The 54,612-nt window shown below is 36.5% G+C and overlaps 2 protein-coding genes across 2 annotated transcripts; one reads left to right on the top strand and one right to left on the bottom strand.

Annotated features, from left to right (window-relative positions):
* Positions 1-17,432: 17,432 nt before the first annotated feature.
* LOC141505586 (uncharacterized) lies at positions 17,433-30,434 on the top strand. Its single transcript, XM_074211529.1, is given in 6 exon segments — positions 17,433-17,535; positions 20,790-20,863; positions 25,339-25,465; positions 25,784-25,879; positions 27,753-28,839; positions 28,841-30,434. Coding segments are annotated over 5 exon segments (1,500 nt in total). The 5' UTR covers positions 17,433-17,535; positions 20,790-20,830; the 3' UTR covers positions 28,998-30,434.
* Positions 30,435-47,091: 16,657 nt separating this feature from the next.
* On the bottom strand, positions 47,092-48,048 carry LOC141496555 (olfactory receptor 10A5-like). The gene has a single exon (XM_074199067.1). The coding sequence runs from the start codon at positions 48,037-48,039 to the stop codon at positions 47,092-47,094; it is 948 nt and encodes a 315-aa protein (XP_074055168.1). The 5' UTR covers positions 48,040-48,048.
* Positions 48,049-54,612: the final 6,564 nt, after the last annotated feature.

The raw sequence follows: 54,612 nt of genomic DNA on the forward strand, positions 1-54,612 counted from the left end.
TCTCTCTCTCTCTCTCTCCTCTCTCTCTCTCCTCTCTCTCCTCTCCCTCTCTCCCTCCCTCCCTCCCTCCCTCTCTCTGTCTCTCTCTTTCTTCCCCCCCTTTCTCTCTACCTAGCCCTTCCTATGTGTTGTAAATATTTTTAATAATTTTTTTTTATTTCCACCCTTTCCCGAGTTTGAATAATGATTCCTCATAGGCAGAACTGAACTCAAGTAGCCAGCGACTACAAAATGGCGAGTCAGCCAGGATAAAATTCTCTGTCCAGACTCTGGAAACTGAATTGAGCTCCATAGGTGAGAAGCACACCCCTTTTTCTTTAGATCCTAGATTTTTAGAAAAGTAGGAAAATTATTGGATCTCTAGCTCTCCTTCTGTGTTTCCCTTTTTCCAGAAAATGAAAAAAGGTTGATCCCATGTGGTGTTTCACAGTACCCCTAGTGTGGGCCTGCCCTGTTGTTCAGACTGACTGGTTTAGGCAATTCTGAGGTGTGTTTGGTTTATACCCCACTGTGGAGCTAGTGTTGTTAAGGAAGGATGTTTGGTGTATGTTCATTTGATGTGTTTGCTTACATATAAATTGGAATATTAGAATATGGGGGAAACCTTGGTACCCAAAAGTCCCCCCAGCTGTGTGCTTGCTCCTTGGAAGGAATTAGATTTGACAAATGCAAAATACCTGAGCTCCTGGAAATTATCTTTGGGTGGAACTCTCTTTTTCTCTTTCTCTTTGAAATACTCTCATTCTCTGCCACCCTCACCCCCCTGGGGGGGAGGGGGGGAAGGAAAATATTCCTTTTTAGAACTTTGAAACTCAAACCTAATTCTCAGGTGGAATACATGCTTTGCTGAAGGAAAGGTAAGACCCCCCAAAAAAAGTTGTTTTAGAAAACAGGGTACCCCCATGTCTTCTTCCTGGTTTGGGGAGGAGAGGGGGGTTGGGCAACGACCATGTTTTCGATTCCAAGCCCCATTCCCTAAAGACATTAGCTGGGCTGAGAAAGCCTCACCATTGGGAAGGAGAAGGGGAAATGGGCAGATCGACTGAGAAGCTCTGTGGTCAATTAGTTAAAGAAAAAAGGGAAGACAACTTTTTCTGGGACAAAGAAATTCAAATTTCATCTTTTAATTAAACCTGTGCAAATAACTAATATTTCTGTAATACAGTAACTGGAGTTGAACTTTATAAAGTTACTTAAAAATGCATTCAATTTTAACTATTGATTGGCTATTTTAAAATTTTAATGAATATATAAGAGGTTCCTCAAGAAATTCTAACTGATTCTAAAAATTATTTTTTGACTGGTTTTAATTGGTACATTCAAAAAATAATATAAATATGTGTATGTATACTGGCCTGGAGAGGTGGGAAAAACTTTATATATTCTGAAATTTGGTGCCGGCCAGGGTATCCAACAATCTCACCTTGGTAAATTTTAAATCTTTATATAAAAGAGGTGTTTCTGTGTGTTTGTGCCTGTGTCTGTGTGTTTGTGTGTGTGTGTTTGTGTGTGTGTGTATTTCAGATCTGAAACAGTTACAGTTACCTGAGTTAAATATTACTCCTTTTAGTTTGAATTTTGAATTTAATTGCTTGAAAGGGTCTAATTTTAAGTAATTAATGAAGTTGGGATCTGAGCCTATCCCCTTATAGTATTTGAAAGTTTGTAAGTGGCAAAGTTTGAAATGATTTCATCTGTAAGCTAAGTTTTTGTCAACCTAATATTGATTGTTGGCTGTATTCAACTTGCGTTAATTGAAACTTTTAAGGTTGCAGACTTCCTGCCCTCAAGAGGCTTTGAAAAGAGGGCAGAAGGCCCTTGATAGGAAAAGGTCACCACCTTGTGTTTAAAAAAAGGAAACTATCTGACAGCCAAATGAGAGTAACTTATTCACCTAAGTTCTGTAACAAGTCTTGAGAATGTGTGTGTGTGTGTTATTAAGAAGGAAAATATAATTGGGATAAATTGTATGTCAAGGAATTTGGGAATATTGAATTATATATTTTATATATATAATATATAATAATATATATTTTACTGATTTCTTTTGGGAAAGAAATATTGTACTAAATTTTGTAATCTGATTTGATGTTAAATTGATATATATTGTCAACAATCTCCTTTTGGTAAAGGAATAAAGTTTGTAATAATCTTTGTCTTTTATCATCTATTATCACAAGTTTATAGAAGGGACTATATATGTGTGTGTGTATATATATATATATATATATATATATATATATATATTATATATATATATATATTTATCAGTCCAAAGAAATTATATTAACAGTATTTGGTTCTTTTGTGAACATGCAAGTTATTTGAATACTATAATGTTAAAGCCTGGAATTAACATGTGATTGATTTGAAGATATGGAAAGGTAAATATCACAAATTATGGCCCTCTTCTGGTATAAATCTGTGGATTCATGAATAATATAATGATGGAAATATTATTTTGTAAAATTTAATAACTTATGTTAATTGACTTGAATGCCAGGTTGTTTTAACTATTGTTTAATTGCATTAGAATCAATAACACATGTTAGAAATTTAAAGTTACCTAAGATATTCTAATGGTTTTAAAGAATTCAGAAAGTAATAATTTGTATTTTTGAAGATGACTGGTAGTTAAAAGTTTATGAATAGAAATTTCTAGCTATATATGTAAACTGGGAGTAAACTGATTATTTGCTTTGAGGGCAAAGCACCTATGTAACCTGAGGAAGATAAAATAATGATGATGATTTGAGATTACTCTGTCACAATATCTGGCCAATTGTTATGTGAGAAGTATGGAGATGATGGGCAACCTCCTAGCCAGAAGGAGATGTTTAGTTACTTTAAACATAGTTAATAACTAAATGGGTTCATTGCAAAAGGTTGATTTCATTAAAAATATGAATAAGGATTGTTGTTTTAAAAAAAAAATTCTTATTCTATTAAAGATCCAGTCCTTCCCCTGTCCTGCTACCCCTACCCAAGTAGTATTAAACTTAATTTTGCTTGGCAGGCTGTCTTTGGTTGCAAACCAGTATCTTTTGACTTTTGAAATATTTGATTTTCCTTTACTTTAATATGGCAGCTGCCAAACCTTGAGAGATTCTTATTATTACTTGTTGGCACTTGAACTGCTTTTTTGAATTCTTTCATATTTTACTTGAAAGTTCTTGATTTGGGCTATTATGTTCCTAGGAGTTTCATTTTGGTGTTTGGGAAGACAACCAGTGTATTCTTTTTCTTTTCTTTTTGTTCTCTGTTACTAAGAGTTGTATGCTGCTTTCATTTATAATTTCTTGAAATATGGTATTTTTATTATTTTGATGTTTTTATAATATGTCATTTATATTACATTATTTTATTTTTATATTTTAGAATTTTTTTGTCTCTAATCATGGTTTTCAGATAGTGTAATAATTCTTAGGTTATCTCTCCTTGTCCTGTTTTACAGATAAGTTGTGTTTGTGTGTGTGTGCGTATCTATTGTTGTATGTGAAATTTAATAAAAGGATAAACTGAGCTAATTCTCTGAGCAAGATATTTATTAATAGGATCATACAACCTGATAATAAATGTGTTAATAAAAGATGAGCCAGATGGCACTGCCTTTCATTTTTATAAGCTTAGAACAAAGAAAAGAACAAAGAAAATATTATTGGTCAGTATTACAGGGATGAAGGATCATTTTTTATTACATCAAAGAAAGTAAGCATATCCTACATGTGAGATAAGACCACCTCAATTTCTAAGGAATGCTTTTGCAAATTTTATGGGTCCCAGCTTCATCTTGAAGTTACTGATAGGGACTCAGGTATACAGATGAAATCTGGGGATTAGATAAGACCACTTCAATTGCTAAAGATGGGATAAACCTGGCTTCTCAAAGATAACACATAAACTTTGCAGGAAATACTGACATAATGTTTTATTAAAGTATTGAGACCAGAATTTTTTCTTTAACAGTGATTGTACAAGAGTTTAAGCCTTTGGTATCTGTCTTCAAGGATAAAGAAGACTGAACCTTTGTACATATGAGACAGAGAATAGATTTTTAGATTTGTCAGAATACAGAAAAAGATTACAGAATAAAATCAAATTACAGAGTAAAATCAAATATAAAATTCGAGATCAAGAATTCTTTTATGGGGCGGCTAGGTGGCGCAGTGGATAAAACATTGGCCCTGGAGTCAGGAGTACCTGGGTTCAAATCTGGTCTCAGACACTTGATAATTACCTAGCTGTGTGGCCTTGGGCAAGCCACTTAACCCCATTGCCTTGAAAAATCTAAAAAAAAAAAAAAAAAAAAGAATTCTTTCACTAATGTATATGTACATATACAGATACTAGATTTAGATTTTATATTTTCTTCAGTTTGGCCCATTCTAATTTGGGGGGCATTCAGTTCTTGGGTGAAATTTTCTTTCAAATGTTTTAGTTTTAACTTTTTTGCTATTCTTTATTTCCCAGATTCAGTTTATCTTCATTTCTCCTAGTTATTCCTGAAATCCCTGTGACTGTTGCTTTTTTTTCCCTCTGAAATTTTACCTTCACCTATAGTTAGGGCACTATTCATTCTCCTTGGGATTTACCTGGCAAGAATCTCTCAAACCAAGGTAAATTCATGTGGTGAAGTCTTTCTTGGTTTGCTCATCTCATCCTCTTCAGTATTGGGTTGAGAGGTCTGATCCTGGTCAAGCTCTACAACTGACTGACATGGGCAGCACCTGCTTTGCCCTGAGAATAGTGACCCAGACAAGATCCCTCTGTCAAGAGGCTGATGCTGTTCTGTGATGTTCTCTGCCAAGGACCTCCCTTTTGTACAGGATCTTCCCAAAGCTGATTCTCCCTAGGGTCCTGTGCTGCTGGGTTCCAGAACTATTCCTCTGCTAGGATTCAACCAAAAGATTCAGAACTTGCTTAAGCTAGATTTTGCCTGAAGTCTTTCTCCTGCATCTAGGCTTAGGCCACTAGTGTCTCACCCATAACACCCCAAGTTTACTCTCTCAGGCAAATTTAACACCCCAAGTTTACTCTCTCAGGCAAATTTACTCTCTTACTTCCATGGACTTGAAGAAAGGCAAAGGCTAGGTACTAGGCACAGTTTTGGTCAGGAGTGTAGGTAGAACTTGGGAAATCCTCATTCTGGTCTTTCTCTCTTGCTAGATCTTTTGGAAAGGTTAAGCAAAGTCTGGAGAGGGAGTGCTGGGCCCTCCTGAATCCTCCAGCAATTGTACACAATGTATGCCACTGTGCTCAGTACTTGACATATCCTGGCTTGTCTATCGCAGGACTTTTGCAGTACTCAAGGGGGTACTTTGTGGGATATTGAATTGAAGGCAGCAGGGCTTGTAAAGGTGATATTTTAAAACTTTCTTTCCAGGGAGGTATAATTCTAATATCAACTGAAGTATTTGAAGAGGATCTTGACTCCTCTGAGTTCTACTACACCAGCATCTTTCAATCAGCATCTTTTAACACCAATATTATTCTGGTATGTGGATGGGAAGGAACATTAAAATCTAAAAAAATCAGAATTATAAATACAAAATGATATCCAGAAAAATTTAATGACCAGAAAAGGAATATTGTTTCAGGAATGTAAGGAATACCAACCAACTCCCACATACCTACTCAGTTGGGCAGCTAGGTGGTAGAGCACATAGAATTCTGGATCTGGATATCTGGTATCTGGATAACTTGAGTTTGAACCTACTTCGCATCCTTGAGCTGTATGACCCAGCAAAATTAACAAAAGAACCAGTACAGAGTAGCTTTGCAGCCTGACTAGGAAATGACCAGAGCCACAGTTTATAAGGTCCTATGTGTGGAGATGCCAAAGGTAGAGGGCTCTCCTGAGAAAGTCCAAGGTTGGAAGCCTAGGACAATGAAGTTTGGGAACAAGGATGTTTTGGTTGCTTAAACATGAAGCCATTGATGATACTCCTGTGCAAAGGCATGAAGAAAAAAAATAACAGGATCAAAAAATATATGTCATTTTCATAGTCCTGTAGCAAGCTGCATGTGACTTTATTTTTTCTTATGTTTTCTTTTACAACATGGAAATAAGTCTTGTATGACAACACATGTATAATTTATATCAAATTGCTCAAATTCTCAAAGAGGGAGTAGGGGAAGAATGGAGGGAAGGAACTGAAACTCAAATTTTAAAAAATGTTTAAAACTTTTATAAAAATCTTCACTAAAAAAATTAAAATAAGATCTATACACTGCAAAAAGAAAAGAAAAATAATAGTCCAATTTTTACTACCCATACTCCTCTGCTTATTCTATTGAGATACTGGGGATTCTGAAAAGATACAGCAGTTCCCTTCATACAAGATTTCTCATGAGGGCAAAAGGCAAAATCAGGCAACTCATCCAATTATGGAATATTGTTCTCACCAGCTTTCTTGGAGGAAAAAGAATTACAGTCCAAAATATCAAGAGTTGCAAACAATTAACATAACTTTGGAGGGCTATCTCCATTACCTAGAAGGAGTCCAATATTGAGGCATGGATTGCTAAGAACATTGCTACCCTGCAGTACATGAACATGGAATTCTATAATAAACATCCTGTTCTATATGTAGAGTACTGAATTGTTGAATCAACCACTTTTTCTTTGATCTTCAGGAATGTCTCCTTGTTAGTCTATTCAATAAAGCTAAAACTAATACAGGACATTTCTTTTTTGTTTTTTGTTGTTGTTTTTATTTTTGCAAGGCAAATGGGGTTAAGTGGCTTGCCCAAGGCCACACAGCTAGGTAATTACTAAGTGTCTGGGACCCGATTTGAACCCAGGTACTCCTGACTCCAAGGCCAGTGCTTTATCCACTACGCCACCTAGCCGCCCCAATACAGGACATTTCAATCCATACTTCTGCTTACAATTTGAGATTATTTAAGTTGGTGAGATACACATATATTCTAGAATTTTCCAAATGTGGTTATGAAAATACTTTGGATTTCTGAGGTGTTACACAAATATGAGGCCCAGACACATACCTCATACAAACAAAATCCTGGATGTTCTTTGTCTTCTTTTTCCCTGCAGCTACCATGATAGCCATCCTATCAGTCACTCAAAATATCAAGACTTTTTTTTAATTTAAGGCAGTGGGGTTAAGTGACTTGCCCAAGGTCACACAGTTAGGTAATTATTAAGTGTCTGAGGTTGGATTTAAACTCAGGTCCTCCTGACTCCAGGGCTGGTGCTCTATCCACTGTACCACCTAGATGCCCCAGTCACTCAAAATAACTACCAAAATGTCATTGAACAAGATCACAGATAGGCTGTGTGAGGACTCATCTCTTCCTTAGACTTCTTTTTGAAGTTGAGGGGATGTCCATCAATTGGAGAATGGCTGAATAAATTGTATTATGTGAATGTGAATGAACACTATTCTATAAGAAATCATGAGGCTGCCAAGAATATTATAGCCAAATTCCAAAATTTCCAAGTCAAGGAGAAAATATTACAAGCAGTCAGAAAGAAACAATCCAATATTGTGAAGCTACACTCAGGATAACACAGGATTTAGTAGCATCTACATTAAGGGCTCATAGAACTTGGAATATGATATTCTGTAAGGCAAAAGAGCTTGGATTACAACTGAGAATCAACTAACCAGCAAAACTGAACACCCTCTTTCAGGGGAAAAGATATACATTCAATGAAATAAGGAACTTTCAGACTTTCCTGATGAAATGACCAGAGCTGAACAGAAAGTTTGATCTTCAAGTACAGTACTCAGGTGAAGCATAGAGAGGGTAGATGGGAAGGGCAAATCATGAGAGATTTAATGATGTTAACCTGTTTGTATTCCTGCATGGCAAGATGATACTGACAACTCGTATGAACCTTCTCATTTATTAGGACAGTTAGGATTATATATAGGCAAGGCACAGGAGGGAGTTGAATTTGAAAGTATAACAATATTAAAAGATGGAGTCAATGGGCAAGAAAGGAATGTACTGGGAAAAGGAAAAGGAAAGGTAAACTGGACTAAGATATTTCACATAAATGAAGCAAGAAAAAGCTATTGCAATGGAGTGGAAGAGGGGGAAGGTGAGGGGGAGTGAGTGAGCTTTTACTCTCATCAGAAGTTGCTCAGAAAGGAAATAACATATACACTCAACTAGGTATAGATATCTATCTTATCCAAGAGAAAAATAGTTGAGGAAAGGAGTGGTGAAAAGGGGACAAGGGGAGGAGAGGGGGGCATTTGAATGATGGAAGAGAAGGAAGATCATGGGATAGGGTAGTCAGAAGCAATACACTTTTGAAGAGAGATAGGCTGAGAGAGTCTAAAAAAATGGGAAAGGGAAGGAATAGGATGGAGGGAAATACAACTAATAATAGCAACTGTGGGGAAAAAAATATTGAATCAATTTCTCTAATGGACTTATGATAAAGAATGCTATCCATCCCAAAGACAAAATTAATGGTGTCTGAATACAAACTGAAGCACACTTTTTTTTCTTTTCTCATTTTATTTTTCTTGAGGTTTCTCTTTCGGGGGGGGGGGGGGAATTATGTTTACCTTTACAAAATAACTATTAAAGTGATACGTTTCATAGCTACATATTTTTAACCTTATCAAGTAACTTGCTTTCTCAATGAGGGAAATGGGATGGGAGGAAGGGAAATAATTTGGAATTCAAGGTTTTGGAAATAAATGTTGAAAATTACTTTTACATGTAGCTTGGGTAAAAAAAATTTAAATAAAAATAAATAATGTATAGAAAAAGAAAGGAAGGAAGAGAGAGGGAGGGAGGGAGGAAAGAAAGAAAGAAGGAAGGAAGGAAGGAAGGAAGGAAGGAAGGAAGGAAGGAAGGAAGGAAGGAAGGAAGGAAGGAAGGAAGGAAGGAAGGAAGGAAGGAAGGAAGGAAATCATGAGGGACAGGACTTCAGAAAAGCCTGGAAAGACTTACATGAACTTATAGAAATGAGTAGAACCAGAAGAATATTATATACACTAAGAATAACACTGAGTGATGATCAACTATGATGAACTTGTTCATTTCAGCAATACAATAATCAAACACAATTCTAAAAGACTTGTGATGGAAAATACAATCTATACCTAGATAAGGAACTGTGGAGTTTAAATGCAGACCAAAGCTTACTATCTCCAGTTTTTAAAAATTGTAGTATTATGTCAGTTTTTCCTCTCATTCCCCTCTTCTCTCTCCCTTCTCTTCTTCCCTTCTTCCTCTCGTTTCTCTTCCTCCCCTCTCTACCATTCTCTATAATCATCACTCATTGCTAATTCCAGCTATGATCCAAAATTCATCTCCAATAAGAGGGGTGTTTTCTTTATACTAAGTAAAAGGAAATCCATGACAGTTTGAAGCAAATTTAGATAAGAAACCATCAATGTCATTAATATCTAAAGATTTTGAGAGTTCCAAGAAAAAGCATTCAAAAGTCCCACAGTTATCTTTATCTACATCCCCATTCTCTTCTAATTCAATCATCTGCATTTTCTCTAGCACTAGCACTTAAGGGAAAAGAAAACTTATCTGATTGTAATATATTATATAGATTTATGATTTATAACAGATTTCTACTGTAACCCATCATAAGTGTCTTATATTTGAAAAGACTTTTGTAAATACCAAAGTATAATTTTACTATACTGTACTTGGTACTAAGTATAATAATATTATTGTAGTATAATAAATATAATATTGTATTATAATACACTGTATAATGATATAATAATTTATATATGTTACTAAATATCAAGTATAATATAAATATATTGTACAGTGAGTTCTGGATTACTAATGACTAACTTTGAAATGAATTTATCTAATATATTATGTTTATGAATGACAAACTATTTAAATAGCAAATGCTACCAAGTGTTAGATGTCATTAATGCAATTGATGGAATATATCATGTGAATTGGGCTAGGGAGAATTTAAATAGAATTTATATAGTGAAATGAATAAATAATGTGGACAATGTTAAGGTTGAAATTGTTACGATCATATTGTTTTTTGTTAAGACCATATTTAACTGCTTGAAGAAAAGAGACTTTTGAAGAAGTGAAGCCAGGATAACCATTATTACCATTTCTTTTCAATATTGTGCTAAAAATGCTAGCTAGTGTTTGAGGAACTCAACAATTGAAGTTTTTGGAACAAGAGTTCATTATTTGACAAAACAGTTTGGCAAAAACTAAACACAGACCAATACCGCCCATCAATACCACAATAAAAATCAAAATCAGTATGTGATTTAGATATAAAGGAATATTATAAGCAAATTAGGGAAGCATAGAAAAAATTTTACCAGTCAGATCTAAGGATAAGGGAAGAATTTATGACTAAACAAAAGCTAGAGGATCACAGAAAGTAAAATAGATAACTATGTTACATTTAATTGATTTCATTAAATTTAAAAACTATTGCACAAACAAAACCAATGCAGTCAAGTTTAGAAAGCAAACAGGAAATTGGAAAAAAAAAATTAAACCAAATTTCTCTGATAAAAGCCTCATTCCTCAATATAGGGAAATAAAGCAAATTTATAAGAATATGAGCCACACCCCAATCAACAAATGATCAAAGGATATAAACAGGCAGTTTTCAGAAAAAGAAATCAAAGCTAACCATAGTCTTATGAAAAAATGCTCTAACTCACTATTGATAAGAGAAATGCTAATTAAAACCACTCCAAGGTACCACCATATATCTATCAAATTTGATAATATGACAGAAAAGGAAAATGACAAATGTTAGAGGGGATGTGGAAAAAATGGGACACATTAATATACTGGGGTGTTTTTAGGTTTGTTTTTTTTTTTTTGCAAGGCAATGGGGTTAAGTGGCTTGCCCAAGGCCACACAGCTAGATAATTATTAAGTTTCTGAGGCCGGAACTGAACCCAGGTACTCCTGACTCCAGGGCCGGCGCTCTATACACTGTGCCACCTAGCCGCCCCACACTAATATACTGTTGGTGAAGTTGGGAACTGCAACTATTCTGGAGAATAAGTTGAGACCATGACTAAAGGACTATAAAACTTTACATACCTTTTGACTTAGCAGTATCAGTACTATGTCTGCGTCCCAAAGAGATCCAAGGAAAAGGAATTTTATATTTACAGCTATTTGTCGAATAATAATTGCCCAATCTATAAGAAAAAGTACTGATGCAGAGCTCTGAGCCAATGGCACTATATTAAAAGTTTCATGGTCCACTCTAAAGAAGTGGACCTCAGATCTTTCTTATAATCTGAGATGCCTCTGTTTCCCAAAACCCTGTTTTTATAGAATTTGATACCCAAATATGCAAAATAAACATAGTAAAATACAAAATCTTACTGGTTGTTAGACCTTGCTTTTGAGGACTAAAAATGATCTTATCAGCAAGAGGGTCATAGATTGGGCAAAACATGGGGCATCTCCACTGACTTAGTGGTCATAAGATGCTCACCTGCTCCTATTAGACAAAACAAAGTGGTCCAGAGGTCCAATAAGTTGGGGGACTTGCCAAAGAATCAAGGCTGGGTTTGGACTTAGAATTTTAGCAAAACAAAATGGAGAAGTAGACTTCATAATTAGCAAACAAGTAGTGAACATTACATTAAAGTTTCAGGTCTATGATAAGAATCTATCTCATCTAATTATCCCTATAGGATTTATGGAATATATCAAACTGATTAATACTTATTGGAGTAGAGTAGGGGTCCACAGGAATTATTTCTCACACATTTATAGCAACATATTTTGTGATAGAAAAGAATTGGAAATTAAGGGGATGATCATCAATTGGGAAATGGATGAACAAGGTGTGGTATATGATTATGAAGGAATTGTTTGTCCTTTTTTTTTCAAAGACAACCAATGACATCACAGAATGATATCTTCAGTAAAATCATGAACTGGATCTGAGAGAGGCAGGGTTGCACAAAGTCATCAGCCTCACTCTCTCTTCCAGAGTCATTGGATTCCATTGGCAAATACAAACTGAAAAGAGCAAAACCAGGAAAACATTGCACATATTAACAATAATATTTTATAATAATCAACTGTGAATGATTTAGATATTCTCAGCAATACAGTGATCCAAGACAATTCCAAAGGACTTAGGATGGAAAATGCTATCTACCTCCAGAGAAAAAACAAATGGAATCTGAATACAGATTGAAGCATACTATTTTAAACTCTATTTTTCTTGGGGTTTTTTACATAATGGCTAGTATATAAATATACTTTTCATGATTTCACATGTGTAAATCATATTTATTGCCTTTGCCTTCTCAATGGGTGGAGAGGGTGGTAGAGAATTCAAAACTCATTTTTTAAAATGAATGTTAAAATTTTTTTAAAAAGAAAAGTATCACTAGATCTACCCTGAAGAGATTATGAAAAAGGGTAAAAACATCACTTGTACAAAAATATTCATAACAGCCCTGTTTGTGGTGGCAAAGAATTGGAAATTAAGTGAATGTCCTTCAATTGAGAAATGCTTAACAAACTTGTATATGTATGTCATGGAACACTATTGTTCTATTAGAAACCAGGAGGGATGGGAATTCAGGGAAGCCTGGAAGGATTTGCATGAACTGATGCTGAGTGAGATGAGCAAAACCAGAAAAACATTGTACATACTAACATCAACATGGGGGTGATAATCAACCTTGATGGACTCACTCATCCCTTCAGTGCAACAACCAGGGACAATTTGGGGCTATTTGCAATGGAGAATACTATCTGTATGCAGAGAAAGAATTATGGACTTTGAACAAAGATCAGAGACTATTACTGTCAAATTAGTAAAAAAAAAAAAAAAGCATATTGCTATGTAATTTTACTATCTCATACTTTATTTTTCTTCCTTAAGGATATGATTTCTCTGTCATCACATTCAACTGAGATCAATGTATAACATGGAACCAATGTAAAGACTAATAGAATGTCTTCTGTGGGAGAGGGTGGGGAGAGGAAAGCAAGAATGGGGGGGAAATTTTAAAACAAAGAAAAGTATCATCATTGTGAGTAACTAATTTTGTGTAAGTGGTACTATAATATGTGTGGTGACCCCATATGCTCATGATACAAGGATCAATTATGCTGTTTCACCACACTTGTTTATCAATTCTTGGTATTTTTTGTTTGTTTTTATCCATACTTTCTTTTGTATTTTGCTGCAATTAACTTGTCTTGGATTCTTGAATGATTCCTAGATCAATAGCTAATGCAATATTGCTAACATTCACTGAAGTTTGCTCTTTGAGAGCTACTTTTGTTTATTTCTTTAGAATTATAACCATCCTTTAAAATGCCACAAAATTTAAAATTAACAGAAGTGCAATGAAAAATTTTCATATGGCAGAAAATTCTGTATTCTTGTCAGAGAATTAAATAAAGGGATATGAACTCAATACCATTTTTCTTTTGATCCAATATCAAAAGAAACACAACTTTATTGTTGCCACAAATGAGACCATAGTGTAGCAGAAGAATTTCTGGCTCAAACATTCTGCTGCTACTGAAATAAAAGAAAGACTATGATGGAAAAGAAGCCCTGGTTCAGATTTCTTGATGCCACTATGAGAAGAAGACACTGCCTCAATCATACCAATCTCATAAGCAAAGTTGGGAAACCAACCATGGTTCCTGTTCTGACCAGCTGGCAAGATTTCTTTTCCTTTCTGAAATATTTACCTTATCTTCCCCTCTTGATTTCTGTATTCTATTTTTTTCTAAGCTACTTATATTATATATATACTTATATATATAACATATATAAGGTTATTGAATTTGATGCCCTGGACACTCTGGTTTTACAGATATAGATATAGAGATAGAGATAGACATAGAGATAGAGATAGAGATAGAGATAGAGATAGAGATAGAGATATATATACATATAGATATAGATATATAGATAGATAGAGAGAGAGAGATGAGCCTATGCTCTAAGCATAATAAAAGTCTAGAGATAATTGTCTCTGAGTTGTGAAGTCAGTGATTGACTTGTATACCTAATCAATGAACCCTCACATCATTTTTTTTCTTTTTTTGGTGAGGCAATTGGGGTTTAGTGACTTGCCCAGGGTCATATAGGTAAAATATACTCAAAGTGTCTGAGGCCAGATTTGAAATCAGGTCCTCTCACCTCAAGGCTCGTGCTCTGTCCACTGAGCCAAGTTCCAAACCTCAGATGATTTTTGACACAATATCTAAATTATTGCTTGACTAAAGTAATTTTTATACCACTGAATACCTCAAAAACAGAACTAAAAAGTTAAGGAAATATTAAGGAGGTCAAAGGAAGACATTCCTTCCCTCCAAGTAATCAATTCTGTGGGAAAAATAACAGTGAAAAGTCACTCAAGTAAGGAGACAAAAGACAAAGAAGCACTGACACTATTTTGTTGTTGTTAAATCTGATTCTTTATAATACATTTTGGGGTTTTCTTGATAATATCAGATACTGGGAGTGGTTTGACATTTCTTTCTCCAGTTCATTTTACTAATGAGAAGCTGAGGCAAAAAAAAGGGTTAAGTGACCTGCTCACAATCACAAGCTAATAATATCTACGATCATATCTGACCTTAGCTCCTTCTGACTCCAGGAGCAGCACTCTCTCCATTGTACCACCTAAATGACAGTATCAGGATACTAATACTATAACCTGGGAAGTTGAAAGAAGTTGGAAAAGAGAAAGTTACAACCCCAGAGGGTTCATACAAAAATAGCCAAGTGTTTTGCCCTGTCTGGTGGTTTTATTGGTCAATATGCAGTTGATCTATCCCATGGAGTAGTCAGGAGACAGGGGGAAATGATTGAGTTAGATAAAGAGATTTTGACTAGAAGTAACTACCCTTGGGCCCAGGAAGCCACGTGGCTTAAGTATTCCTTGGATCATTTGGTCTCTTCCTCAAACTTGAGCTCCCAGACTGCCAGGTGCTGTAGGTGCTTTAGGTTAAGACCTTAGGAAACCAGAGAAACATTATAAATAAGTAGGAACAAATTGTAAGAAGCATCAAGTAGTGATAGAAACAAATTTCCTTCCTTTGACAGGGTAGTCATTCAGGGTCATTCAGGAAATGCAAGAACACAATAACATGTTCAGGTATGAGACTATTGCAAGTTCCTTGCCCAATATATCAGTTGGCCCTATATCCCAACGTAAGTTTCAAGCAACTAATTAGACTGGAAATTGCATGAGTCTTAGAAATAATTGCCTTTTCTTTTCTTTTTTTTTAAGGTTTTTGCAAGGCAAATGGGGTTAAGTGGCTTGCCCAAGGCCACACGGCTAGGTAATTATTAAGTGTCTGAGATGGGATTTGAACCCAGGTACTCCTGACTCCAGGGCTGGTGCTTTATCCACTGCGCCACCTAGCAGCCCTGCCTTTTCTTTTCCATGTTGCTGTTAGAACTGGCAATCATAAGGTCAGCTTCCACCTGTCAGAGGCAAGTAGCTTTGTTCTAATAGTATCAGCAGTTCTGAAATATCTTTAGCAAAATGAAGGTGCAAATTTATCCCAGTTCCACTAGCCATATGTATTCATGAACAATAACCAAAATAGTGTGCAGAGGTGACTTCTTGCAGTGAGGATTAAAGACCAGGGATCTGCCTGCAAAAAAAGAGGTAAGATTTGCTGAGGAAGAGGAGTTTCTACCTCCTAACACATTATCTACCACATAGTGGACCATTCACAAATGTATGATTTAATATTGATTTCCAAAGCATGGCAGCATTGAAAAATGAAAGCCAATTGTCTTTGAGCAAAGAAATAGGAGTTTCTCAGCAAACACAGAAGTATTGTTCTAGTAGAGCCAGACTCAAGAACACAAGAGGGCTAAGACTTAGTACAGAAGAAGGCAACAGTAACACTTCAAATCCAAAACTATTTTTGCCGCTAAGACTGTGAAATTTTTTTGTAAAGGACTCATTTCCAGGGAAGGAGGAATTTGTCCTCAGTTGGTGGTATACAATCTTTGCTAAAGAGTGAGTTATTCATCCCTTCTCTGTTATTTACATGCATTTTCTGCCTTGTCACCCCAATGAGCTTTAAAAAGTAGCTTTCAACAATGGGTCCTTCTATGGGGCGGCTAGGTGGCGCAGTGGATAAAGCACCAGCCCTGGAGTCAGGAGGACCTGGGTTCTAGACCCAAGGTTAAGTGCTGAGACCAGCTCCTCCTCAACAGACTACAACCAGAGTTGTGGTGGTGCTTGTCTGTCCTTAGTTCTCCAAGAGAATCATGCCTCAAGGAGGTGATGCCATGACACACAAGTGAGTTGTATCTAAGTGAAGGAGAGCCCTGCCAAGTCCTCAGACTCACGTTCTCCTCCAGAGTCACCTGGGTCCAGGCAGATATGGATCAGGACAATTGTGATGCCATGACACACAAGTGAGTTGTATGTAAGTGAAGGAGAGCCCTGCCAAGTCCTCAGACTCACGTTCTCCTCCAGAGTCACCTGGGTCCAGGCAGATATGGATCAGGACAATTGTGATGCCATGACACACAAGTGAATTGTATGTAAGTGAAGGAGAGCCCTGCCAAGTCCTCAGACTCACGTTCTCCTCCAGAGTCACCTGGGTCCAGGCAGATATGGATCAGGACAATTGTGATGCCATGACACACAAGTGAGTTGTATGTAAGTGAAGGAGAGCCCTGCCAAGTCCTCAGACTCACGTTCTCCTCCAGAGTCACCTGGGTCCAGGCAGATATGGATCAGGACAATTGTGATGCCATGACACACAAGTGAATTGTATGTAAGTGAAGGAGAGCCCTGCCAAGTCCTCAGACTCACGTTCTCCTCCAGAGTCACCTGGGTCCAGGCAGATATGGATCAGGACAATTGTGATGCCATGACACACAAGTGAGTTGTATGTAAGTGAAGGAGAGCCCTGCCAAGTCCTCAGACTCACGTTCTCCTCCAGTCACCTGGGTCCAGGCAGATATGGATCAGGGCAATTGGAGGCGGTCTTGGATTATCTAAACAGCATCTTAATGTCCTAACAACTTTTATATCACTAAAAATGATTTTACCTTCCTTGTTAATGTACACAATTCTGTTGTATATAGTTGGATGATGGCGAGATCGGTCTTTCTCCCTGTTTCACATTATTCCAAACCCACATCAATCACCTGTTCCTTAAGTCTTTGGTCCATTACTTTCCAAACTCCCTATTACGAACTCGAGTCGTTTCTGTTTTGTGTATAAGCAGAGCCACGGTGACTTTGGCGCTGTGGTTGGCCCCGTAAGTGGCCCGGCGCCCACACCACTGGCTCCGCACTTGGGCTGGGCCGCGGCGGCCCCTTCCTAGGTCCCTCGGCCTGGGCCGGGCCGCGCGTGGCCGCCGAGGCAGGAGCCGCGCGGCCGCCGAGCACAAAGGGGAGCGTCTCATCTGAAGAGCCAAGCCGGGGCTGGCCGGCGCGCATGCGCGAGCTCCGCGCCGCCGAGTGCGCACGCAGTCCCCCGCCATCGTGGAAAAGGATTGTCTTCAAGACACGTTTTTTGTGCAAGGCCAGCGTGGACCCAAGGGCCCGAAGCCCAGGTACTGGGGACCTCGGCGTGCCGCCTCTGGTCTTGGTGGCCGGAGCAGCCGCGGCCCGGGGAGGGAGTTGGTGGGGGGTGGAGAGGCGACTCGCCTGGAGCGCAGGGGCAGACGCAGGTGGGGGAGGGGGAGGGGAGGTGGCACGTTCCCTTTTGCGCATGTGCGGCCCTCTGACCTTCGGTGAGTGCCGGAGCTTCCGTTCCCTCCGCTGAGGGTGGGCTAGCTCCGGCCGGCCGCTTCCTGGCCCGGCGCCCGGGGCCCAGGCCCGAGGCGTCGGGACCGCCTGCAGAGGGCGCTGCGGAGAGGCCGCCCGGGCCCACGAGGACACTGGGGGCCCTGCTTCTGGGTGGGGAGACCAGGAGCTGCCCCCGCATCCCGGAAGCACTGGGGCTCACCCACGTTCTATTTCTTTTTTAGGTTTTTTCAAGGCAATGGGGTTAAGTGGCTTGCCCAAGGCCACACAGCTAGGTCATTATTAAGTGTCTGAGGTTGGATTTGAACCCTTGTCCTCCTGGCTCTATCCACTACACCACCCAAATTCTTAAGAAATTAAAATTACAAAGCAGAAAGGAGGACTGGGAACTTTGGGCCAGGAGTTATCACTGTAGGGTAGGGAGGAAAAAAAGGGAGACCTGAGGTGGGAGAAAATTGACTAAACCGGGTTATTTCCTGTCTTTCACCAACTAGTGCCCTTTTACTCTCCACAGACACTATTATTGATAATTGATTCTTCCGTCTCCCTTCTCTCAAATTTGTCATTTTAATCTGCTTCCTGATGAGATCTTTGAGCAAACAGCCTTCCCATTTTAAATGGGAAATAGGCTTCAGAAAACGAAAAGTAGAAAATAGACCAAAAGAAAATGAAAAATAGGCCTTGGAAAGACAGAATGCTTAAAAAATCCTAGGTGGCACAATGGATAGAGGATGGGACCTGAGTTCATATCCAGCCTCAGACAATAATTCTTAGCTGTGTGACCTTGGACAAATCACTTAGCCCCATTGCCTTAGAAATCCCCTCTTCCCCCCCCCAAAAAAAAGAAATCTTTTAATAGCAAAACCATTTCTAGAATCCAGAAGTATCTTCATGTTGCATTTTCATCACTCTTGACCATACTGATGATCTGGTATAAACAATTTTACTCTTCATAAAGTTATTTTCTCCAGAGAACTATGTATTCTGCATGTAAATTTTATGAGTCAGCCTGGAGAATGGGAATATTGCCACTAAATATTGGAGTTACCAAGATGTAAAAAATAAGTAGTACTTCATACCTCACAACAAATTGACAAGGCTGTAAAAAATATATGTAAAAGACTGCTTGGCATAGAAAAAAATGAAAACTAATGTAAGCATTAGGCAAATCTAATTGCAGTGTTATAATAGAAGAAAAATTTAGAATCAGATGACTTGGGTTTAATTAACTTTGTCACCTTGATTTTAAGAAAGTTGCTTAGCCTTGCTGATCTTTTTTTCTCATCTCAAAAATGACAGGGTTTGACTAAATAACTTCTAGATAGGTGGTGAGGAGAGAGGAAGGACTATTACATATGCTCAGTTATAATATGAGTTAATATATGATAGGAGCAAATTGAGGATTGGTGGGGGTGGTCCTATGACAAAAATATAGGGAGATTATTAGGAATTAATATAAACATAAATTTAAAGACAATTTCACAGGTAGCTTTAATGAAAAAGACCAAATGAGTGTACAGTACAACATTGCAAGCTAATAAACCTACTTCTGTACTGGCTCTATGGAGAAGTCTAATGCCTAGAATTTGAGAGATTATGATAGTACTACTATTCTCTGGCCGGATCTGGATTGTTGGCTTAGTTCTGGACACCACATTTTATGAAAGGCATTAAAAAAACTCAAGCTTTTCTAGAGGAGATCAAGATGAAAAGACTAGAGAATATGCCAATATGAGGGCTGAATGATGATTGATGATGTTATAGAAATGAATCTTGGTCAGGGATTGAGGTTCTATCCCATTCTACATTCAAATTTATCTGGAATTTAGGCAAAGTAATACAGGAAAATTTGAGAAAAGCCAAAGCATTCTCCATAGAGACAGTGGGTATTACGAGAATTAGGCAGCAAGCTGCTATTTGCCAGATGCTATAAAGGTAACAATGAACTGGACCTTCGAGGGAGAAAAAAACAGTTTTTAGTAATTAGAAATGAGGGAAATGCATGGTCGATGGGCTGGATGTCTAATTTGACTGAAATTTAGAATGAGTGAAGGAGATTAAATTGAAGTAAAGTTCAGAAGGTAAGTTGAAGCCAAGACAGTTACGTTTCTTTAGCATCCTATAGCTATTATTGTAAGCATTTTATAGAAACATACAAGGCTCAGAAAAATTACTTTCCCAGTGACAACTAAAATTTGGAATGGATTTGAACCCAGGTCTCTTTGAACAAAATATACAGCACATTTCCATTTTTGTTTGTGTCTTGACATAGATAGACTAAAGAGTTTTGTTTTATTCCTGTCTTAATAGGAAGCCTCTGAAATTTTGGGGGCAGAGTAACATCATTTCTCTGCATTTGGTTATTTTGTCAGTTTTTTCAAGAATGGGTAGGAGTGGGGTGGCTAGGTGGTGCAGTGGATAAAGCACTGGCCCTGGAGTCAGGAGTACCTGGGTTCAAATCTGAGCTCAGACACCTAATAATTACCTTAGCTGTGTGGCCTTGGGCAAGCCACTTAACCCCATTTGCCTTGCAAAAACCTAAAAAAAAAAAGTCTATTGCCAACAAAACTTGGTGAAAAGAGTCAAAGATGACTCCAAAATTTGGGCCTTGGATAACCAGAAAGTTGAATAGTGCCATTAATAGAAATAGTTCAAGGGGCAGCTTGGTGGCACAGTGGAGAGAGCACCAGTTCTTGGAGAGTCTTTGGTAAGAAATGAATGATGATCCAGCTAAGGATAATAAGAAAAAGTCAGACAGGAAAAAGAAATAAGAGAACAATGACACAAGAAAGTTAAGAGCATTTAAGATGAGGAGTGGTCAAGAGGTATCAAGTAGAAAAAGGAGTGGTCAAGAGGTATCAAGTAGAAAATGGACTGAAAAAAAGAAATCTAGTAACCTTGGAGAGAGCAGTTTCAGAGAAACTTGCTTTGACTTTGTTCTTGTGGATCATTGGAATCACCTTCAACTAGTATGTGAAAGTGTCTTGACTAGTGAATCTGGGTGTTATGTCAGGAAAGTCTTCATTATGTTCCTTTATTGTCTCTAATTCCCCCTTTTCAGGACTCTTTCTCTCCCAAAAGGGAAGTTTTAAAGAGGAAGGAATGTCCTCTGTGTTCCTGACAGCTGGACCCCAGGTGAGTTAGACTTTGATTTCTCTTATCAGAATGCCACTTCAGGTGTCAGGGAGCGTAAAGTTTCTTTGTACTTGAATTTTTTTTTTCATTTTAACAAAGACCTATCTCAGGACCTGAGTATCAAGTGTTTTCCCTCAGGTAACTGAATTTCATCAAAAGGCTTATGGGAAGAAATGGATATATCTGTGGAAGAGGTCATGTTAGAAAGTAGTGACAAGTTGACTGTGTTGACTAAGACCAGATTTCTAAGAGCTTTGAATAGCAGCTAGTTTAGAATTTATTCTTCAGGGGCGGCTAGGTGGCGCAGTGGATAGAACACCCACCCTGGGGTCAGGAGTACCCGAATTCAAATCCAGCCTCAGACACTTAATAATTACCTAGCTGTGTGGCCTTGGGCAAGCCACTTAACCCCATTGCCTTCCAAAAACTAAAAAAGAATTTATTCTGCAAAAATTTTTAAACTTTTTGGTGTTTTTGAGAAGAAGTCAAATGATAGGATTAAACTGTGTTTAATGAAGAAGCTGATTGCTTGGGAAGAAGAAATGAGAGTGGAGAATCAAGAAAGAATTGAAGATTTCGAAATAGCATAATAGTGATATCAGTGGCAGATACTGATGTGACCAGAGCAGGGGAAGGGAACTTTCTGCTGTGAGTCATATTAGTCTGGTGTTGCCAATCGCAGGTGGCATTGGAAATTCAATAAATCTAATAGTTTTTAATTAAAGGTTTGACCAACTGTAGCCCCCAAATGATGTTATAAATGTCCAAATAGCCCATGGCCAAAAAAAAAGAGAGAGATTTCCCCACCCCTGGTCTAGAGTGAGTCTCAAAGTATATTAAAGTAATAGACATCACAGAAGTAAAAAAATCTAGCCCTTTAAAGTTTACAATTTATTTTCCCACAACCTGAAGATGCGTAGACTGTGTTACCATTTGTAGATAAGAGGTTAGTGAATCAGCCAGGCCCACATAACTAGTTGTGTTGAAGCTAGGACTTGAGCCCCGTCTTCCAATTCTAAGACCAGTGTTCCTTTCACCCTTCCTCTAAATAATACCATGTCCACTGGGAAAAGGTTTTTATACTTTAAAATGTCTAAATTGCTGTCCTGTCTTTGAAGTGCCATGGGGTAAATATGATTTCTGTCAGAGTGATGTGTCCCATTGTCCATGATTATGACCTGACCTTACCAAAATTGTTCAGGCACCTGAGATGAGAATTTGTTGGTATTTTTCTGAAAGCTGGATATATGTACATCCTTGACAAGGAAATCAGATTCTAGAAATATCGTCTCCCATTTATAGTTAAATGCAAAGTTTATTTTACAGTCTCACACAATAAAACAGACATGATGATACTTATTTGGTTTATCACTTGTCTTCACACTGAAGGACCCCAGTTTTTAGGGCTTTGATATAAAACAGAGTTCACAGTTGAAAGCAGGGTCCTCAGAGGTCAAATCCAATTGATATAAAACCTCTTCTAGAAGACTTCCTTGAACCCAATAACTCCTGATATATATAACCTCCTCCAGAACATTTTTCTTTACCTTAGCATCAAATCCACAGCTCCTTTTCATTGTTCCCAGTAGAGTGGATTAGTTCTGGAACTTACTTTGATTTTGTTGTTGTGGAGCATTGTAATCACCCCTAACTAGTGTGTGAAAGTTTCTAGAATGGTGAATCTTGGTGTTATAAGTCAGGATAGTCTTCTTTTGTGGCACCCAAAGGAAATCCAATCTTTGTACCATATAGCAAACATTCAAATATTTGAAAACAACAATAATAATCTCACTTCTCTTTTCTAATCTAAGCATGCTGTTTTTTTTTTTCAACTGAACCTCTCTCAGCATCATGTTGAAGAAAAAATATTAATACTAATATTGTACTCTGCATCTAAGGACCAGTCTTCCAGAAATAGCTTGGTGTAATTTTAATCTATATCTGAATCATTTCTACCTTGGAGGGTGAGATATCTAAAGTAGCATATGCTCTCTAATGAGTCAAACATGTCTCCTCAAGATTTTGTGTAACATAAGAATCTTGAACAAGAAAAGAAATCTTGAAATAAAATCTGGGATATTCCAGAAATGAATAACCTTTCTGGTGCTAGCTGCACCTTCCCTCATTTCCTTTGGCTCACTTACTCAAGGTAGAGGAGTTGGAATACTCTTTGCTCCTCACTGCCACTGCCATTCTTTTTACCTCCATCTTTGAGAAACCTGTCCTTCTTTGAAGTTCATATCTATCAGCCAATGAAAATTCTGGTAGCATTTGTCTACAGCCCTCAAGGTCACCTTCTACCTTTCTCAATAAGTTTTATACCTGGCTGAAAAGAATTTTTTTTTCTCCCCAACTCCCACCCTCATACTTGTGAATTTTCAGCATATATATCAATTTTTCACTCAAACATCCTAACCACTCAGTTTCTCTACTTACTCATTCTATTTCTTTACTCCAGTTCAGCCACACACAAAGATGGTCATACCCTTGATCCTGCTATTACCCACAAATGCACTACATATGTTCAAGAAAAAAATCTCATAATCTATTTTCTTTCCTCTTCTCCCTCTTCCTTCCCTTAGTAAGGAAAAACTGTTTTTCATCCAAACCATGCCCTTAAGTCCATTGAGCCCAGTGTTCTCTCCCACACCACCATCATCCCTGAACTACCCACCCTCTTCTTTTCCCCATCTTGATTCCTTAGTGAATCATTTTATATCTGCAGTGTCTTCCTTTCTTGAATTCATAGCCCCCTTAGCATATCAATATCTAGGGAAAAGAATAATATGGTTATATTACACTGAACATCCCATTCTACTTTTTTTTGATGATTTATACCTAACCTACCCTAAAAAAATTAAATTTACTCAAATCAATACCCACCCAGTTATAAGTACATCATTTAAAATCTTGATCATATTCTTTAACTTGTTTTGTTTCGCTGGTACTAGGATTTTAATGTTCAAATGTTGTATCCTTATTTTTAAATGTATTCAGTTTATTTTCCTTCAGTTTATTTTCCTTCACAATGAACTTTGTGATAATGTTTTAGTCAAATACTTGAAGATTCTGTGCCTAAAACTTTTGTTTAAAACATTATTAAAGCTATTTTTTTAAATATCAGATTATACAGTGAAAATAGAGCAGACAACAGTAGAGTAGAATTTAGAACTAGAAAGGGATCTTGGAGATTATCTAGTCCAGACTTTTCATTTTAAACATAAGGAAAATGAAGCCTGAGAAATGGAGTTACCCAAAGTCCATAATAAATAGGAGAACAAAAATTAAAGCTTAAGTCTTCTCAGAATCAGTGTATTTCCTACTATACCATGGAATCAAGATTCACAGAATTTGATAGTGATAGACCAGTTAAATGGTAATAAATGTACAATTCTGCATAGAGGTTCAAAAAAATTAGCTATCCAAGTCACATCATGGGAAAGGCATGATAACAGTTGTCTAAAATTTTGCATGACTAAGCATAATATACATACCATTGACATGGCATCCAAAAAACAAATGCATTCTTGTTTAAATTAATGGAAAAAGTTGGGGGTGGCTAGGTGGCATAGTGGATAAAGCACCGGCCCTAGAGTCAGGAGTACCTGGGTTCAAATCCGGTCTCAGACACTTAATAATTACCTAACTGTGTTGCCTTGGGCAAGCCACTTAACCCCATTTTCCTTGCAAAAACCTAAAAAGAAAAAATTAATTAATGGAAAAAGTGATAGTTCTATTTTACCCTGATCAGACCACATATCAAATAAGGTGTTGAGTTTCGTGTACCAATTTTTTAAAAGGAATATTAACAAATTAGTTATTCTGTAGACAACAAAAGAATTTGTATTGAATAAGTATATTTTACACATACACACATACACACACTTATATAAAAATATAAAAGTTCAGATCAGTTGGAAAAAATTTTTTTAAATCAAAACTTAACAATTGAAACAGACTTCCTTCAGGAGTGAATTTTCCGTCAAGAGAGTTTAAATGTAGGCTGGATAACCAGCTATCAACTACAGAGAGACATTTTGTACATTGGATGGGACTTGGGAATTATGTCCTTAAACTAATTTAGACTCTAGGGATATAGAGTTCTTCTGTGAAGTATTATACTACATCAATCAGCCTCAGTCTCTTTTCTGAACTCTAATGCACTTAGTTAGAATTATTAAGGACTTGGCTATACAGTCTTTAAAATAATGCCTATTTCTAATTTTTCTTCATTTTTAAAACTCGGTGTTCCTTAAGGTCAGAAACTATAAACTTTGCTTTTTTTTTTCTTAGTCTTGTGAAATGTACTATAGATAAAATAATAATAAATCAATACTTGATTTGAAAGATTTAGAATTAATCAGAAGTATTTCCCATGAATTTTATTTATACTCTGTAATGCTTCAACTTCCCCCTCAGCATTCAGGAATAGGGAGCAACATCTCAGGCTGAATAACTGTATTTGGCCATTTCAGGAATCAGTGACATTCAAGGATGTGGCTGTGGATTTCACCTGGGAGGAATGGGAGGAACTAAATGTTGCTCAAAGAGATCTCTACAGGGATGTGATGTTGGAAAACTATAGGAATATAATCTCAATAGGTAAGGAAAGGATCACATTTTTTATGTGACTTGTAATAGTCCTTTTTTCTCTGTTTTTGAAAAGTAATGAAATATTTGAGTTGAGCCTGAATATTAGAAGTCTGAAATTCCTTAACACTTTATAGTCTCAAAGACAGGTCATTCCAACTATCCATTCCCATGTGAAAAATATTTTGTTATAGTTAAAATGGGAAGCTTCATTGATTCTGTGATGCTGCAGTTTTTGACATCCTTCAGAAGTCCTGAAGACTAATCAATGGAATAATTCTATGTTCTTTGACAAAATATCTAAGTTCTCTATCTTTTCTCTGTGAGTAGGGATTCAGATTTCTAAACCAGAGGTGATCTTCTTGTTAGAACAAGGAAAAGAGCCCTGGATGGTGAAAAAGGAAATCACAAGAGTTATCTGCCCAGGTGAGTGAGTGAGAATTAGGTAGAAATGACCTTCCTGAGAGGGTAGTGTCTTATAATTGGGTAGCTCAGAGCTCCCGATTTCCATTAAAAAATCAAAGGTATTTGGGGGCGTCTAGGTGGCGCAGTGGATAGAGCACTGGCCCTGGAGTCAGGAGTACCTGAGTTCAAATCCAGCCTCAGACACTTAATAGTTACTTAGCTGTGTGGCCTTGGGCAATCCATTTAACTCCACTGCCTTGCAAAAAAACTAAAAAAAAATTAAAGGTATTTGATAAAGTTCTCATATACTACAATTACATATAATCTCTTAGAATTTAAAGAGATCTGGGGGCAGCTAGGTGGCAGAGTAGATAGAGTACCAGCCCTGGAGTCAAGAGGTCCTGAGTTCAAATTTGGCCTCAGATACTTAAATAATTACCTAGCTTCATGACTTTGAGCAAGTCACTTAACCCCACTGCCTTGCAAAAACCAAAAAAAAAAATTTTTAAAGAATTTAAAGGGATCTTAGATGTTATCTAGTTTAATTTACCACATATAGGAATTCCTTCTCTAAATATTTATTATGATTATCCAGCCTTGAATATTGATTATATTGAGAATTGATGTAGTATATTATTTATGAAGTAGCATATCCTCATTTTTGGACAGTTTTGTTGCAGTTTTTTATTATATTGAACTGATCATAATTTTCCTTTTTGGAGTAAAGCAGAATGAGACTAAATTACCCTTCCATAAAACTACCTTCTAAATAGCTGAAGACCATTATCATGTTCCTTTTCAATGTTTTTTTCCTTTGTTTTTCAATGCATTTCTCCAGTTTCAGAGATGTTCCTGTCTTCTAAATCTTTCCTGTATTCTGAGTTTTACCTTTTACTGTTTTTCCAAGGACTTTCATCTTCCTGATTATTTCTCTCTTATCTTCAGTTTCATATATACATACATACATACATATATATATTCCTGCCATTGTCTTTTATTCCTTTTGCTGTCAAATTACTCTGCAAAAGGCTATATTAATTGCCTCATTTTCATATTCATGTAAACCTTACAATCAGATTTTGCAATTATTTTAGCCTTTTTTAGTCATATGCCATGTTCAGCTCACCTTAACCTATTTAAACCTCACTTTGCTCATCAAAAAAAAATGTGGCATAAAAGAATAGTTTCACTATCTGTCTCAATCATTCCACATTTATTAAGTCATTGTGCTAAGCGCTAGGAATATAAATTTTAAAAATGAAAGATAGCTTCTGCCTTCAACGAACTTAACAGTCTAATAGGGGAAGACAACAGCCAAAGGAAACTGAAAGCAAAGAGGGCTTGATAAAAAAAAAAGTCAGAGGAGTCTTGAAGTAATGTAGCCAGGTAAGAAATGGGAAAATGTTTTGAGTTGAGCCGCCTTCTTAAATGGAGGTTTGGGAGTCTATTGTTTCATCCTCTTATCTGTCTCTTATTATTATAAAGAAAATGCCTTAGAGTACTATATATAATATATATGTATGTTGCTATAAATAAAATCATAGAATTGTAAGAGTTGGATGGTACCTCAATTGTCCTCTTGCCCAGATCCTTCCTGAAACAAGTTTCTCATTTATAACATCCCCAATAAATGCTCATTTAGCAGCTTAGAGACCTCCAGTGATAGGTGACTTATACAGAGGGTGGCCCATTCTACTTTTGAACGGCACTATTTTTAGGAATTGTTTGCTTAGGTTGAGCATATGCTTAATGATTTCTGGTATTCTGAATTAGAAGAAATTTGAAGATATGGTGACCAGGTAGAAAGCAAGTGGGAGGATATGCAGTGGGAAGAAGGGCCCTGAATGTAATTGGAATTTGAAAATGCTTTAATCTGAATTCATTATTTTTACAGGAGAGAGATATCATAAATGTGATACATGTGAGAAGAATTTCAAACATATTTCACGTCTAATTAAACACCAGAGAATTTGTACAGAGAAGAAATACTCTGAACTTAATGACTGTGAAAAATCATTTTTACAGCAGACCCACCATATTCACAATCGGAACATTTGTGCTGGAGAGAAACCTCATAAATGTAATGAATGTGGGAAAGCCTTTAACAGAACTGCACACCTTAAATTACATCAGAGGATTCATACTGGAGAGAAGCCCTTTCAATGTAATGAATGTGGGAAAACCTTCAACCAGAATGCACACCTTACTCAGCATCGGAAAGTTCATATTAGAGGTGATCCCTATACATGTAGTGAGTGTAAGAAAACTTTCCGTCACCCTTCATCCCTTGTTCAACATCAGAGAATACATACTGGAGAGAGACTTTATAAATGTTATGAATGTGGACTGACTTTCAGGCTATATGTATATCTTACTCTACATCAGAGAATCCATACTGGAGAAAAACCCTATAAATGTAATGAATGTGGGAGAACATTCAGATTGCGTTCAATCCTCAATCAACATCAAAAAATTCATACTGGAGAAAAACCCCATAAATGTAACGAATGTGGAAAAGCTTTCAGTAGAATTTCATTCCTCACTGGACATCAAAGAATTCATACTGGAGAGAATCCCTATGTCTGTAAAGAATGTGGAAAGGCTTTCAAACAGAGATCATCGCTTAACCAACATCGAAGAATCCATACTGGAGAGAGACCCTATAAATGTAATATCTGTGGAAGAGCCTTCACTGGCCGGACACAGTTTAAGCAGCATTACAGAAGACATACTGGAGAGAGACCCTATAAATGTAATGAATGTGGGAAAGCCTTCAGTGGGACTCCATTCCTCAAAAGACATCAGAAACTTCATACTGGAGAGAGACCTTATAAATGTGATAAATGTGAAAAAACTTACAGACTGGAAGAAAATCTTGTGCAACATCAAAGAATTCATTCTAAAGTGAAACCCTACAAATGTATTGAGTGTGGTAAAGCCTTTGCTTATAGAACATGCCTTACTCTACATGAAAGAATACATATCCTATGAATGTGAGAGAACTTCTAATCAAATATCATACCTTACACAACATCAGAGAAGTACTAGAAAGAAAAACCATGAATGTACTGAATGTGGGAAAACTTTCAGTTACAATGCAGCCTACATCAGACATCAGAAACTTCACAGTGGAGAATAGCCATGTGAACAAAAGTAAAGACTGTTTTTAGTTCCTGTGATTTCATCTGGAGTTGAAAGACAAACCTCCTTTTTTACAGTTTCATTTCTCTCTACCCTATGTATTTTGGCTACTACTCAGAAGTGCTAAGTTGAATACATCTGATTGGAAAGTGTGCTGTTCTACAGAGGAAATGATAAACATTTACTTGAAACATTATAAAGAAAACTTTATTAAACTAGATCTCATTCCTTAAAGGAAACAATATAACTTAATAGAAGCCTTTTAGAATGGTGGAAATGAACAAATATAATTGTCTCACCTAAGTCTTATTAATTGAAAAACTGTGGTATAAAAAAAATACATGCCAAATTTTTTGTTGATATATGCATAATTATAATTGGAAGCTACATTCCTGACAGAAGAACTGTTACTAAACTTTTCATAGAACTAACAGATTTTATTTATAAATGAACTATATGTGGTAGATCTTTAAAAACACAAGCTAAACTGTATATAAATCATGAAGATAATGCACTCACAGATTGTAAAGAAAATTGTGAATTTGGGCGGAGTGAATTGAATATTGGATCAAATTATCCTTTTGAGGTGAAAGGAAAAACTTGAATTTTATGTGAAAATACTTTTATAATCTAAAAGAGGTAGAGGCAATTTTTTAGCCTGGTTATTACATAAAAGTTGAGCGGATCACTAAAGTCTACCAGCCTTTATTGGCTGAGAGAACTCCAAATTATAAACCAATAATGAACTTGAGTCACTTTGGTTATATTAGTGAAACTGAACTGGTAGCTTTTTTTTGAATGGTTGTACTTCGTGCTCTTTAAACTATGAAAGAGGTGATTTCTTAGGGAGAAAATAGTGAAGCCTAGAGAGATCTTGGGCTATACTAGACATAGGAACCTTTATTTAAAGTTTAGATCTAGTATGACTAAATAACATTGTACTTGCATATTCTTTCCAAACATGTTATACTCATTTCTCAGCAAACACAAACTCTGAAAAGATGGTGATGTGAAAAGACTGAGATATGTGCCATCTTTTCAGTATCCTCAGGAATTTAGCTTGGTTAATTAATTTTAATGGTGGAGATAGTGGCAGAACAAGATAGATTTCATTCCCTTTGGATGAAATTAGCATCAAAAAGAAAGTTGTAAATGGCAGGATAAATAGAATTTAAGTTTTAACAACGTCTCCACAACAATGTTTTCTAAGGGCCAGCCTAGCTAAACACACAGCAAGCAGTATTAGTAGATTGGCTGTTTGGTGATGGATTATCTGACCTTGGCATCCAGTGAAACAAAAATGAAAAATGGTCCCTGGTCCTGTTTGATGTTCTTGAATTTTTGTAGCAATGATAAAAAAGTATGGACAGAAGGAAACAAAGGTACTAAAAATCACAAATTTTAAATCATTAATAAAATTTAACTTGGCCATTGACACTCTAAATGTGAGATACTTTTATAACTAATGACTAATGAGTGTTGATACTATAGAAGGAAGTGAATTCTATAACTGGTATCTCAGTGTCGGTTTCAGTGAAATAAAAGAATGATTTTCAAGTTTTCCATGGAGAGGCAATTAGAGAAGTTGATACTTGGTTTTACTATGTTCACAAAGCCACCAAGATGTTTTCTGGAATATTTGATCACTTCATATAGTAGTGTTTGTGATATGGATCAGAAGACCATTATGTACACATCTATTGCAGAAGATAAAGAGCTAGAGAAGATATATATATATATATATATAGAGAGAGAGAGAGAGAGAGAGAGAGAGAGAGAGAGAGAGAGAGAGAGCTATGCATAGATTTTATATATGTGTATGTGTGTGTGTGTTTTTATACACATGATCCTCTAAATCAAGAATTTATAATTGTGTGTGTGCTTGGGTGTCATGGACTCCTTTGGTTAATCAGCTGAACTCAGTCCACAGAATATTTTTTTTTGGATAAGATAAAATACACAGGATTATACTTATATAGTTTACATGTATATAAGTAAATGGACCTGAGGTTAAAAATTCCTAGCCATAAATTGAATACAAATATACTTTGAAACATCAGTATAAGTGGATAGAAGGGAGAAAGGCAAAAAGAAAATATTGGCACATACGGTCCAGCAGTGAAGAAGCTACAGACATAAACAGAAGTCTCATATTTATAATTAATGCAAATCAAATATTATAATTAGGAGACCAAAAGAACTTGAAAACCATCTTCATCAAGAAACATCTGACTTGTCAAGCAGAGAGATGTAGTAGTTAGGGCAACACTTAATTTAGGATACCAATTTACTTTTTAAATTCTTGAGAGAAAGCTAATGAAAGATTATGAGCAGTATCAACTCAGAACAAAAAAGAATAGGATAAAGAAGTTTAAAAGATGCTTGGCAACAGCCCTAAGAAAAAAAGGCACACAATGGTCATTTAAGGCTACAACTAAAAGAGAACAAGTACAAGAGAGCTACAACATGTTATACAGAGGAAAATTGGAAGAGGTGTGTAGGTAGTGAGTTTACCTAAAGAGTCCTTGATATTCAACTAAAAATAATTGAAACAACTTTAGCAAAATAGCAGGATTATAGAATAAACCCACATGACTTCATTTTTCTTTGTAAATTTCAAGCAAAATGTATCCAGAAAACTTTTAAAAATTCTATTGAAAATAGTTACATAAGCTATTGGTAGTCCACACACCAAAAAACACAAGTTCTATCTGATCATAACTACAAAACACTTTAGGAAAAAATTTGGAGATCTCAATTTTAAAATTAATGCTATACCAAACTATCCAAGACCTAGGGGGAAAAAAGTCATTCTATCTAGAGGAACAAAAGATCAAAAATAATAAGAATTAGAAAGGGAGTGCCTTGTAGTACCAGATCTGAAATTATGCTATAAAATTATCAGAATTATCTATTATTAAAATGAAGAGTTGATCAATGGAACATAAGCACTCAGTTATACAGATAAAAGTGAACATAGTGTCACAGTGTTAAGTGAATCCAAAAACTCCAACTCCTAAGTAAAGGAATCTATTTGACAAAAACTACTGGGAAAACTGAATTCCATCTGGCAGAATTTAGATTTAGACCAGTGTCTCATATAATGAGAAGTTCCAAATGGACACGATATAAAAGTTTGTATCATAAATTTGAGGAGCAATGAAGGAAATACCTTTCCTAACTATGGATAGGGAAAGAGTTCTGACCATACATGGAATAGAATCACAAAATGAGCATTTGATTATTAAACTGAGGAACTTCTACACAAAATCTTTGTAGTAAAAATTACAAGGGAAATTTCTCCCCCCACCCCAGAGAAAAGGAAAGAATCACTGCAGCAGATTATAAAGGTAGAGTAAGAACCAGGTGTTAAAAATGATCACAGGATAAGGTCAGTCAAGTTTCAAAGAAATCCATGCTACCATAGCTACGTGAAAAAAAAAAATGTTTCAAAGCATAAAGAAAAGGATATGGAAATTAAAACATCTTGAGTTCTGTATCACATCTATCAGATTGACAAGCATGACCAAAAGGAAAATTAAAGGAAAGGTAGAGCCAAGATGGCAGAGTAAAGTGAATAATTTTTCCAAGCTCTTCAACCCACCCTTTTAAATTTTTTTAAAAAGCACACCAAACTGAATTCTGAGCAGGATAACCAACAAAAAGTCACAGTGAATCTTTTTTCAGCTCAACAATTTAGTAGGACAGGAAGTCAGGTCTGCAGACATTGAGGTGGGAATTGCCTGGAGCATGACAAGAGAGAAATATTAGCTTTGGACCAGTGGAGGTGGTGATGGCATTGGAGCTCCCAATGCTCAGAGTTAAGACAGAACTGGTCAGAAAGAAATTCAAGGGGGACTCCTATGCTAACAATGGACATAGGATAGAGTACCATCTGGCAATTTCATTGTCCAATATCCTGTTCCAGGCTATAGTTTGAGGGTGGAGAGGAGCAATTGTAATCACAAGAGAACAAAGACACTCTTTGGATATGAGTCACAGTTCCAGGACAGGGAAGAAAAGCTGGTGGTCACAAAGGAGCAGGGACTCTATGAAGACTAGAAGGACAGTGACCAGACCAAATCGAGATGATAGCACTTTGGAAGTACTGAAAACTTAAGCTCCTAGATTTGGCTGAACAGCAGAATATAAAAGTCTGAAGCTCAGGTTAATAACACCCTTTTCCCCAGAAGAAAGCAGAGCCCTACTCAAATATAGGTCAGAAGTCATGAAATAGACTGGAAAATGAGCAACACACACACACACACACACACACACACACACACACACACACACTCATACATTCAAAAGAGAATGAATCAACTTAAAATGCCACTATAGAGCCAGAGAAGCTCAACACACTAACTCAGAAGATAAAGACTTGAAATTATAAGTAAAGATTCACAGAAAATAGCAGATTGGACACAAACCCAACAGGAATTCCTATATCAGGAAAATAGTTTGGTTTTTTTTAAAAGACAAAAACATTTTAAAAATCAAGTAAGGGGAAAATTTTAGGAAAATAAAGCAGTGCAAGGAAATTATGAAGAAAACAGTTTGGCAAAAGAGGAACAAAAAATACAGAAAAAATTACTCCCATCAGAATTGGCCAAATGAAAAATGGGGTATAAAATACGGTAAAGAACCTCTTAAAAAACAGTTGGCCAATTTGTTAAAATACTGTAAAAATACTGAAGAAAAGAACTCCTTAAAAGTCAGAATTGACCAAATAGTAAAAGGAGTACAAAACTTAAGTGAAGAAAATAACTTCTTAAAACTTAGAATTGATCAAAGATCAAGTGGAAGCTAATGACTTAATGAGACATCATGAAACATTTTTAAGTCAGACTAAAAAAATAAAAAATATGAAATATCTCATAGGAAAAAAGATGACCTGGAAAAGACAATGAGGAGAGAGACTTTAAGAATTATTGGGCTACCTGAAAATCATAATTAAAAAAAAGTTCAGATGTCATATTTCAAGAAATTATGAAGAAACACTGCCCAGGTATCTTAGAACCAGAAGGTAAAATAGAAATTTTTAAAAATTCAAATATCACTTCCTGAAGGAGATCCCAAAATGAAAACTCCCAGGAATTTTATTGTCAAATTTAAGAGCTCCCAGGTCAAAGAGAAAACACTGAAAGCAACCCAACAAAATAATTCAAACACTGTGGAGTTACAATCAGATCTCATAAGATGTATCATTTACCATGTTAAAAGAACATATATGATCCTGGAAGGCAGAAAAGTTAGAATTATAACCAATAATGCCCTACCCAGTAAAATTGAATATAATCTGGAAGGTGACAGGGAGGGTGAGAGGGGGTGGAGTGGACATGTAGTGAGAGAGGACTTTCAAGAATTCTTAATGAAAAGACCAGAACTAAGGTGAAAAATTAATATTCAAGAAAAGCATAAAAAGGCAAACATGAGTGAGAAATCTTAAGGAACAAAATGTGATTAAACTGTTCACATTCTTATATGGTAAGATAATACTTGAAATCTTTCAGAACTTTATCATCCTCAGGTAGTTAAAAGTCTACTTAGGGCATGGATCTAAATATATTATGTTGGGATAATCTCAAATAGAAGAGTTAAGAAAAGGGTTTCACTAGGAGAAGAGGAAAGAGAAAAGACTGGGGAAAATAATTTCATATAAAAGACGTTCAAAAGAAAGAATTTTTACAATAGAGAGGGAAATTGAGGAAGAATGGAAAAATCTTGAACCTCGCTCTTCACATTTATCATACCCACCAGAGAAATGGGAAAGGGATTAAAAGAAAAAGGGGCAGGGTAATTAGAAAGGAGGTAGATTAAGGAAGACAATGGTCAGAAGCAAAATAGACTTTTTGAGGGCTGGGCGTAGGGGGAAAAAAGGGAAGAAATAGAGAATGGGATGAAACAGTAATCATAATCATTACTGTGAATTAAATGAAAATAAAATAGCATAGAAGAATGAATTAGAAACCAGAATCCAACAATATATTGTTTACAAAAATCACACTTGAAGCAAAGACACAGAGTTAAAATAAGGGGATGAAGCAGAATCTATTACTAGTCTTGAAAAATGGTGGGCAGAGGGAGCAGAGGTAGAAATCAGAATCTTAGACAAAACAAAAGTAAATATAGACAAAATTAAAAGAATCAGGAAAACTATTTTGCTAAATGAATTCATATCAGTTGGTTCTTGTCCTTCATTATCAAAGAAGACCAAAATGACATCACTATGTTTGAGACAAATTACAATGTCTCAGTCATGGCTGATTAGACCAGTACGAGGTCAGAATGCTCTACCACAGGTTGGGCACAAATAGTCCATACAAATACGTGGAGTGGGTACTCTAAACTTAGCTGTGTCACATTTCCTTTGAGCTGCTTCAATTTTACCTTCCTCATAGAGTGCAGTACCCTTACTGATGAGGACACCATGTTTAGTGGTCCTGTGCCAATACAATCAATTCTAAAGTTCTTCAATGAGAACTTCAAGGTATCTCAGTATCGCTTCTTCCCTTGTGATTCCCTTGTGAGCTTTTGCCCTGTGTGAGTTCTCCATAAAATAGTCTTTTTGGCAAGCATAGTCTGACATTCTAATAACATGCCCTGCCCATCATTGTTGCACTCTGTATAGTAATGTTAGAATGCTAAGTAATTTAGCTCAAGAAAGGACCTCAGTGTCTGGTATCTTCTCCTGTGATCTTCAGAATTGTCCTAAGACAATTTAAATGGAAGCAATTCAGTTTTCTGACAGCGCTGGTAGACTGTCCAGGTTTCATAGACATAGCAATGAGGCCAGCACAATGGCTCTGTAGATCTTCAGTTTGGTAGTCAGTCTAATACCTCTTCTCTCCCGTACTTTCTTTCAGAGCCTTCCAAATACTGAGCTAGCTTTGGCAATGTGAGTGTCACTCATTGTCACTGTGTACCTCCTTACTGCCAACGTAAGTGAACTTGTCCACAGTACTCAAAACTTCTCCATTTACTGTAATCAATGGTGTGGTACTAACTGATGGAGTACCTGTGTCATCTCGGTGTTAACTGTTAAACCAAAATTAGCACAAGCAGCAGAGAAAAGTACCATATTTTATTTTATCTCAGCTTCAGAGGCTGCATTGAGTGCATAATCATCTGCAAATAGAAGATCATGCATCAACACTCCCTCCACTTTGGTCTTGGCTTGTAACCTTTTCAAGTTGAAGAATTTGCCATTAGTGTGGTAGCTGACCTTGAGGCCATGTTCATCCTCAGTGAAATTATTTGATAATATGACTGAAAACATAATGCTAAAAAGTATAGGGACAAGGACATATCCTTGTTTCACTCCATTGGTGATTGGGAAATCTCAAGAGCATCATCCATTATCCAGAACTGGGGCATATACACCTTCATGAAATTGACATACAATACTGATGAACTTCTCTGGGCAACCAAATTTTGACATAAATTTTGACGAGAACTCCACAGGGTTTACCAGCAGGATGGTTCATTCAAGTACAAGCAAAGCTTAGAGAGATACAGGACTCTTGGCTCAATAAGTAGGCAGTTAAAATTCAATTTTATGCAGATAATAGCCAAAATGCTTTTATGATGCCCTTAAGACTTATGATGCATCTCATCTACTCAGTGCTTATGGATTCACATTGATTAATAATAGGGACATGATCCTAGAGAGATCTGCTGAACACTTCCTTAGTGTTCTTAGGCCATCATCAATCAAAAAGCCATTGATCATTTACCTCAAATTAAAGTCAATCAATCCCTAGCTGAAGTTCAAACTGAAGAAGAGGCTTTGAATGCCATTAGGCTCCTGTCAAGTGGCAAAGCACAAGATTCTGTTCCAGCTGAGATCTATAAGATGGGGGTCCGTTGCTCACCCAAAAACTGAAATTTTCTGGGTTATGGCATAAAGAGGTTGTCCCCCAAGAATTCAAGGATGCCTGCATTGTCCATCTCTATAAAGGTAAAGAGAATAAATTGTCCTGTGATAATCACAGGGGTATTTCTCTTTTAGTCGTCGCTGATAAGATTCTTGCCAGAGTCCTTCTCAATAGGCTGATCCTTCAGCAGGAAGATGATTTCCTCCCTCAGAGTCAGTGTGGTGTCAGAAAGGAGAGAGAAACAGTCGATATGGTGGTTGCTGCGCAACCACCCCAGGAAATATGCCAGGAACAGAACAGAGGTCTGTCTAAAACATTTGTTTATCCACCCAAGGCCTTTGATACTGTCAGTCATGCGGGTTTATGGAAAAATTAGAATTCATATCAATAATGAACATATGCACCAAATGGCATAGCATCTAAATTCTTGAAAGTCAGTTTGAAAATGGGGCAGCTAGGTTGCACAGTGGTTAGAGCACCAGCCCTGGAGTCAGGAGTACCTGAGTTCAGATCCGGCCTCAGACACTTAGTTACCTAGCTGTGTGACCTTGGGTAAGTCACTTAACCCCATTACCTTGCAAATAAAAAAAGAAAATTTTGGAGTATGGATTCTTTTTTTTTTACAAGGCAATGGGGTTAAGTGTCTTGTCCAAGGCCACACAGCTAGGTAATTATTAAGTGTCTGAGGCCAGATTTGAACTCAGGTACTCCTGACTCCTGGGCTGGCACTCTATCCACTGCACCACCTAGCCACCCCAAGGAGTATGGATTCTAATGACTTAGAACCAACATCATACCTGTGATATAATGGTATTTTAGGCAAGGAAATCCTTGCATTTTCTCTTCATGTTGAAGTTCTCCAGGTTATCATCCTTGTCCTTATCTAAGTCCAGCACTTTGGGTTGCAGCAGGACTGAGGCTCCATGGCCACCACCATCACCACTTGCTCCTCTCTGGTACCCAGGGGAGAAGGACTGGGGTACCTCCTCCCTTAAGGAATTTTTAATAAAATTTTAAAATAAAATTTTCTTTATAATGCCTCAAATAAATGTTTATCATGTTTCTCTGTAGAATAGCCCATTTCCCACTCAGTTGTACTTAACTTGGTAGCTTCTAGGTAGTAACCAGAACTCATAAGAGAGAAATGAAGTAGTAAAATTATATTGCTTTAAATTTCAACTTTTCAAAGAGATTAGAGATCTTTGTCATCATCTCTGCTGATTAATACAAGTTTGAAGATGAGCCAGAATTGAAAGAACTTTTCATTACAGTTAATGATCCTGAATGTCATATTACTGCAATTGAAACTTTCATCACCTGTAGAGTTACAACTAGGATATCTCAGAGTGAATTCTATCCTAGGGAATTTGATGTTCAAAGACACTATCAAGATTTGCTTTGGTTAAAGAGAAAACTTGAAGATGCACATTCCACCCTCATTATTCCTCCCTCCTTTGCCAGAAAAATTCATAATAAAAGGCATGGTGGAACAGTTTAATGATAACTTCATTGTGACTTGAACAAAGACTCTGCATAAATTCTGAAATCAAATTGCTGATCACCCGACTTTATATGTTCTTTATAGTGAAATATTAATGGAAGTTATGAAAAGAAGAGACCAAATCCAAGCAAAACTAGATTCCAGAACTGAAGCTTTGAACTACAAAAAGACTGAAAAGGAATTGTTTACAGAAGAGATTGGAAAACTAGAAGATAAGGTGAAATGCTAATAATGCTCTGAAAGCTGACTAGGACAGATGGAAACAAAACATGCAAAATCATATAGATGACATTTACAGATGTGGTTGAGAAAAATATCAACTACTATGAACCGTGCCTTGTTACATTGGAGTCCTTCCTTACAACTCAAACCAACCTTCATCAGGAAAAAGTATCTGAAGCGAAACCTTGAACATACCTAAGAACTTTTTGCCTAACCTTTGGTGATATAGTGCCTACCAACCAAAGACATTTTTATAGGGTGGGCCACCTTTAATATAACTGGGTCAAAATGCAGAAACTATATCCTGAAAGCCAACAATTTGAAAACTCAGGTACTGGGGCAGCTAGGTGGCACAGTGGATAAAGCACCAGTGTTGAAGTCAGAAGTACCTGGGTTCAAATCCGGTCTCAGACACTTAATTACCTAGCTGTGTGGCCTTGGGCAAGCCATTTAACCCCATTGGCCTTGCAAAAAAACCTTAAAAAAAAAACTCAGGTACTTCAGGTTTCTCACTTGTATTTTGATCATGATAAATAGATATGTATATTGTTTAGTTTTCATTTATTCCCAAATTTTTGAGGGTATTTCCATTTGGTAATTATGATAATTGTCTTCTCAAAAATTCTGCAATTGTTATATGACATTTTTTTCTTGGTTTTTGCAAGGCAATGGGGTTAAGTGGCTTGCCTAAGGTCAAAAAGCTAGGTAATTAAGTGTCTGAGGTCACATTTGAACTCAGGTCCTCCTGACTCCAGGGCCAGTGCTCTATCCACTTTCTAATGAAGGGCCAAGATGGGAGGAGAGGGCGCCTGCTCAGACCTAGTCCAAAACTAGGCCTCCGTTAAGTCCCTGGGTGTTCTTTATTTTATGCCTTCTGAAGATAACTTTGGGTCTTTTTTCTGGATTCTCATTTCTGGATGCTGACAATGGCAGTAGGATTCCTCAACTGACCCACAGCCCCACAGGATGCCTCGTGGGGCAGCCTCCAGCCCAACCTCGGGAAGCCTCCCTCATCCTCCCTCATCCTCCCTTCATCCTCCCTCATCCTCCCTCATCCTCCCTCAAAGCTTCTCAGAAGTTCCGCGACTTGGTCTCCATAGCAACCGCCGCGGTCTACTGCGAGGGTGCGGGGCTCTTTGGTGCTCTGCGCCTCTGAGTGGTGGTTCTGGGGGCTCCTGAAAGTCGGGTTTTGGGGGTCGGGGGTGGTAAAAAGTCTTTGTGCCTGAGGTTTTGAAGCAGAAACTGAGGGATGGAGGCAGTGGGAAGATCGGCGGGTGTGGCCGCCAGGACTCGCAGTGAAGTCCTGCCCTGTCACTTCTTACCTCTCTGACTTCACCTTTCCAAACTTTTTTCCTCTCGTTAACTCTCTAAGAACCAACAGCTGTAGATCTCATGTTCCTCTGTGCATATGAGAATCCCTAGGTGATAGTAGTATTGGTTCTCATCACTTACCTTTCCCCATTTCAGGAATATAATAGATTTCTATGTTGATAGGGACTTTGACTAAGGTATCTCATTTCCTATACGGTTGGGACTTTGCACTAGGACCAAAAACCTAAAAAGAAAATTTTAAAAAAGAATAACATTTAACAGAAGCTGTGTGAGCATAAGTGAACTACTGACTTTCCTTAAACCTTGGGCATCTAAGATTTAACAAGTTACAAATGAGTGAGATTCTTATTTGTAGGTGGGAGAGGGAGAAATTCCCAACTAAAAAAAATCACAGATCTTTGCTGAAATTAGCACATAAATCTTTATGAGAATGATTTAAACACTAAAAGTAATCTTGATTTTTAAAATGGTATTAGAATAGGTAGGCTTTTGTAAATGATTTTGGGGTTTTTTTTTGTTTGTTTTGTTTTGCAAGGCAAATGGGGTTAAAGTGGCTTGCCCAAGGCCACACAGCTAGGTCATTATTAAGTGTCTGAGACCACATTTGAACCCAGGTACTCCTGACTCCAAGGCTGGTGCTTTATCCACTACACCGCCTAGCCACCCCTGTAAATGATTTTTAAAAAAGATTTACTAATGCCTTTTGTTTTACAATACACTTCTTTCATAAATAATCTTCTATTCAGTTTTCTCTGGTAGAAAACTAAACGTTTTGTAAAACTTGTCAACATAGTCACTGCGTTTGACAAATTATGCCAGATTCCATCCCTGTGGCCCCCTCATCTGAATTGAAAGAAGGTAGATGTTTCATCACCCAGGACAAATACACTTAAATCAGAGTTTGGCTAATTTTTAGTTATATTTTTGTTGGCATCATACTGTGTATATTGTTCTGATTCTGCTTACTTCACTGCATACATTATACCAGACTTGCTGTTTCTCTGAATTCCTCAAATTGTTGTTCCTCAAACTTCTTGTTGTAAATAGTTACAGACTATTTCTCATAATATATTTTGTTCAGCATTTCTTTAGTCAATGGGCATGTACTTTGCATTCAGTTTTTAACTACAATTAAAAGTGCTGCTCTGAATATTTTGGTCTTTTCTTTCTTTCATCTATGCCCTGTAATAAAATTCCTCAAAGAGTGTGAGCAAATTAGTGACTTTTCTCACACAGATCCAAACTGTTTTCCAGAATAGTTACACCAAGTCACAACCACACCAACAGTGCATTAGTATGCCTATCTTCCAATTAAGATTAAGATTCACCCTGGGGCAGCTAAGTGGTGCAGTGAATAGAGAGTACCAGTCCTGTAGTCAAGAGGACCTGAGTTCAAATCCAGCTTCAGACAATAATTAACTAGCTGTGTGACCTTGAGCAAATCACTTAACCCCACTGCCTGGTGAAAACCAAAATAGAAGATTGATCCTGAATAAGTTTTTTATTGATCCCTTATCACATTAATTGCTCTTGTCTGGTAACTACTTAAGTCATGATCTTTTGTCTCTGAATTTGGTTCAGAGATTCAGCTGACCTGCAATGAATTGAAAAGAGTAGATATTGGTTTGCTATTGATTATATTCAATTCTGTTGTCTACCCTATATTTTCTATTGTATTCCATCCTGTAAGTGATAAACCATATTCTGGTAATAGACTTAGTAATAGACTCAGTTCTCCTTTTCATCTCTGGGGAAAGCAACTCACAAAATCAAAGTTTAGCCTCCCTCTCTGAGGCTGAATGTATAAGCTACATCTTTCCCATTTGCCATCTCAGCAACACCTGAAAATCATGCCTGCCAAGTGAAGTTTATTTTGCATAACTTCATCCTCTAAGAAGCTGAATGATATCTGTGTGCCATCCTTGAGAAGCAGACTAAGTTGACTTTGACCCTTCTTAAGGCCCCATTCTTATAAATTGTAGGCAATTCTATCTTATCCCTAGAAACCTTCAAGTCTGGTACTCCTGTCTGATATCTATGCCCTTGAGATGCAGCAGGACCCTGAAAATTCACAAAAGCATTCCTTAGAGACACAAAAAGGTAGACCTGGGGTGGCTAGGTGGCCCAGTGGATAAAGCACTAGCCCTGGAGTCAGGAGTACCTGGGTTCAAATCCGGTCTCAGACACTTAATTACCTAGCCGTGTGGCCTTGGGCAAGCCACTTAACCCCATTACCTTGCAAAAACCTAAAGAAAAAAAAAGACGTGATTCCCACATGTATTTTTTGCCCATCTTCCTTAATGAAAAAATTATAATTTCCTAACTCTGTATTTTTAGTTTTTATTTGTAAAACAATAAAAATATTTTTCAAAGAAAATTACTTAAATATATCTGAAAGTTACTAAAAATATATCTGTATATTAGGTATCTGGATGGATAGACATCTGAATATTCAAATGACCCTGAAATAAACTTTATGTTCCCTATTACCTTTGGAATAAGGTCATCTTTTCAACTTTCCTAGTCAATTTACAAACATCAGTAATATTTTTCAGATCACAAACCCTTTGAACAGCTCTTGGCATTTCCCTTGAATAGTGGAGTGCTGGATTAACAATAATTCACACAATTGTTCCTGAATTCAAAACTCAGAGCAAACCAAATACACCTCACATAGTTCTACTGTTTGCACTTTAGATTAAAGTTTTTTTAATGTTTCAAAACATAATAAATAAAAATATTAACTTCAGTACTTAAGTACATTTGAAGTGTTTCTAAAAGCATTCATTTAACATTTTTTTTAGTTTAAATATATCCTAGTGTAAAAATTAATAATTAGACATTTTAAAAATTAATTTCTAATGAACATTCTGGAATTTCGTTCATACAATGAATTTATCACAGTTTACTCAAAACCCGGAAAAAACATTGGTCCCTATAAACCTCCAGGCTAAAAGACATTCATTTCCTTAGGTATTACATATTAGCCCTGAAGGTAAAAATAAAATTCTTTTTTTTTTAGGTTTTTGCAAGGCAGAGGGGTTAAGTGGCTTGCCTAAGGCCACACGGCTAGGTAATAAGTGTCTGAGGCAGTATTTGGACTCAGGTATTCCTGACTGCCAGTGCTCTATCCCCTGTGCCACCTAGCCACTCCAAAAATAAAATTCTTAAAACAGGGCCTTTAATTACTAAATTGGCTAAAATATAGAGCTTCAATACATATTATCCCAGGTGCAAATTCATAATTTTCATAAATAGTAGGCAGACTAATCATTATATATATCATCTCTATATTATAAGCAAACATGTAAGTTCCCTCATTTTAGCTGTGTGTGTGTGTAATGAAGGAGATCTCAATTTCTCCATAAAATAATTCATTATTTTATAATTTCACAACCTCCTTTCAGCAATTTCCTTCATAGAACTTCATAGATTTTATGACTTCACCAAGGCTGGAAGATCCAGGGGCCTGAAGATTTGGCAAGAGAACTTTACAAATAATGAGAATTTATAGTCTTTTATATTTTTCCCAACACTAAGTAATTATCATTATTCATTTTAAATCAAAACATAATCTCATTAATTGATAAATACATAATTTCACAACATTCAGATCAAAAGAGGAATTAATTTTTTATTAATACAATTACATCACCCTCCAGGTAACTTTTTCCCAAACTAACTTCATTTCTTAAATGACACTTTCCCTAAAATCACAATGGAAGAAATTGGGAGAATAATAATTGCATAGAACAGTATAATGGACTTAAAACATGAAATAATTCTTACTGCTAAATTATATTTTGAATTAAAAAAATTTTTTAAATCTTAAATCATTTCATTTTTCTATCAGATTTGGTATTTAAAAGGTCACCAGTTATATCTTCCTGATCTTGTTGAAAATCCAAATTCTGGTTTTACATTGTACTCTAACAGTTTCACATCTAGACTCTTTCAATACAAATGGTCTCCAGCTTTTAAAAAATCATTCCTCCCAGTCTTGTCTTATCCTAAACTTTCTTTCTGTGGCCCAAACTCCCCCTGCCCCACCCCAGGGACTTTGATTAAAACCATTCAAAATTAGGAATTACACCTCTCTTGTTATACTTTGTAGGTCAGAATATGAAATTGTACCTCTCAGCCTACTTTGATAAATCTGTCACTCTCCAGAAGTAATTTAATTTGATGTTTTTCCTATAACTCTTATATTTAATGTTTATATTTAACTTCATAAGGTTTGAACTGACTTTCATCACATGAACTAATTACTGGAGGGCCAATGTGATTTAGTTCTTGTAAGATCCTATTAAAACATTCAAAATCTTATCAATAGCAAATTTAAGCAGCATCAAAAGTTTGGAACCAGGGAAATGGATCTCCTGGAAGAAACATCTTTGCAAATTTGCCCTAGAAACAAAGCTTATTCCAAAAACTATTAAAAATTGACACTATAGTTAAAGACACCAAGTTGCTGTTTCAGGAATGTGTATCTCTGAGTTTGAGTGAACTAAGCTAGATAATTTGTGAGCAGTGGTCAAGGACAGATGCCTTTGGCCTAAAATTTTCAAGGGAAAATATTTTCTCAGTAGCAGACAACTTCGAGGTAGCAAGATGGCACAGTGGATAGAGTGTCAAGAGGATCTGAGATCAAATTTGGCTCAGAAAATTTAATACTTGCATAGTTGTATGACCTTCAGCAAGTCACTTAACCCTATTGCCTTGCTGGGGGAAAAAAAAGCAGACCATGAAGATCAACTATAAAAGACATAACTCTAGTTATTCAAGACAATTTCAAAGTACTCATGATGAAAAAAGACTATCCTCCAGAGAGAGAGCTGATGTACAGTGCAAACTGAAGTATAATTTTCTCATTTTATTATTCTTTGTTTATAATATGGCTAATATGGAAATGTGTTTTGCATAATTTCACATATATAACTAATTTGGCAAGAGAACTTTACAAATAATGAGAATTTGATTTGATCTCATTTGATTGCCTTCTTAGTGGGTGGAAGGAGAGGTGGTTAAAGAGAAAGAATCTAGAAATCAAAATTTAAAAAGAAAAGAATGTTAAAAATAAATAATTAAATTCAAAATGGTCTTATGGAAAATCATCAATCAATCTCTTGTGTGCATAGATCATTCTCATAAAGATGTTATAGATATGAGAAATAAGGCATATATGCTAATGGTAACTAATATCTTCTTAATTTTTCCTCTTAAAATAAGATTCTATTCTATGGAATTTTTACTCTCTGATATATCTTGAGAATCAGTCCTCAAAGACCATGTAAAGTGTTGCCTTTAGCATGAATTTTATATATACATATATCATTTTATATATATATATATATATATCATTAAATATATCATTTCACCATCTTAATTTGAAGTGACATTGCTATCTTTTTACTGCATGATTTGGAAGGGAAAATTCCATAAAATATGAGAATTGGAAAATAGGATCTAGAGAGAGCTGACTTCTTTCAACATAAGGAGCAGAATACCTAGGAAATTATTCACTGAAGAATGCTGGACTTGGATTTGTTATATTAGTGTTGTAGACTTATTTTTATCTAACTGAAAAAAGACAATCATTTCAAAAAGTCAGCATTGAATCTGGGGCATTAAATTGAATGCCAAGGAATAAGAAGAGATTCATTCATTCTATATTCCAGATAAACTGAACTATCAACTGTTCCCCAGACTTGATATTCTCCCTTTCATATCTATGCTTTTCCACAAACTTCCCTCTTTTAGAATCCTTAGTCCTTCTAAGGACCTACCTTTCCTGGTACACGCAATGGATCTCACCCAGAGAGATCTTCTCATTATATTGTATTCACTTCTCTGTAAACATATAAATTAATTAGCGGCTTGCCAGAGTACTGGCAAGTGGTACTCTTCCCTTGCAGATGCAAACAATTCCTTTCTAAATCAATTCAACAAATATTTAAACCCTTGCTGAGAAATGGAAATACTAAGATAAAAATAAGAATGTCCCTGTCCTCACAAATTTTTATATTTCATTGAAGGGATAGAATGGAATAGAACATAATATATTAAAAATTTACTATGTGCTAAGCAGTATGCTTAAGTACTATGTATTCAAGAGGATGGCAAGGGCCATCACCACTGAATGCCATTGTAGAAAGCCTATACTTTCCCTTTCCTCAGCCCAACCCCATTGCCCAGTTCCCACAAAGTCTCAGCTAAAACTTGAAGCCCCCTCCTCAATTCTGTATTCACTCTGACCCTCATGCTTACTCTCCTCTAGGTCAAGGACTCTGAACTGTCATAATTTGCCCATGTCCTTGGAGTCTTGCCACCTTTCTTGATGCTTTCTGCTCCAGACTTAGCATTTCAGTTTGCTTTGAACTGAATCCTCTTTTTACATGTTGACTTTTCCCAATTAGAGTTTGAGCTTCTTGAGAGAAAGCATTTATTTTTCTATTTACTTCCCCAGCACTCATGTGCTTGGCACATAATAAACTGTTAATAAATTAATTTTCATTCTATTTCTCTAATGAAATATAAACTCCTTGAGGGAAGGACCTATTTTATTTTTGCCTTATATTTCTATTGACTAGCAAAGGTTCCCATATTTGTTGAATAAGAAAAGTATTGCCTATCTCTGCTACTGAAGGACCATTGTCTTCGGATGCAGCAGGAGTAATAAGTTGAACTTCAGAGTCTAGTTGTCCTACCACTTCCAGAAGTTCATATTACAAAAAGATTATAACTTGGCAATAATGAATGTCCTTCTGGCAAATGTAAAAATGCATATGCAGAGTATTTAGATAGGGTTATGTCATAAATCCATTGGCAGTATTGAGAACTATGGATCCAAGATGTCAAAGAAAGCATAATCCCTCCATTAATTCCTTGGCTACTTGGTAGGATCACCTCCTGACCATTCATTCATCTCTTTGCTTTCTTCTCTTCACTTTATATAGTGTAGGGAGATCTCAGAAGTATTTTGTCTTCTTTGGTCCTCCCACTGAATAGGACAGAAAGGAAAAGAATCCCCCAAGCTAGTTATTCTCCTTTCATCAAACTGTTCTACCCTCTCAACTAGGCTTCTAAGGTCTTCCCCTGCCCCAAATCTTATGATCCTGTCATCGTAATATAAAAGGTGGAGAATCTCTTAGAGTTTCAGATCAAAATTTCCTGCATCCCAAGACTCTATGAAGAATATGATAGAGTGCAGTCTTAACCTCTCTATTTCTCAAGCTATAGATAATAGGATTCAACATTGGGGTTACCACAGTGTAAGATAATGAAAGCAACTTCTTGCTCTCTGGGGAGTTAGTGGACTTGGGCCGGAAATAAGTAAGACTCGCAGATCCATAGAAAAGGGAGACAACAAGGAGGTGAGAAGAGCAGGTGGAAAAGGCCTTACGTTTTCCTTCAGCTGAAGGCATCCTGATGATGGTAGAACCAATGCAAACATAAGAGCCCAGGATCAATAAGCAGGGGGCCATGACAACCAGAATTGTTCCTACAATGGCATAGATCTCAAAGAGTGTTGTATCTGCACAGACCAACTTCAGCACAGGTGGACTATCACAGAAAAAGTGGTTCACTTGATTAGAGCCACAGAATGGGAAACTGAAGAGCCATGTCGTTTGTACTGTGGCCACAGGAAATCCTGATAACCATGAAGCAGCAGCTAGCTGAAAACAAGCCTTGTGACTCATGATGATTGGATATCGCAGGGGGTCACAGATGGCCACATAGCGATCATATGCCATCGTTGCCAGAAGAAAGCATTCAGATGCCCCAAAGAAGAAGAAGAAATACATCTGAATAGCACAGTTAAGGAAAGAGATTTTTGTATCATGGACAAGCAAGGTTCCCAGCATTTTGGGAACAATGACCAGGTTGAAGCCAATCTCTAGGAGAGACAGGTTCCTGAGGAAGAAGTACATTGGGCTGTGCAAGCCAGAGTCAACTGTAGTGACCAGGATAATAATGGCATTACCCATCAAGGTGATAAGTTCAATGGTCAGAAACAGAAAAAACAGCAGTGCCTGCAGCTTGGGTTGCAGGGCAGAGAAGCTCAGGAGGACAAACTCACTCACTGTTGTCCAATTCCCCCCAGCCATGAGCACAGAAATCAGTTAACTGCAGAGACAGAAAGATGATTTTAACTAGAAGAAATAGATTCTCATTTCTCAGTTTAGATTTTTTTATCCCAAGATGAATACATGGAAACAGAAAAATATTGGTGGAAGAAAGAAGGTTCCTAATTTTGCATGATACTAAGGATACAATGCAGAAAGTTATAGTCTATACTCAAGGGAAGGGGATGTGGGTCAGTTTTTAAAATGGTATAGCTCTCTTCCTACAAATATAAATAGGTAAGAATTGACATTCTGTGTCAGACCTCTGATTGAACAAAAGAATGTGTCATAAAAGAGGTCAGGGTAATGTAGTATATAAATTTCAAGTATATACATTTACCAATAGAGAAAAGAAATCAAATATACCCTTGATTTAGAAGAAATTTTTTTAAAACTCAATTCATGTGTAAATGAAATACAAATGATTTTAATGTTAAAGAAAAGCCTAGCAAATAATTCTGGGATTTTTTTGCATATGCTTTTTAAAATATATTCACTTTGTCTATAGTGGGTCTAATACAGTTGTTCTAGCTCTCTGAGCTGCTAAGAGGAGAAGTTTCCATCACGTTTGATCATCTTACAATATTGTTGTTAATGTGTACATTTTTCTCTTGGTTCTGCTCCTTTGGCTCAGTATCAGATCCTGTCCAGAAGAAGAAAAACAAATTAAAAATTCTTTCAGAATCTGATGAATATTTTATAAAAAAAAAAATCTTATGTATTTCTTTCCCTTAATCCTAATTCCTTGGGGCAGCAAGGTGGGTGGCACAGTGGATAAAGCACCGGCCCTGTAGTCAGGAGTACCTGGGTTCAAATCTGGTCTCAGACACTTAATAATTATCTAGCTGTGTGGCCTTGGGCAAGCCACTTAACCCCATTTGCCTTGCAAAAACAAAAAAAAAATCCTAATTCCTCATACTGAAAATGACTAATCTGTAAACATGTTTATCACAAATATGTATGTACAATGTTAACCTACTGTTGGCCACTGAGGGAGGGTGGAAAGAAATTTTGTAACTTAAAGATATATATATATATATATATATATGTATATGTATATATATATATATACATATATATATGCAAAAGGATGCATGTTGAAAAACTTTCATAACATGTATTTGTAAAAATAAAATATCAATTAAAAAAATAAAATGCATTCACTTTAAAAAGAAAATTATTATAAATGTACAAAATTATTATTTTAGTTTTAAAAATCAATACCTTCTTAATAGTCATGGGGATTAGTTTTTAGTTGTTAAATCTTTGACCATGGGGGCAGCTAGGTGGTATAGTGACTGGAGCACTGGCCCTGGAGTCAGGAGTACCTGAGTTCAAATCCGGCCTTAGACACTTAATAATTACCTAGCTGTGTGACCTTGGGCAAGCCACTTAACCCCATTGCCTTGCAAAAAAAAAAATATCTTTGACCATACCTTCAATGGGAAATTGTCAAAATGGTTACCCAGATTCCCAAGGTCTACCCATGTCCTTTATTTTGAGATCCAAGGGTATCCAGAAGCAAGAAGAAAATATGGAAAAAGAACCATAATAAACTATTAGAATACTTCTATCAGTGTAAGCAGGACAGTGATTCCCAAGTCAGAGGGATGGGATGAATTTGAATATGAACAGGGCAAAATATGTGCTACTCATCAAAACTGAGCTGGGAAGAGAAATTGTGACATTCTCTTTACCTGCCTCTCTTTTTTTTTCCTTCACAGGGAATCAAATGTTCCCATGGGCTATCTACTCACTTTACCTCATAGTTCTCTTTCCCTCTTGTCAGCCCAATTGACAAGCTTCCACAGAACTTTAGGTAGCTTCAGTCTTTGTTTTAAATGTTCACTTTCATTCCTAAATTAAAAAAAAAATCAGATTAAAGACTTGAACCAACAGAAAACCTAATCTGTTTGTTGCATTTTACTCAATACTCAGGGAGAAAAGAAGAGAAAAAAGAGGAAGAGAGAAAAGGAGAAAAGAGAAGAGAAGAGAAAGGGAAGCAGGGAGGGGAGGAAAGGGGGAAAGGGGAGGGGAAATGGAGGGAAAGGGAAAGGAAGGGAAAGGAGAAGGAAGGGGAGCTTCTAGGTGGCAAAGTGGATAGAGCACCAGCCCTTGAGTCAGGAGAACCTGAGTTAAGACAAAAATTACCTAGCTGTGTAACCTTGGGCAAATCACTTACACCTCCCCAACCACAGCCTTGTGAAAACCAATAAATAAAAAGGAAAGTATAAGTATAAATGGATTTTTCCTTAAATTGATTTTTTAAAAATATTTGAAACCATTAGCAAGCATTATTTCTAAAAGGGATAAACCAGAAACCTTCCTAGTAAGATCATGAGTGACATAAGGCTGTCCATTGTCACTAATATTATTCAAAATTTTATTGGAAATCAGGATAGCTAGGTGGTGTAGTGGATAAAGCACTGGCCCTGGAGTCAGGAGTACCTGGGTTCAAATCTGGTCTCAGACATTTAATAATTACCTAGCTGTGTGGCCTTGGGCAAGCCACTTAACTCCATTTGCCTTGCAAAAAACCTAACAAAAAAAAATTTTATTGGAAATCCTAGCAGTATCAACAAAAGAAAAATGGAAGGAATCAGAATAGGGGGCATGAGTAATTAAACTAACTCTCTTTGCAGATGGCATGATGATAACTTGGAAAATCTTAAAGATTCAATTAAAAAGTTAGTTGAATGGGGCAGCTAGGTGGCCTGGTGGATAGAGCACCAGCCCTGGTATCAGAAGTACCTGAGTTCCAGCCTCAGACACTTAATAATTTACTTAGCTGTGTGGCCTTGGGCAAGCCACTTAACCCCATTGCCCTGCCAAAAAAAAAAAAGTGAGTTGAAACAATAATCTTTTTATCTTATATTTTATTTTTCAATTCCATTCAATGGTAGTTTCTACCTATCATTTTTTTTTGCAAGGTTTTGAGTTTTACAATTTTTCTCCCTCCCTCCCTTCCCTCCCCTCTCCCCAATAGAAGGCAATCTGATATAGGCTTTACATGAAACAATAATTTTAGCAAAGTAGCAGGATATAAAGTAAATCCTTAGCATTTGTACACCCAGATACTGAAAGAAGAAATACTGATAGATACCCCATTTGAAATAATCTAGATATGTGAAAGTATACTTGCCAAAAAAGTACAAAACCATAAAAAAAAACTTTCTACACAAATAAAATTAGACTTAAATAATTGGAGAAATATTCATTGTTCATGGGTAGGTAGGGCCAATATAATAAAAATGGCAATTTAATCTATTCAATGCCATCCTAATGAAATCACCAAAAATTATTTTACTGATTTGGAAGAACAAAAAGTCAAGAATATGTCAAGTAAGAAGAAATGTAAAGTAAGAAGATTTAGCAACATCATATCTTAAGCTATTTTATAACTTTCTGGAACTGGCTAAGAAATAGAAAGGTAGATCAATGGAACAGAGTAGATACACAGTTTAGGAAATAAATATAGCAACCTTCTATTTGACAAGTATAAAGATTTAAGGGTTTGGAATAAGAATTCATTATTTGGTAAAAAATTTTGGGAAAGCTGGAAAACAGTCTGGAACAATGATACATTCACTACCTACTTTATGAGATTATTTTCAGAAAAGTGCTTTGTAAAACTTAAGGGACTCTATAAATAACTATTGTATTGTGCAGTCTGAAATACTCTGGTGTCTTTTTTCTTTATCCTCTTAAATACAGTAAATACTATTTTTTCCTTAGTAGTTAATTCTTTACTACTTGACTAATTTTGACTGGAATTTGAGCAACCTAATTCTTGGGAATGGATGAGATGAAAAGAATTTTTAGTGCTTTTGTTATTGCCTTCATTTCTGTGCTCAGATATTTTATTTCCGATTCTTTCCTTACTAATTTTGTATGCCTTTGTAAAGTACCCCTCCTTGAATTCTATTCAGACTAGCCTAGTTTCTAGTTTGTACCAAACACTATATGGATTTTTCTGATTCTATCAATTGGGCAGTTGTTTTCATTTTTCACACAATACCCTCTTTGACTTGATCACAGAACAATTTCCTCCCAAATTTGTAGTCCTTGAACATCTAAACCCCATATAATACTTTCAGTCTTCAGCCTTCCTGTATAGCTCATTTACTTTTTAAAATTTTCCCAGTTATTGCCTGGATTTTATTAACAGCTGTTTGCTGTCATGTATCTTCATGTATACTTACTGGAAGTTATAAAGAGTGGTATAGTAATTAGAGGTCAGAAGTAAATCTTGCCTGTACCACTTACTAGTTGGGTGACCCATGGCAAATCATTTCTCCACCCTAAAGTGATTTCAGCTTTCTCATTTGTGAGATTTGCCTGTCTCACAGAGTCATTGAGGTTCAAGTGAGATATTAGTGAATTTTGAAGTACTGTTTAAATTATTATGAAGTCCCTTCAGAGCTTTCTCTTCTGCTCTTGTTTCAACACCAATTCATTTATGCATATAGTGTCCCACTCCCTCCCCATCCTGCCAAATACTTCCTGCACTCTGCAGTCTTATCTTCCTAAAGCATCATTCTTATAGGTTTCCTGCTCAGTTATCTACAAAGACAAAATTCACTGTCCTTCCCTTGCTTCTTAAGTCTTATTGAATCATCCTAGCTGATCTTTATTTTTCATCTCCCAATAGCAATTCTTTGTTGAAATCAGGACAATCATTGCTATAGTCTCTTTAGTGTCTTTCACAAAATTTAGCACAATGCTGGCCCATGGTAAGTGCTTAATACTTATTGATTGATAGCATAACCCATTCAATTTTAGAAAATTTTGATAGAAGGGTTGAGCAAGTATAATAAATGTTAACTGTGTGATGATCATTGTAGGCATGATTGCTAATTCTTATCCACTCAGTGCTCAGGAATTAGTGTGTTACTCTTTCCTTTAGAATCTCAACCTCTTTACTCTAGAAATGATGGGGATACCTCTTCCCCTTAGGCAGATCAGCCCCTCTCTCACAGGTTCCAAACTGTTCTGTAATCTATCTAATCTGTCAGATTCAAGCAGATTCAAGATAGATCTCCTCTCTGATAAGAAAATCAGCTCTACCAAATAATACCCTTGCTTTGAAATCAGGTTGGGAATAGCATTAAGATGCCAGGCTATTGTTTTGTCTACTTCATTGCAGAGGTGTAGTCTATAGAGTATTCCTCAACTCCCTGACCACTCATTTTACTGCTGTCCTGAAATCCCCTTGTGAGATGAGGGAATACAGCAAGATTCCTACTTTGTTGAGATTTCCATTGTCTACTTCTTCCTAATAACCAAATAATCAATCAGTTATTCTTTGTATCTGTCTCTCTCTTCTCTGTCTCTGTCTCTCTCATATCTTTATCCTCAAATCTTATAGGTTGGAAAGCCATACCAACCCCACAAATTGATCCTCTTTCCTGGTTTTATTCAAGAATCTTTGCTGATCTCAAGTAAAAGTGATCTCGACCAACCCTCCAGGCATAATACACCTCCTTAAATTTTTCATCACATTCTTGACTCTCCTTTGTCCCTTTTGTATTCTACCTTGTATCATATTTATTTATGTAATACAGGTAATATATAGTAAAATCTTCACAAGTAATATATTGTAAAATCCTTGAAGGAAGTGAGTCTGTCCTTAACTTTCTATCTCTTGTGCTTAGAAGAGTTCCAAGTGTGTAACAGATGATCAAGAAATGTTTGCTGGATTGTGTTTTTTGGTTTTTTGGGGTTTTTAGGTTTTTGCAAGGCAAATGGGATTAAGTGGTTTGCCCAAGGCCACACAGCTAGGTAATTATTAAGTGTCTGAGACTGAATTTGAACCCAGGTACTCCTGACTCCAGGGCCAGTGTTTTATCCACTGAGCCACCTAGCCACCCCTATGTTTGCTGGATTGTGACAGATTACTTTTGTATAAGTGTTTATATTTTATAGCATTTTCACATATATCATCCCAATGGAATTATTTCCACTTTAAAAATTGAGACTCTGAAACCCTATGGCATAATGGATAGATGAATGGTCTTATAATTAGGGAGGTCTGAGTTCAAAATATTCCTCTGACATATGTATTATATGACCTCAGAGAGAGAGAGGAGAAAGGAAAAAAGGGAAACAACTAATTCAGGAGGATAAATAATTTTCTTAAGATCATACTAGATCCAGGATTATAAACCATATCTACCAATTCATAGCATTCTACCTACAGCATATATCATTGTCTCAATAATTCACCCATTCAACAAATTACTTCTTCTTGTCTATCATGTACAAATTAGTGTGCTATGTGCCTCTTATAGCCTCTGTCTCAAAAGATCACCCCACTGATCCTCCCAGCATCACTGTCAGTCAGAGGAAACAAATGTCTTCTCATCAAGTCTTAAACTTTGTTCCATTACTCTTTAAATAATTCAAAGAAGGAAATGGCATCCATCTAGTATTGTGCTGTGTTGTATCTATATGTGTATATGCATATGCATTTCTTCTCCTTGCCTTGATTGTAAATTCTTTAAGGTCAGAGACTATGTGTTTTTTTTATTTTTATAGCTCCTTTTTAGTGCTATG

This window comes from Macrotis lagotis, chromosome 1 (genome assembly GCF_037893015.1).
Source record: "Macrotis lagotis isolate mMagLag1 chromosome 1, bilby.v1.9.chrom.fasta, whole genome shotgun sequence".
Classification (NCBI taxonomy): domain Eukaryota; kingdom Metazoa; phylum Chordata; class Mammalia; order Peramelemorphia; family Peramelidae; genus Macrotis; species Macrotis lagotis.

What these genes read in the sequence shown, in the direction of transcription:
- LOC141496555 (XM_074199067.1), bottom strand. Translation starts at nt 48,039, where the DNA reads ATGGCTGGGGGGAATTGGACAACAGTGAGTGAGTTTGTCCTCCTGAGC.